This window comes from Mobula birostris, chromosome 8 (genome assembly GCF_030028105.1).
Source record: "Mobula birostris isolate sMobBir1 chromosome 8, sMobBir1.hap1, whole genome shotgun sequence".
In the NCBI taxonomy this organism is placed as follows: domain Eukaryota; kingdom Metazoa; phylum Chordata; class Chondrichthyes; order Myliobatiformes; family Myliobatidae; genus Mobula; species Mobula birostris.
In genome coordinates, this window is record NC_092377.1 from 128,451,777 (window position 1) to 128,522,800 (window position 71,024).

The 71,024-nt window shown below is 50.8% G+C and overlaps 1 protein-coding gene and 1 long non-coding RNA gene across 4 annotated transcripts in view; one reads left to right on the forward strand and one right to left on the reverse strand.

Annotated features, from left to right (window-relative positions):
• Positions 1–985: 985 nt before the first annotated feature.
• On the forward strand, positions 986–33,290 carry LOC140201687 (neural cell adhesion molecule 1-like). 3 transcript variants are annotated; one of them, XM_072266216.1, is made up of 13 exons: positions 986–1,298; positions 12,242–12,316; positions 12,535–12,756; positions 13,425–13,559; positions 14,301–14,438; positions 20,208–20,392; positions 20,719–20,815; positions 21,282–21,446; positions 21,687–21,807; positions 25,251–25,377; positions 30,467–30,650; positions 31,229–31,427; positions 32,835–33,289. In XM_072266216.1, exons 1-13 carry the CDS (start codon positions 1,214–1,216, stop codon positions 32,890–32,892), a joined length of 1,791 nt encoding a protein of 596 aa, XP_072122317.1. In that variant the 5' UTR covers positions 986–1,213; the 3' UTR covers positions 32,893–33,289. The 3 variants fall into 3 exon arrangements, with proteins under 3 accessions (XP_072122317.1, XP_072122318.1, XP_072122316.1); XM_072266217.1 differs by lacking the exon at positions 986–1,298 and adding an exon at positions 7,252–7,282 and having other exon boundaries at positions 32,835–33,290; XM_072266215.1 differs by lacking the exon at positions 986–1,298 and adding an exon at positions 7,252–7,357 and having other exon boundaries at positions 21,687–21,806; positions 25,253–25,377.
• A 35,745-nt stretch (positions 33,291–69,035) lies between these two features.
• The window catches only part of LOC140201695 (uncharacterized), a 19,128-nt gene continuing 17,139 nt past the window's right edge, over positions 69,036–71,024 (reverse strand). Inside the window, exon 4 of the long non-coding RNA XR_011886938.1 lies at positions 69,036–69,887. This is a non-coding gene — a long non-coding RNA (uncharacterized lncRNA). The remainder of the gene's footprint in view (positions 69,888–71,024) is intronic.

The window sequence follows — 71,024 nt, forward strand, 5'->3', positions numbered from 1 at the left end:
TCTGGGTGGCTCGAGGTCACTCCATCTCGGTCTGGGTGGGTGGCTCGAGGTCAGTCCGTCTCAGTCTGGGTGGGTAGCTCGAGGTCAGTCCGTCGCGGTCTGGGCGGCTCGAGGTCAGTCCGTCTCGGTCTGGGCGGCTCGAGGTCAGTCCATCTTGGTCTGGGTGGGTGGCTCGAGGTCAGTCCATCTCGGGCTGGGTGGGTGGCTCGAGGTCAGTCGGTCTCGGTCTGTGCAGCTCGAGGTCAGTCTGGGCAGCTTGAGGTCAGTCTGTCTCGGCCTGGGTGGCTCGAGGTCAGTCCGTCTCAGTCTGGGTGGCTCGAGGTCAGTCCGTCTCGGTCTGGGTGGGTGGCTCGAGGTCAGTCCATCTCGGGCTGGGTGGGTGGCTCGAGGTCAGTCGGTCTCGGTCTGCGCGGCTCGAGGTCAGTCTGTCTCGGTCTGGGCGGCTTGAGGTCAGTCCGTCTCTGTCTGGGTGGCTCGAGGTCACTCCGTCTCGGTCTGTACGCCTCTCTGTCTCTCTCATTCTGTGTGTTTCTATGTGCCTGCCAACCTGTGTTTCTATCCCTTTCAGTCTGTTTATCTGTTTCTCTCCAGTCTCTGTGTCCCTCAGTACGCGTGTCTGTGTCTCTCCCCACCACCCTCCCATCTTTGTGACTCCCCGTCTATGTCTCTTTGTGTCTCCCAACCTCTGTCTCAGTCTGTGTGTCTCTCCCATTCCATGAGTCTGTGTATACCTGCCTCTGCATCCTCCCAGACGTGTGGATGGTCTGACTGTCCTCCGGTGCATTGCAGCCAGCCGCCTGTGTCAGTAAACACGGGGCCCTCGGCGACTGGGGTGGAGGTCGTGCTGGCGCCTGGTCAAATCGTAGGGGAGGGGTGGGGGCAGGGGAGCTGAACGTGCTGGAGATGGGAGATAAGGCTGGCTAGGAGGGGTCGAGGAAGGAAGCACGGCTGCTCATGGCCAAACTGCAGGCAATAAATAGGCAGATGCTGATGTATGGGCTTCACACAGAGTCCAGAGTCACCCCAGCTCCTGATCAGCTGTCTCTACGGCTTAGAGAACAGAGAAACAGAGATGGGAGAGAGAGGCAGACGACAGACAGAGTAAAGAGAAAATAAAGAAAACAGTGTGGTGATAGGATAGAGAGATTAGAGAAAGAGAGAGCTAAACGAGAGAACTACGATAGACAGAGAGAAATAGAAACAAAGCGGAGAAATGCAGAGTGGGAGAGAGAGAAAAAACATGTTCCACCAGCTGACTGTCTGCATCATCCTCCAGTGTCTGGTCGGCTGTGATACAGGTAAACTCGACTAAAACGCCACATTGTTTGTGGATTTTGGGGTGCCGTGATGCTCGTGTGCTGCAGAGTGGAGGGACGGGGTGCGGGGTGGGGGGTGGGATGGGGAACTGGAGACCGCTGTCTGCGTGCACTCCGTACACTCTCTGTTGGGAGAATGGGGCAGAGCCTCAGGGTAAAGGAACATGCCTTTAGAATGGAGATGAGGAGGGATTTCTATAGCCAGAGGGTGATGAAGCTGTGAAATTCATTGCCACAGATGGCTGTGTAGGTTAAGTCATTGAGTTACATTTAAAGTCAAGGCTCATAGTTTCTTGACTAATCAGGGCGTCAGGAAGATGGGTGGAGAATGCAGTTGAGAAGGATAATAAATCAGCCAAAATGGCAGAACAGACTCGATGGGCCGATTGGCCTAATTTGATCTCATGGTCTTATGGTCTCCCTGGCAGGTTCTCCCCCACCACTCCCCAGCTGATTTCCTTCAGTGCCCAAAAGAGAGAGACGCACGGGGTTAATTTGAGGGCTTTGGTGTGCAGGTGAGGGGATAGAATCTCAAATGCAGATGAGGCAGAGGTTGAGGGGAATGAGGTTAAAAGTCAGGAAATGGAGGTGTGGAGGGAAAGAATGAGATTGAGCCTGTCCCATGAGCCAACAGGGACTGGACAGGTTGAACATCGTCTGCAAAGCGGTTGGAGAGGAAGGTTTTGGCACAGTGAGATCCCACGAGTGGTGAGTTCCAGCAGTGGGGGGTGGGGTGGAAGAGGGGAATGAGGGATGGTTGATTCTTGGAAAATTGGTATTACTCACCCTCACCAATGCCCCACCCTTGATGGGAGAGGTAATGTGATGCATGTGGGGTGCGTCGATTATCTCCATTTTTCATGCCAACTTGTCCCTGCATTTGGCCGATATCTCCAAACCCTTTCTCCCCGTGTCCCTGTCCGAGTGCCCATCTCTCTAAACCCTTTCTCTCCGTGTCCCTGTCCGAATGCCCATCTCTCTAAACCCTTTCTCTCCGTGTCCCTGTCCGAATGCCCATCTCTCTAAACCCTTTCTCTCCGTGTCCCTGTCCGAGTGCCCATCTCTCTAAACCCTATCTCTCCGTGTCCCTGTCCGAATGCCCATCTCTCTAAACCCTATCTCTCCGTGTCCCTGTCCGAGTGCCCATCTCTCTAAACCCTATCTCTCCGTGTCCCTGTCCGAGTGCCCATCTCTCTAAACCCTATCTCTCCGTGTCCCTGTCCGAGTGCCCATCTCTCTAAACCCTATCTCTCCGTGTCCCTGTCCGAGTGCCCATCTCTCTAAACCCTATCTCTCCGTGTCCCTGTCCGAGTGCCCATCTCTCTAAACCCTATCTCTCCGTGTCCCTGTCCGAGTGCCCATCTCTCTAAACCCTTTCTCTCCGTGTCCCTGTCCGAGTGCCCATCTCTCTAAACCCTATCTCTCCGTGTCCCTGTCCGAGTGCCCACCTCTCTAAACCCTATCTCTCCGTGTCCCTGTCCGAGTGCCCATCTCTCTAAACCCTATCTCTCCGTGTCCCTGTCCGAGTGCCCATCTCTCTAAACCCTTTCTCTCCGTGTCCCTGTCCGAGTGCCCATCTCTCTAAACCCTTTCTCTCCGTGTCCCTGTCCGAGTGCCCATCTCTCTAAACCCTATCTCTCCGTGTCCCTGTCCGAGTGCCCATCTCTCTAAACCCTATCTCTCCGTGTCCCTGTCCGAGTGCCCATCTCTCTAAACCCTATCTCTCCGTGTCCCTGTCCGAGTGCCCATCTCTCTAAACCCTATCTCTCCGTGTCCCTGTCCGAGTGCCCATCTCTCTAAACCCTATCTCTCCGTGTCCCTGTCCGAGTGCCCATCTCTCTAAACCCTTTCTCTCCGTGTCCCTGTCCGAGTGCCCATCTCTCTAAACCCTATCTCTCCGTGTCCCTGTCCGAGTGCCCACCTCTCTAAACCCTATCTCTCCGTGTCCCTGTCCGAGTGCCCATCTCTCTAAACCCTATCTCTCCGTGTCCCTGTCCGAGTGCCCATCTCTCTAAACCCTATCTCTCCGTGTCCCTGTCCGAGTGCCCATCTCTCTAAACCCTTTCTCTCCGTGTCCCTGTCCGAGTGCCCATCTCTCTAAACCCTTTCTCTCCGTGTCCCTGTCCGAGTGCCCATCTCTCTAAACCCTATCTCTCCGTGTCCCTGTCCGAGTGCCCATCTCTCTAAACCCTATCTCTCCGTGTCCCTGTCCGAGTGCCCATCTCTCTAAACCCTATCTCTCCGTGTCCCTGTCCGAGTGCCCATCTCTCTAAACCCTATCTCTCCGTGTCCCTGTCCGAGTGCCCATCTCTCTAAACCCTATCTCTCCGTGTCCCTGTCCGAGTGCCCACCTCTCTAAACCCTATCTCTCCGTGTCCCTGTCCGAGTGCCCATCTCTCTAAACCCTATCTCTCCGTGTCCCTGTCCGAGTGCCCATCTCTCTAAACCCTTTCTCTCCGTGTCCCTGTCCGAGTGCCCATCTCTCTAAACCCTTTCTCTCCGTGTCCCTGTCCGAGTGCCCATCTCTCTAAACCCTATCTCTCCGTGTCCCTGTCCGAATGCCCATCTCTCTAAACCCTATCTCTCCGTGTCCCTGTCCGAGTGCCCATCTCTCTAAACCCTTTCTCTCCGTGTCCCTGTCCGAATGCCCATCTCTCTAAACCCTATCTCTCCGTGTCCCTGTCCGAGTGCCCATCTCTCTAAACCCTATCTCTCCGTGTCCCTGTCCGAGTGCCCATCTCTCTAAACCCTATCTCTCCGTGTCCCTGTCCGAGTGCCCATCTCTCTAAACCCTATCTCTCCGTGTCCCTGTCCGAGTGCCCATCTCTCTAAACCCTATCTCTCCGTGTCCCTGTCCGAGTGCCCATCTCTCTAAACCCTTTCTCTCCGTGTCCCTGTCCGAGTGCCCATCTCTCTAAACCCTTTCTCTCCGTGTCCCTGTCCGAATGCCCATCTCTCTAAACCCTATCTCTCCGTGTCCCTGTCCGAGTGCCCATCTCTCTAAACCCTTTCTCTCCGTGTCCCTGTCCGAATGCCCATCTCTCTAAACCCTATCTCTCCGTGTCCCTGTCCGAGTGCCCATCTCTCTAAACCCTTTCTCTCCGTGTCCCTGTCCGAATGCCCATCTCTCTAAACCCTATCTCTCCGTGTCCCTGTCCGAGTGCCCATCTCTCTAAACCCTATCTCTCCGTGTCCCTGTCCGAGTGCCCATCTCTCTAAACCCTATCTCTCCGTGTCCCTGTCCGAGTGCCCATCTCTCTAAACCCTATCTCTCCGTGTCCCTGTCCGAGTGCCCATCTCTCTAAACCCTATCTCTCCGTGTCCCTGTCCGAGTGCCCATCTCTCTAAACCCTTTCTCTCCGTGTCCCTGTCCGAGTGCCCATCTCTCTAAACCCTTTCTCTCCGTGTCCCTGTCCGAATGCCCATCTCTCTAAACCCTATCTCTCCGTGTCCCTGTCCGAGTGCCCATCTCTCTAAACCCTTTCTCTCCGTGTCCCTGTCCGAATGCCCATCTCTCTAAACCCTATCTCTCCGTGTCCCTGTCCGAGTGCCCATCTCTCTAAACCCTTTCTCTCCGTGTCCCTGTCCGAGTGCCCATCTCTCTAAACCCTTTCTCTCCGTGTCCCTGTCCGAGTGCCCATCTCTCTAAACCCTATCTCTCCGTGTCCCTGTCCGAGTGCCCATCTCTCTAAACCCTATCTCTCCGTGTCCCTGTCCGAGTGCCCATCTCTCTAAACCCTTTCTCTCCGTGTCCCTGTCCGAGTGCCCATCTCTCTAAACCCTATCTCTCCGTGTCCCTGTCCGAATGCCCATCTCTCTAAACCCTATCTCTCCGTGTCCCTGTCCGAGTGCCCATCTCTCTAAACCCTATCTCTCCGTGTCCCTGTCCGAGTGCCCATCTCTCTAAACCCTATCTCTCCGTGTCCCTGTCCGAGTGCCCATCTCTCTAAACCCTATCTCTCCGTGTCCCTGTCCGAGTGCCCATCTCTCTAAACCCTATCTCTCCGTGTCCCTGTCCGAGTGCCCATCTCTCTAAACCCTATCTCTCCGTGTCCCTGTCCGAGTGCCCATCTCTCTAAACCCTATCTCTCCGTGTCCCTGTCCGAGTGCCCATCTCTCTAAACCCTATCTCTCCGTGTCCCTGTCCGAGTGCCCATCTCTCTAAACCCTATCTCTCCGTGTCCCTGTCCGAGTGCCCATCTCTCTAAACCCTTTCTCTCCGTGTCCCTGTCCGAATGCCCATCTCTCTAAACCCTATCTCTCCGTGTCCCTGTCCGAGTGCCCATCTCTCTAAACCCTATCTCTCCGTGTCCCTGTCCGAGTGCCCATCTCTCTAAACCCTATCTCTCCGTGTCCCTGTCCGAGTGCCCATCTCTCTAAACCCTATCTCTCCGTGTCCCTGTCCGAGTGCCCATCTCTCTAAACCCTATCTCTCCGTGTCCCTGTCCGAGTGCCCATCTCTCTAAACCCTATCTCTCCGTGTCCCTGTCCGAGTGCCCATCTCTCTAAACCCTATCTCTCCGTGTCCCTGTCCGAGTGCCCATCTCTCTAAACCCTATCTCTCCGTGTCCCTGTCCGAGTGCCCATCTCTCTAAACCCTATCTCTCCGTGTCCCTGTCCGAGTGCCCATCTCTCTAAACCCTTTCTCTCCGTGTCCCTGTCCGAATGCCCATCTCTCTAAACCCTATCTCTCCGTGTCCCTGTCCGAGTGCCCATCTCTCTAAACCCTATCTCTCCGTGTCCCTGTCCGAGTGCCCATCTCTCTAAACCCTATCTCTCCGTGTCCCTGTCCGAGTGCCCATCTCTCTAAACCCTTTCTCTCCGTGTCCCTGTCCGAGTGCCCATCTCTCTAAACCCTATCTCTCCGTGTCCCTGTCCGAGTGCCCATCTCTCTAAACCCTATCTCTCCGTGTCCCTGTCCGAGTGCCCACCTCTCTAAACCCTTTCTCTCCGTGTCCCTGTCCGAGTGCCCATCTCTCTAAACCCTATCTCTCCGTGTCCCTGTCCGAGTGCCCATCTCTCTAAACCCTTTCTCTCCGTGTCCCTGTCCGAGTGCCCATCTCTCTAAACCCTATCTCTCCGTGTCCCTGTCCGAGTGCCCATCTCTCTAAACCCTATCTCTCCGTGTCCCTGTCCGAGTGCCCATCTCTCTAAACCCTATCTCTCCGTGTCCCTGTCCGAGTGCCCATCTCTCTAAACCCTTTCTCTCCGTGTCCCTGTCCGAGTGCCCATCTCTCTAAACCCTATCTCTCCGTGTCCCTGTCCGAGTGCCCATCTCTCTAAACCCTATCTCTCCGTGTCCCTGTCCGAGTGCCCATCTCTCTAAACCCTATCTCTCCGTGTCCCTGTCCGAGTGCCCATCTCTCTAAACCCTTTCTCTCCGTGTCCCTGTCCGAGTGCCCATCTCTCTAAACCCTATCTCTCCGTGTCCCTGTCCGAGTGCCCATCTCTCTAAACCCTTCCTGTCCATGCACCTGCCAAGTGCACTTTTAATCATTGTGGTTGTACCTCCCTCGACCACTTTCTCTGGCAGACCGTTCCACACATGGATCACACTCAGGGTGAAAAATATTGCCCTTTTAAATCTTTCCCCTCTCACTTCCAACCTATATCCTCTAATTTTAGATGAGTTTAAAATGAGAGGGAGAGATCTTATTTTAGACCTAGGATAAAGACTGTGACCATCCATGTTATCAACACCCTCCATGGTTTTATAAACCTCTATCAGGTCACCCCTCTGTTCCAGGAAAAACAGTCCCTCCCTGTCCAACCTCTCCTGATCAGCTCTGCTAACGTCCTGGTCAATCTTCCCTGAACCCTCCCCAGTTAAATGACGTCCTTCTTATAGCTGGGTGACCAGAACTACGAACAATACACCGAGTGCGGTCTCACCAGCGTCCTGTACAGTTGTAACATGACATTTCAGCTCCTGTACACAGTGGCCTGACTGATGACCAGCAGACCAAGTAATTTCTTCACCATCCGGACTAACTGTGTCGCTGCAGGAGGGGCACTAAGGAGAGAGAGTACTGTGGGAGGGGGTGAGTAGGGAGTGCTGTGGGAGGGGGTGAGGAGGGAGCACTGTGGGAGGGGGTGAGGAGGGAGCACCGTGGGAGGGGGTGAGAAGGGAGCGCTGTGGGAGGGGGTGAGGAGTGAGCACTGTGGGAGAGGGTGAGAAGGGAGCACTGTAGGAGGGGGTGAGGAGTGAGTACTGTGGGAGGGGATGAGGAGGGAGCACTGTGGGGGGGGTGAGAAGGGAGCACTGTGAGAGGGGGTGAGGAGGGAGCGCTGTGGGAGGGGGTGAGGAGTGAGCACTGTGGGAGGGGGTGAGAAGGGAGCACTGTGGGAGGGGGTGAGGAGTGAGCACTGTGGGAGGGGGAGAGGAGGGAGCACTGTGGGAGGGGGTGAGGAGGGAGCACTGTGGGAGGGTGGTGAGAAGGAAGCGCTGTGGGAGGGGGTGAGGAGTGAGCACTGTGGGAGGGGGTGAGAAGGGAGCACTGTGAGAGGGGGTGAGGAGTGAGCACTGTGGGAGGGGGAGAGGAGGGAGCACTGTGGGAGGGGGTGAGGAGGGAGCACTGTGGGAGGGGGTGAGGAGGGAGCACTGTGGGAGGGGGTGAGAAGGGAGCATTGTGGGAGGGGGTGAGGAGGGAATGTTGTGGGAGGGGGTGAGGAGTGAGCACTGTGGGGGGGAGAGGAGTGAGCACTGTGGGAGGGGGAGAGGAGGGAGCACTGTGGGAGGGGGTGAGGAGTGAGCACTGTGGGAGGGGGAGAGGAGGGAGCACTGTGGGAGGGGGTGAGTAGGGAGTGCTGTGGGAAGGGGTGAGGAGTGAGCACTGTGGGAAGGGGTGAGGAGTGAGAACTGTGGGAGGGAGCACTGTGAGAGAGGGTGAGGAGGGAGCACTGTGAGGGGAGTGAGGAGGGAGCACTGTGGGAGGGGGTGAGGAGTGAGCACTGTGAGAGGGGGTGAGGAGGGAGCACTGTGAGAGGGGGTGAGAAGGGAACACTGTGGGAGGGGGAGAGGAGGGAGCACTGTGGGAGGGGGTGAGGAGTGAGCACTGTGGGAGGGGGAGAGGAGGAGCACTGTGGGGGGGGTGAGAAGGGAGCACTGTGAGAGGGGGTGAGGAGTGAGCACTGTGGGGGGGGTGAGGAGTGAGCACTGTGGGAGGGGGTGAGGAGGGAATGTTGTGGGAGGGGGTGAGGAGGGAGCACTGTGGGAGGGGGTGAGGAGTGAGCACTGTGGGGGGGGTGAGAAGGGAGCACTGTGAGAGGGGGTGAGGAGTGAGCACTGTGGGGGGGGTGAGTAGGGAGTGCTGTGGGAGGGGGTGAGGAGGGAATGTTGTGGGAGGGAGTGAGGATAGAGCACTGTGGGAGGGGGAGAGGAGGGAGCACTGTGGGAGGGGGTGAGGAGGGAGCACTGTGGGAGGGGGTGAGGAGTGAGTACTGTGGGAGGGGGTGAGGAGGGAGCTCTGTGGGAGAGGGTGAGGAGGGAATGTTGTGGGAGGGGGTGAGGAGGGAGCACTGTGAGAGGGGGTGAGGAGGGAGTACTGTGAGAGGGGTGAGGAGGGAGCTCTGTGAGAGGGGGTGAGGAGGGAAATCTGTGGGAGAGGGTGAGGAGGGAATGTTGTGGGAGGAAGTGAGGTTAGAGCACTTTGGGAGGGAGTGAGGAGGGAGCGCTCTTGGAGGAGTATGAGGAGGGAGTGCTGTGAGGAGAGAGTCCTGTGGGTGGGGGTGAGGAGGGAACATTGTGGGAGGGGGTGATGAGAGAGCGCTGTGGGAGGGGTGAGTAGAGAGTGCTGTGGGAGGGGGAGAGGAGGGAATGTTGTTGGAGAGAGTGAGGTAGAGCACTGTGGGAGGGTGTAAGGAGAGAGTGCTCTGGGAGGGGGTGAGGAGGGAGCACTGTGGGAGGGGTGGTGAGGGAGGAGCACTGAGCTGTGGTTGGGAAAGAATTCATTGTAATATTGTCCACTCTTCTGTCAAGCATCAGCAGGGACAATCTGTCTGACTGCAACACTTGGCCCTCAATCATTTCCATGAAAGTGTCGCCATATTTAGCATTTCCTGATCTGCATCTTAAAATACACCGTCCCGTCTATCATACTGGCTTTAGAAATCCCAGAAGACCAGCAATTGCATCCGTATCATTCCCCTAACAATGCCTTGATAATCTGACAAACTCCGGAATTGGAAATTTGTCCCAAGTGGCAATTGTTTGTCCTCGAGGTGGAGGTGGTTTCTATTCTCAGACCATTGTTCTCTGCTCTGTGGGGGAGGGATGAGTGGAGTCAGTGTGGATGGAATTAGTATTAACCTCATTACATATCCCTCTAACTGCTGACACGATGCCTCACACGGTCCATCACTCGGATGTAGTCTGTGCAGCAGAGGTCCCTCGAAGATGCCCTCTCTCCCTGCCTCACTCATTCACTCTCTCTTCTTCTCTGGTCAGACGCACAGTGTCATACACATGCATTCTCTCACACTCTTTCTCTCAAAATCAGGTTTATCACTGTCATATGACATGAAACTTGTTGTTTTGTGACGGAGAAAAGACATAAAATTACTCTAAATTACAAAATGAATTGAGCAAAATAAAGGAATAGTGAGGTAGTGTTCATGGAGCATTCAGGAATCTGATGGCGGAGGGGAAGAGTCTGTTCCTGAATCGTTGAGTGCCTCCTCCGCGATGGAGGTATTGAGGAGAGAGGATGTACCCGATGTGAGGGTCATTGATGATGGATGCTGCCTTCCCTCACTCTCTCACTCTTTCTCCTTCTCTCTGGAACATATTCTCTGTTTCTCCCTCTCTTCCTCTCACACATCCTCTCTCTGCTGCCCCTCAATACAGTCACTCACCCTCCCCTCTCTCAACTCACTCTCCTCCCCCCACCTTACCTCTCCTTCCCTCGCTCCCTCCTCTCTTCACCCTTCATCCCTTCCCTCCTGTCCTCCCTCTCCTCTCACTCACAATACTCATCCCCTCATTGGCCCCCCCATCCCATCCACCCACCCTCTTCCTTTACCCCTCTCCTTTTCCCCAGCCTCTCCCTGACACAGTACTTTCTAACACTCTCTCTCCTGCTCCTGCCCTTTCACACTCACTCTCTCCCCTCCTTTCCTCTCCTCTCTCTATTCCTCTTTTCCATTCACATTCTTTCCTCTTCCTTCCTTCTTTCCTTTCTCCCTCTCACGTTCTCTCCTCCATCACTCTATCTTCACTTTTCCTCCTTCCTCTCTCTCACACAGACTCATTTTCTCTCTCTCCCTCCCGCTCTCTCTCTTTCCCCCTCTTCTCCTTCTCTTCCTGAAGCACAACCTCCCACTGCAAAGCCTTAAAAGAGATTCTTTTTGAACGAGGGTGTGTCACCCTTAAGAACTTTCCTGGGGAGAACATTGCCCTCAGAAACCCCTTTAAGCTGAGCATCTCTCTGCCAGGGACTCAGCAAATGGGTTTTCACCCGGGGACCCTTTTCCAGGTATGCCCTTTTGAAGGACGCTCATCCTGGGAGCTTTTGCCAAAGAGAGTCTCCCCACTGTGGGTTGCCTCTACCATGTGGGTTGTCAGTTACAGACAGACTCCAGAGCACAGGGAGCAAGCACCTATGTCAGAGACCCCCCCTGCAATGTTTAATTTAGAAACGGCAGCCTCTCCCCGTCACGGTCCCATGTCAAGGGGGTATTTTGTTCAAAGTGACCCACTTTGAAAGGAGGAATGTCTGCAGGGCTCCTTTGAATCTGGAAATCTCTCTCAGGGACATTTTTAATCAGGAAATTCTTCCCTCAGTCACTGAGACTCCTTTTAAATAGAGGATCTCTTCCTGGGATCTCTCTTAAAGAGACAGACTGTTGCAAACAGGGATCATTTTCAAAAGGGCTGACTCTTTCTTTCCCCTCTCTCTTCCTCCCTCCCACACTCTCCCTTTCTCTCCATCCCCCCTCCCTCCCTTTCCACCCTCTCTCTTCTCATTCCTCCCTTCTCTCTCCCTCATCTCCTCTGAATCCTGACCTGTATTCGAGACCACAGTGAGGGCTCCAGGAACGGAATGGTTCTTGTTGGCCAGTAGCGCTGCCTCTGGGGACCAACGATCAAGGGGTCGATCAGGCACTAAGATCCCTTGATTGCTTCCTGTACTGACTTCTGAGTTAGTCTGCGGGCTGTAGGTCTGGCTGGGATCCCAGTTGCAGGCAAGTGTCTGTGCGCTGAAGGGAAAGCACTTAGAAACTGGGAGCGACCAAAGTACGGTCCCTCCGGCAGTTTATGGGCATACTCGGAGGCAAGAAGTGAGTGTGTCTCTGTGTATCTCTCCTGTGGGGACCCTGTTTAATGGAGGGAGTCTCTCTCCTGTGGGGTCTCTGTTTAATGTAGGGGGTCTCTCCCCATGGGGACCCTGTTTAATGGAGGGAGTCTCTCTCCTGTGGGGTCTCTGTTTAAGGGATGGAGTTTCTCCTGTGGAGACCCTGTTTAATGGAGGGGGTCTCTCCCCCATGGCGGACCCTGTTTAATGGAGGGAGTCTCTCTCCTGTGGGAACCCTGTTTAATGGAGGGAGTCTCTCCCCCATGGGGACCCTGTTTAAGGGAGGGAGTCTCTCCTGTGGGGACCCTGTTTAATGGAGGGGGTCTCTCCCCCATGGCGGACCCTGTTTAATGGAGGGAGTCTCTCCCCCATGGCGGACCCTGTTTAAGGGAGGGAGTCTCTCCTGTGGGGACCCTGTTTAATGGAGGGTGTCCTTCCCTTCATACCCTGTTTAAAGAGGGGTTTCTTTCTTCCACTAAGTCCCTGTTCGATGGCCGGACGTCTCTTTCTCAGAGACCCGTTTGAAACTGTGGGAGTGTGTGGTGGAGGTGGTGTGGTTGTTTCCCTCACCAGGGTGCCCAGTTCAATGAACCCCATCAGTTGAGTGACCAGTTTCTATTTCTGATCTCACAGGTTCAGTGAAACTGACCATCATTCCACCAAGTGGGAACGTCGTACTGGGAGAGAGCAGGACTTTTATCTGCAAAGGTCAGTGCTCACACACACACAAGCTCACTCCCACAGACTCACCGTTACACACTCATTCACACACAATGCACACTCACTCACACTTACACACACTCACTTGCACACACACACACACACACACACACTCACTCACACACACGGTCACTCCTGGGACGTGTGGGGACAGAGCTGAGGTTGGGCTCACTCCTGCTCTGAAGCCCTGTCCTCTCTCTCACCAGTGGAAAACGGAGAAGCTGACTCCATTCTCTGGCTCGTCAGTAACGAGGATGAGGTGGAGGATGAGGTGGAGGGGACCAACCACATCCAGACTGAAGTGAGTGAATACCAATCCAAGCTGGAGATCATTAATGCCGACCCGGAGGTGAATGGGAAGTACTGGTGCGTGGCCAGTCTGGAGAATGGCAAAGAGCAGCGGAAATCCATCACCATCAGTGTTATAGGTAAGTGGGTCAGAGTCATATCTCCAAATGCACAACTGAGCTCCCTGGACAGAGAAATGTCCAATTCCCAGACCAGGTGTGACTGACAGGAGGGGCCGTCCTGACCAGCAAACAACCAACCACCCCTCACAGTGATCCCTCCTCACTGCCCTCCCACAGCATTCCCTCCTCAACCACCCCTCCCACGCTGATCCCTCCTCACCGCCCCTCCCACAGCATTCCCTCCTCAACCAATCCCCCCACGGTATTCACTCCTCACCACCAGTAGGAGTGTTCAGGGGGATAACCCCACCGCCAGTGGGAGTGTTCAGGGGGATAACCCCACTGCCAGTGGGGGTGTTCGGGGGGGGATAACCCCACCACCAGTGGGAGTGTTCGGGGGATAACCCCAGCACCTGTGGGAGTGTTTGAGGGATAACCCCACCGCCAGTGGGGGTGTTCGGGGGGATAACCCCAGCACCAGTGGGGGTGTTCGGGGGGATAACCCCACCGCCAGTGGGAGTGTTCGGGGGATAACCCCACCACCAATGGGGGTGTTCAGGGGATAACCCCAGCACCAGTGGGAGTATTTGGGGGGAACCCCACCGCCAGTGGAAGTGTTCGGGGGATAACCCCACCGCCAGCACAGGATCTGCACAGTGAATATTTGTGTTTGTTTCTCTTGGCAGAGGACCCCAAGTTCGAAAATATACTTCCTATCCAGGAGTTTGAAGAGGGATCAGATGCAGCTGTTCTATGCCATGTGGTTGGCATTCCGGATCCCACTGTGTCCTGGAAATATCACCAGGAGATTGTCCAGTCAGGTATGTTCACTGATCACTGATCCCAGAGTGGGCCTGACCCAGGGATACGGAGACTGGAACTGTGCACGGTGCTCCCGGTGTGGGTCTGACCCAGGGATACGGAGACTGGAACTGTGCACGGTGCTTCCGGTGTGGGTCTGACCCAGGGATACGGAGACTGGAACTGTGCACGGTGCTTCCGGTGTGGGTCTGACCCAGGGATACGGAGACTGGAACTGTGCACGGTGCTCCCGGTGTGGGTCTGACCCAGGGATACGGAGACTGGAACTGTGCACGGTGCTTCCGGTGTGGGTCTGACCCAGGGATACGGAGACTGGAACTGTGCACATTGCTCCCGGTGTGGGTCTGACCCAGGGATACGGAGACTGGAACTGTGCACGGTGCTCCCGGTGTGGGTCTGACCCAGGGATACGGAGACTGGAACTGTGCACGGTGCTCCCGGTGTGGGTCTGACACAGGGATACGGAGACTGGAACTGTGCACGGTGCTCCCGGTGTGGGTCTGACCCAGGGATACGGAGACTGGAACTGTGCACGGTGCTCCCGGTGTGGGTCTGACACAGGGATACGGAGACTGGAACTGTGCACGGTGCTCCCGGTGTGGGTCTGACCCAGGGATACGGAGACTGGAACTGTGCACGGTGCTCCCGGTGTGGGTCTGACCCAGGGATACGGAGACTGGAACTGTGCACAGAGCTCCTACAAAACCAGAAGTTTTAACACCCTCCTCCTTTTCATTTAGGGCGTTACAGTATCCTGTCCAATGGGACTCTGGTGATCAAAAACATCCAGGCGTCAGATGCAGGATCGTATCAGTGCATTGGATCCATCAAAAAGAGATCAGTGAGGAAATCTTTGTCAATCACAGTCAAAGTCAAGTGTAAGTGATGGGGAGTGAGCATAGCGGGAGGGCTGGTGAGGAGGGAGTGCTGTGGGAGGAGGAAGCCTCCAGGTAGGGGAGTGAGAAGGGTACATTGTGGGAGGGGCGGTGAGGAGGGAGCACTGTGGGAAGGGAGTGAGGAGGGAACACTGAGGAAAGGGCGGTGAGGAGTGAACACTGTGGGAGGGGGGTGAGGAGGGAACACTGAGGAAAGGGCGGTGAGGAGTGAACACTGTGGGAGGGGGCTGAGGAGGGTACGTTGTGGGAGGGGCGGTGAGGAGTGAACACTGTGGGAGGGGGGTGAGGAGGGTATGTTGTGGGAGGGGCGGTGAGGAGTGAACACTGTGGGAGGGGGGTGAGGAGGGAACACTGAGGAAAGGGCGGTGAGGAGTGAACACTGTGGGAGGGGGGTGAGGAGGGTACGTTGTGGGAGGGGCGGTGAGGAGGGAGCACTGTGGGAGGGGGGTGAGGAGGGAACACTGTGGGAGGGGGGTGAGGAGGGTACGCTGTTGGAGGGGGGTGAGGAGGGAGCACTGTGGGAGGGGGGTGAGGAGGGTACGCTGTTGGAGGGGCGGTGAGGAGGGAGCACTGTGGGAGGGGGGTGAGGAGGGAGCACTGTGGGAGGGGGGTGAGGAGGGTACGCTGTTGGAGGGGCGGTGAGGAGTGAACACTGTGGGAAGGGAGTGAGGAGGGAACACTGAGGAAAGGGCGGTGAGGAGTGAACACTGTGGGAGGGGGGTGAGGAGGGTACGCTGTTGGAGGGGGGTGAGGAGTGAACACTGTGGGAGGGGGGTGAGGAGGGTACGCTGTGGGAGGGGCGGTGAGGAGGGAGCACTGTGGGAGGGGGGTGAGGAGGGAACACTGAGGAAAGGGCGGTGAGGAGTGAACACTGTGGGAGGGGGGTGAGGAGGGTACGCTGTTGGAGGGGGGTGAGGAGGGAACACTGAGGAAAGGGCGGTGAGGAGTGAACACTGTGGGAGGGGGGTGAGGAGGGTACGCTGTTGGAGGGGGGTGAGGAGGGAACACTGAGGAAAGGGCGGTGAGGAGGGAGCACTGTGGGAGGGGGGTGAGGAGGGTACGCTGTTGGAGGGGGGTGAGGAGGGAGCACTGTGGGAGGGGGGTGAGGAGGGTACGTTGTGGGAGGGGCGGTGAGGAGGGAGCACTGTGGGAAGGGAGTGAGGAGGGAACACTGAGGAAAGGGCGGTGAGGAGTGAACACTGTGGGAGGGGAGTGAGGAGGGAACACTGAGGAAAGGGCGGTGAGGAGTGAACACTGTGGGAGGGGGGTGAGGAGGGTACGCTGTGGGAGGGGGGTGAGGAGGGAACACTGAGGAAAGGGCGGTGAGGAGGGAGCACTGTGGGAGGGGGGTGAGGAGGGTACGCTGTTGGAGGGGCGGTGAGGAGGGAGCACTGTGGGAGGGGGGTGAGGAGGGAACACTGAGGAAAGGGCGGTGAGGAGGGAGCACTGTGGGAGGGGGGTGAGGAGGGAACACTGTGGGAGGGGGGTGAGGAGGGAGCACTGTGGGAGGGGGGTGAGGAGGGTACGCTGTTGGAGGGGGGTGAGGAGGGAACACTGAGGAAAGGGCGGTGAGGAGTGAACACTGTGGGAGGGGGGTGAGGAGGGTACGTTGTGGGAGGGGCGGTGAGGAGGGAGCACTGTGGGAAGGGAGTGAGGAGGGAACACTGAGGAAAGGGCGGTGAGGAGTGAACACTGTGGGAGGGGGGTGAGGAGGGTACGTTGTGGGAGGGGGGTGAGGAGTGAACACTGTGGGAGGGGGGTGAGGAGGGTACGTTGTGGGAGGGGGGTGAGGAGGGAACACTGTGGGAGGGGGGTGAGGAGGGTACGCTGTGGGAGGGGGGTGAGGAGGGAACACTGAGGAAAGGGCGGTGAGGAGGGAGCACTGTGGGAGGGGGGTGAGGAGGGAACACTGAGGAAAGGGCGGTGAGGAGTGAACACTGTGGGAGGGGGGTGAGGAGGGTACGCTGTGGGAGGGGCGGTGAGGAGTGAACACTGTGGGAGGGGGGTGAGGAGGGTACGCTGTGGGAGGGGCGGTGAGGAGGGAGCACTGTGGGAAGGGAGTGAGGAGGGAACACTGAGGAAAGGGCGGTGAGGAGTGAACACTGTGGGAGGGGGGTGAGGAGGGTACGCTGTTGGAGGGGGGTGAGGAGTGAACACTGTGGGAGGGGGGTGAGGAGGGTACGCTGTGGGAGGGGCGGTGAGGAGTGAACACTGTGGGAGGGGGGTGAGGAGGGAACACTGAGGAAAGGGCGGTGAGGAGTGAACACTGTGGGAGGGGGGTGAGGAGGGTACGTTGTGGGAGGGGCGGTGAGGAGTGAACACTGTGGGAGGGGGTGAGGAGGGTACGCTGTTGGAGGGGGGTGAGGAGGGAGCACTGTGGGAGGGGGGTGAGGAGGGTACGCTGTTGGAGGGGCGGTGAGGAGTGAACACTGTGGGAGGGGGGTGAGGAGGGAACACTGAGGAAAGGGCGGTGAGGAGTGAACACTGTGGGAGGGGTGTGAGGAGGGAACACTGAGGAAAGGGCGGTGAGGAGTGAACACTGTGGGAGGGGGGGTGAGGAGGGAACACTGAGGAAAGGGCGGTGAGGAGTGAACACTGTGGGAGGGGGGTGAGGAGGGTACGTTGTGGGAGGGGCGGTGAGGAGTGAACACTGTGGGAGGGGGGTGAGGAGGGTACGTTGTGGGAGGGGCGGTGAGGAGGGAGCACTGTGGGAGGGGGGTGAGGAGGGAACACTGAGGAAAGGGCGGTGAGGAGTGAACACTGTGGGAGGGGGGTGAGGAGGGTACGCTGTTGGAGGGGGGTGAGGAGGGAACACTGAGGAAAGGGCGGTGAGGAGTGAACACTGTGGGAGGGGGGTGAGGAGGGTACGTTGTGGGAGGGGCGGTGAGGAGGGTACGCTGTTGGAGGGGGGTGAGGAGGGAGCACTGTGGGAAGGGAGTGAGGAGGGAACACTGAGGAAAGGGCGGTGAGGAGTGAACACTGTGGGAGGGGGGTGAGGAGGGTACGTTGTGGGAGGGGGGTGAGGAGGGAACACTGTGGGAGGGGGGTGAGGAGGGTACGCTGTGGGAGGGGGGTGAGGAGGGAACACTGAGGAAAGGGCGGTGAGGAGGGAGCACTGTGGGAGGGGGGTGAGGAGGGAACACTGAGGAAAGGGCGGTGAGGAGTGAACACTGTGGGAGGGGGGTGAGGAGGGTACGTTGTTGGAGGGGCGGTGAGGAGGGAGCACTGTGGGAGGGGGGTGAGGAGGGAACACTGTGGGAAGGGAGTGAGGAGTGAACACTGTGGGAAGGGAGTGAGGAGGGAACACTGAGGAAAGGGCGGTGAGGAGTGAACACTGTGGGAGGGGGGGTGAGGAGGGTACGCTGTTGGAGGGGGGTGAGGAGTGAACACTGTGGGAGGGGGGTGAGGAGGGTACGTTGTGGGAGGGGCGGTGAGGAGGGAGCACTGTGGGAGGGGGGTGAGGAGGGAACACTGAGGAAAGGGCAGTGAGGAGTGAACACTGTGGGAGGGGGGTGAGGAGGGTACGCTGTTGGAGGGGGGTGAGGAGGGAGCACTGTGGGAGGGGGGTGAGGAGGGTACGCTGTTGGAGGGGGGTGAGGAGGGAGCACTGTGGGAAGGGAGTGAGGAGGGAACACTGAGGAAAGGGCGGTGAGGAGTGAACACTGTGGGAGGGGGGTGAGGAGGGAACACTGAGGAAAGGGCGGTGAGGAGGGAGCACTGTGGGAGGGGGGTGAGGAGGGTACGCTGTGGGAGGGCGGTGAGGAGTGAACACTGTGGGAGGGCGGTGAGGAGTGAACACTGTGGGAAGGGAGTGAGGAGGGAACACTGAGGAAAGGGCGGTGAGGAGTGAACACTGTGGGAGGGGGGTGAGGAGGGAACACTGAGGAAAGGGCGGTGAGGAGTGAACACTGTGGGAGGGGGGTGAGGAGGGTACGCTGTTGGAGGGGGGTGAGGAGGGAGCACTGTGGGAGGGGGGTGAGGAGGGTACGCTGTTGGAGGGGCGGTGAGGAGTGAACACTGTGGGAGGGGGGTGAGGAGGGTACGTTGTGGGAGGGGCGGTGAGGAGGGAGCACTGTGGGAGGGGGGTGAGGAGGGAACACTGAGGAAAGGGCGGTGAGGAGTGAACACTGTGGGAGGGGGGTGAGGAGGGTACGTTGTGGGAGGGGCGGTGAGGAGTGAACACTGTGGGAGGGGGGTGAGGAGGGTACGTTGTGGGAGGGGGGTGAGGAGTGAACACTGTGGGAGGGGGGTGAGGAGGGTACGTTGTGGGAGGGGCGGTGAGGAGGGAGCACTGTGGGAGGGGGGTGAGGAGGGAACACTGAGGAAAGGGCGGTGAGGAGGGAGCACTGTGGGAGGGTGGTGAGGAGGGTACGCTGTTGGAGGGGCGGTGAGGAGTGAACACTGTGGGAGGGGGGTGAGGAGGGTACGTTGTGGGAGGGGGGTGAGGAGTGAACACTGTGGGAGGGGGGTGAGGAGGGTACGCTGTGGGAGGGGCGGTGAGGAGGGAGCACTGTGGGAAGGGAGTGAGGAGGGAACACTGAGGAAAGGGCGGTGAGGAGTGAACACTGTGGGAGGGGGGTGAGGAGGGTACGTTGTGGGAGGGGCGGTGAGGAGTGAACACTGTGGGAGGGGGGTGAGGAGGGTACGTTGTGGGAGGGGGGTGAGGAGTGAACACTGTGGGAGGGGGGTGAGGAGGGTACGTTGTGGGAGGGGCGGTGAGGAGGGAGCACTGTGGGAGGGGGGTGAGGAGGGAACACTGAGGAAAGGGCGGTGAGGAGTGAACACTGTGGGAGGGGGGTGAGGAGGGTACGCTGTGGGAGGGGCGGTGAGGAGTGAACACTGTGGGAGGGGGGTGAGGAGGGAACACTGAGGAAAGGGTGGTGAGGAGTGAACACTGTGGGAGGGGGGTGAGGAGTGAACACTGTGGGAGGGGGGTGAGGAGGGTACGCTGTGGGAGGGGGGTGAGGAGGGAACACTGAGGAAAGGGTGGTGAGGAGTGAACACTGTGGGAGGGGGGTGAGGAGTGAACACTGTGGGAGGGGGGTGAGGAGGGTACGCTGTTGGAGGGGCGGTGAGGAGGGAGCACTGTGGGAGGGGGGTGAGGAGGGAACACTGAGGAAAGGGCGGTGAGGAGTGAACACTGTGGGAGGGGGGTGAGGAGTGAACACTGTGGGAGGGGGGTGAGGAGGGTACGCTGTGGGAGGGGCGGTGAGGAGGGAGCACTGTGGGAGGGGGGTGAGGAGGGTACGCTGTGGGAGGGGCGGTGAGGAGTGAACACTGTGGGAGGGGGGTGAGGAGGGAACATTGAGGAAAGGGCGGTGAGGAGTGAACACTGTGGGAGGGGGGTGAGGAGGGAACATTGAGGAAAGGGCGGTGAGGAGTGAACACTGTGGGAGGGGGGTGAGGAGGGTACGTTGTGGGAGCGGCGGTGAGGAGGGAGCACTGTGGGAGGGGGGTGAGGAGGGTACGCTGTTGGAGGGGCGGTGAGGAGGGAGCACTGTGGGAGGGGGGTGAGGAGGGAACACTGAGGAAAGGGCGGTGAGGAGTGAACACTGTGGGAGGGGGGTGAGGAGGGTACGCTGTTGGAGGGGCGGTGAGGAGGGAGCACTGTGGGAAGGGAGTGAGGAGGGAACACTGAGGAAAGGGCGGTGAGGGGTGAACACTGTGGGAGGGGGGTGAGGAGGGTACGCTGTGGGAGGGGTGAGGTTCTGCTCTGTTTGTGACTGACCAGTGTCACTTTGCCCACTACAGACATCCCCACATTTGAACCTTCTGAACCGCAGGTCCTGTACAGCTGGTTAGGAAACCCCGTCAACATCTCCTGCACCGTCCGGGCTTATCCCGAGCCCAACATCACCTGGAGCCGGAAGAGTTTGGATCTTGGGGACATTGGAGTTATCTCCAAAACCTCAACAGAAATCAGGAGTGTCCTGCAGGTCAGTCCGGGTTATGGGGGTTAGACAGAAGGGGAGGGGTGTAGGGGCTGGAGGGAGTTACAGAGACTGGGTGGTGGAGAGGGGCTGAAAGGGGTTACAGAGACGGGGATGGGTGTGGGGACCAGAGGGGGTTACAGAAACAAGGAGGGGTGTAGGGGCTGGAGGGGGTTACAGAGATGGGGAGGGGTGTAGGGGATGGAGGGGGTTACAGACAGGGAGGGGTGTAAGATCCGGAGAGGGTCACGGAGTCGGGGAGGAGTGTAGGGACCAGAGGGTTGTACATCCCTCCTCTCTTCTCACTGATGCTCCCTCGCTCTCTCTTTCAGGTGAGAGTGAGCTCCCCAGAGGAATTCTCAGTGTACCAGTGCACAGCCACCAACGCTCAGGGCTCGGCTTCTCACACGGTGCAGCTGAGGGAGGGAGGTGAGGACAGCCATGACTAAATGATGGGACTCTTCCACCCAGAGACCCCCTTCCCACTTCCTCTCCCATTCACACTTCCCCCTCCCTGTGATTGTCCTTCCCCTCACATCCACACCGTCTCATCTCTCTTCCCACCCTGGAGTCTCCCTCTTCCAACCCCCACCCCCCCCAGGATCACAAGAAGCGCAGGCAAACTCCGTACAGACAGCAGGGTGGTGATGGAAATCGGGATCTCCAGAACAGTCTCTCCAGGTCCCTCCGACCCCCACCCCCTCCTGCTCCATCAAGGGGAGACTCCTTCTTAACATCCCCTCCCTCCCTCCGTCCCGCCGGCCACCACATCTCCGTCAGTGAAGGCACCTCTTGCCTGCACCCCCACCTCTGCCGGAGGAGACTCCCCCCTCTCTCCCTCCCAGCCGCCGCTCCATTCCGCCCTGCTCCCACTGAACCCGTTTCCTCTCTGCAGGGTTTCCAGGCATCCCGCGGGATCTGAGTGCGGAGCCGCGCTCCACCACAGTCCAGGTGTCCTTCAGCCCGCCCGGTGAGGACAGTGGGATCCCCGTCCTGGGATACTGGCTGGAGTGGAGGCAGAACTCCAGCTGGAAATGGAACCGGACACGGGTCAACAATGGTACGCCAGGGGAATCGGAGGGCGGGAGAGTGGCGGGGAAGGGGGAAATGTCGGGGTCAGGAGGGGCTGATGAAGGGTCTCCGCCTGAAACATCGACAGTTTATTCATCTCCGTAGGTGCGTGTAGATTATTGTGTGCAGGGGTCGGTTATATCTACCGTGCTACACTTTCTATAATCCCTGAAAGACAAGCTTTTCACTGTGACCAATCCTGCCCCTCTTCCTCTGCCCCCCACCCCAGAATATTACCTTGTCACCGGATTGCAGCCCTACACTCCGTACCAGTTCCGTGTGTCGGCGATCAACGGCAAAGGCGACGGCAATTATTCCGACATCGTCTCCGCCAGAACTCTCTCGATCCGTGAGTGGATTCCACCAGAAACATCCGCGTACAGAGGGGTGGGGATGGGGGTAGGGTGGGCAATGAGTCAGAGGTGGACTGAGCACAGATTCAGACCCACAGGGGAGGGGTGGAAATGAGGGAAGAGAGATACAGAGAGAGTCAGAGATTGGGGGTGACGGCGAGGGAGAGTTTGGGGAGGGTGCGAGAGAGTGGGGTTGAGAGCAAGAGAGTGGGGTGAGAAAGAGGAGAGAGTGCGGTGAGAACGAGAATTTGGAGAGGGAAGGGGCAGAGAGTGTGGGAGAGGAAGAAGAGGGTAGGAAGGGTTGGGGAGAGAGCGAAGGGGTAGAGAGACAAGAGGGAGAGAGTGGGGATAGCGAGGGGGATAATGAGAGCGGGGTGCAGAGAGAATTGGGGAAGAGTGTGGGGGGAGAGAGAGAAGGGGGTAAGGAGAGGTGGGCAGAGGAGGGTTCAGAGAGAACTGGGGAAGAAAAGGAGGTAAAGAGAATTGTGTCAGTGTGTGGGAGAGAGAGAAGAGGGTAGAATGTGGGGTAGAGAGAATGTTAGAGATAGTTGGAGAGAGAAAGATGGTAGGGGTAGGGAGATAGTGGGGGAGAGGGTGTGTGTTGGGTGGAGAGAGAGTGGGAATAGGGAGAAAGTGGAGAGGAGAGAGTGGGGGGAGGGATAAGGAGTGAGCTAGATGGGAGAGGTTGAGGTGGGGAGATCATTTGATCCAAGATACGTTCGCAGAGGGGTGGGAGGGCAGAGGGAGATTGAATACCAGATGCACAAAGTGGGGAGAGGTTACAGGAGGCAGAGAGAACAGGGGCTGCTGGGAGAGCTGATTCAGTGGTCCAGTAGTGGCTGGATGGATGGAATAGTCTCCCACAGGTCTCTTGGGGCTGCCCTTTGCTTTATAAAATTGTTAATATTTGTATATTTTATTACCACTGGCCATGCATTGCCCAGTAACTCTCTCACTGCTGCTCTCTCCTCCATGTAACCATCACCATCGTTCATCCTCCATCTCATCACCATGTGATCGCTGTCATTATGTCCGGTGATGTCATCTACGGCCCGTCCAATAGGAGGTAACGTTCCATTCCACTTTCCTCACCTCCCATCTTCTCGCCTGCTGCGATTGGGTGAATTTTGGGGAAGTGGGGAGGGGCAGTCGAGGGAGAGAACGGTGAAAAAAATCCCCCTTTTGCCAACCGGTGCACAGCAAGATCCCACAAAGGGAAAGCGGATGGGAAAACCTATGCTGGACTGGGAAGTTTCAAGACAGGAGGTCCTGAAATGACTGTGTGGGGGGGGGGAGGCTGTTGCATTCACCATTCAGGATTGGGGGTTTACCCTTCTCGTCTAGAGTCTCTGGAACTCCCCCCACCTCGGGAGCTCTCATCACTGAGTGGATCCGAGAAGGACATGGCTAGATTTGTGGCTGTTGGGGCCATGATCGTGTATGAAACGGGACAAATGGATTCACCCTGCTGTCCCAATTGACACAACCTCTGGGGGTTCAGAGTGAGGCGGGCGGGGGCGATGGAAGAAAAGGCTGTAAATAGATGCCAGTTCCACTAACCCAAGTTCATGTCTACAAGGTGAACTGGTGTCCTCTAATCCTCGATTCCCCAACCCTCAGGAAAACGGCTGTGCGCATTCACCCTTTCTATGCCCACCCCCCCATCAACTTATATACCTCTAGAAGGTCACCCAAACTCCAGTGAATAAAGTCTCAAACTGCCCTACCTCTCTCCATAACTTAGTCCTTCAAGTCCTAGCAATACCTTTGTGAATCTCCTCTGCATCTTTCCTATAGCAGGAAGAGACCAAGTTGAACCCCAACGAGAAAGCCATCCACTTTATTTGCACATTCCTCACACTCTTCACACTAAACACCATTTTACTATGGTTCCGCCCAGATGCTCCATCCACGTTCTTCAGAACATAGAAAAGTACAGCACAACAGGCCCTCCACCATTTAACCTACTCTGACATCAATCTCACCCTGCTTTCCATTTTTCTTTCTGCCATGTGCCTATCTAAAGTGTCTCTTAAATATCCCTAACGTAATGGCCTCTGCCACTTCCCCTGGTAGGGTGTCCCACACACACACCACTCTCTGTGTAAAAAAAACAACCTTTAACATCTCACCTCTACTTCCCTCCAATGAGCTTAAAATACTGTCCTTCATATTAGCTATTTTCTGAAAAAGAAAAAGTCTCTGACTTTCCATTCGATCCACACCTCCTATCATCGTGTAGGCCTCTATCAAGTCACCTCTCATCCCCCAGTGAGAAAAGACCCTGCTTGCTCAACCTATACTCATAAGACATGCTCCCTAATCCAGGCAGCATCCTGGTACATCTCCTCTGCACCCCCTCTGAAGTTCCCAAACCCTTCCTATAATGAGGTGACCAGAACTGCACACAATACTCTGGGTGGGTCTGTCCACAGTTTTATAAAGCTGCAACATTACCTCGCAGTAGATATTGTCATTGTTACAACACAACCAACCATTTTCCTGCCAAGAATGCGATCGCAATGCAGGGATTGAGAGAAAACTCCCACCGGATGCTGCCCGGACTGGAGGACTCTCGTTCTGGGGAGAGATCAGATACGCTTTCCCTGGAGCGAAGGAGCCTGAGAGGCTTACGGATAAGAGGAATAGATTCATCCGTCCCTCCCTCCATAAGGATAGACAGACAGTCTTGTCCCCTCTGGTAGGGAATCAAAGATCAAGGTAGATCTATTCTCAAATAGATATGTTACCATATACTACCTTGAGATTTATTTTCTTTCAAGGATTTGCAGGAAAAAAGTAAATACTATAGAATTTTATGAACACTATACGTACACAGAGAAAAACTGGCAACCAAAGTGCAGAAGAAGACAAACTGTGGAAATAAAAAATAATCCTGAGAACACGGGTTGTAAAGTGGTGCTGGCAAGGCTTCAGATGGGGATGGGACAGAGAATGCTGCCCCCTTCTCCAAAATGGAGATGGGGCAGAGTGGCATGACCGGGTTTCCTCGGGATGTTCCCCAGGGAAGGAGGGACTCCCGTCCGGAAGAGAAACCTGGAGCAGCTGAGGGTGGGGTCTCCTTGCACGTCAAGGGAAGTACGGATCGAGACATTTAGAAGAAAGAGAAGTTTGGGATGGAATAAATTGAATGGGGTGAGGGCAGGAGGCTGAGGGTCTCAACAATCAGGACCCCTGACACAAGTGTATCTCTACAAGCTGAACATGTGCCGCTCGTTCTTGATTACCAAAAGAGGTTTTGGGAGGAGACTGGGTCAGGGTTTCTAAAAGGGGAGAGAGATTCGGGGAAGGGGGTGTGTTGAGAATACAATGGCTGATGGGAGAGCTAGATTAGAGAGCCGGTAACGGGCAGATAGGAGGAAAGGCCTGATCCTTTGTTCCATGGGACAGGACCAATGAAAATTGTTTGTTATTCCCACAGGGGAACCAGACAGGCCCAGTGTCTCCACCAGGAGAGAAAGCACAGGCAACAATATCCGGATATTCTTCAAGGACGTGGAGAACAGAGGGAGCCCAGTTCTACGGCACTTCATCAGATACAAGGAAGTATGTGGCTCCTGTCTCTCCTGAACCTCAGACCCCGGGAGTGTGTGATGGGACATCACTGTGTGTCTGTCCCCAGGAGTGTGTGATGGGAACATCACTCTGTGTCTGTCCCCGGGAGTGTGTGATGGGACATCACTCTGTGTCTGTCCCCAGGAGTGTGTGATGGGACATCACTGTGTGTCTGACCCCAGGAGTGTGTGATGGGACATCACTGTGTGTCTGTCCCCAGGAGTGTGTGATGGGACATCACTGTGTGTCTGACCCCGGGAGTGTGTGATGGGAAATCACTGTGTGTCTGACCCCGGGAGTGTGTAATGGGATATCACTCTGTGTCTGCCCCGGGAGTGTGTGATGGGACATCACTCTGTGTCTGTCCCCGGGAGTGTGTGATGGGATATCACTCTGTGTCAGCCCCCGGGAGTGTGTGATGGGATATCACTCTGTGTCACCCCGGGAGTGTGTGATGGGAACATCACTCTGTGTCTGACCCCGGGAGTGTGTGATGGGACATCACTCTGTGTCTGTCCCCGGGAGTGTGTGATGGGACATCACTCTGTGTCTGTCCCCGGGAGTGTGCGATGGGACATCTCTCTGTGTCAGACCCCAGGAGTGTGTGATGGGAACATCACTCTGTGTCTGTCCTCGGGAGTGTGTGATGGGACATCTCTCTGTGTCAGACCCCAGGGGTGTGTGATGGGAACATCACTCTGTGTCTGTCCCCTTTCTTTTTTACAGAATTCTTTATTACAAATGTCGGTGCTATACAATATTTACAAAACCAGTGACTAACACATTTACTACACTACAAACAGACAATACATGTTAAACCAATATATTGCCATCCTCATCAATGATGGCATTTACACCCCGCGGAGCCGGAACACCTCTACGGTCGCCGTGGACTGTGCGTATTCCTTTTCAATGTTCACCCGGGCACGAACATACCCCCTAAACATAGCCAGGCAGTCCGCCCGGGGAGAACCTCCTGCCACCCTTTTCCAGGAGCCACGGATGATAATTTTCGCCAGCCCCAGGAGCAAGTTGACAAGGACATCCTCGTCCCTCTGTGCCCCCCTCCTTACTGGATGACCATATATGAATAGGGTGGGACTGAAATACAACCAGAAGGCGAGAAGCAGCCCACGCAAATACGCGAAAAGGGGCTGCAGCCTCACACATTCCACGTACATTTGGTACACGGTCTCCTCCAGCCCGCAGAAGTGACACGCGGCTGGGAGATACGTGTACAGACTAAAGAACTTATTACAGGGCACCGCTCGATGCAGCACCTTCCAGCCAAGATCCCCAAGGTGCATGGGAAGGACTCCCTTGTAAAGGGACTTCCATTGGGGACCCCCCTCACCTCCAGGTGGGAAGACCGACCACCATGGCGTGTCGGGACGGTGGACAACGGCTAGGAAGTGGAGGGTGTGGAGCAACAGCCCATAAAGGTACCTCCTGCCTGCATCCCTGAATGGGATTGTGGGTGTCGATGAGAGACGGCTCAAGTTGTGTGGATTCGTCTCTCGGGTAAGGCTGCGGGGCCTGGGCCCGACGAGCAGCTCAGCTTGAGTCGATCCACACAACTGAGCCACACCGACATCCGTTGAGGCAGGGCAAGGGTCGGCCAGGACCCCGCCCTCTGCCAGAGGAGGGGATTCCCGGCCTGAGGCAGCCATGTTCCAGACTCTCAGTAGGTCCTGATAGAAGCCGAGCAGACTCTGCAAAGCAGCACGGCTGACGCCCGCCGGCGGTAGCTGCATATCTTCGTGAAGACAGCGGCCCCTCCAGAGGAAGAAAGTCGCCAACACGTGCCACCTGGGAGGGTGCTCGGCGTACAGGAATCTCTGTAGAGTCCTGAGGCGGAGAGCCGCCAGTCGTGTGCGTACACACACCAGCGACTGTCCGCCCTCTCCTACTGGGAGACTCAGAACCACTGCAGAGACCCAGTGTTTCCTGTTTCCCCAGAAGAAGTCCACTAGCTTCCTCTGCATTCTCGCGACAAAAGGGGCAGGGGGGGCCAAGGTGACCATCCGGTACCACAACATGGAGGCCACCAGCTGGTTTATGACCACCACCCTGCCTCGATAGGAAAGCACCCTGAGAAGGCCTGACCAGCACCCCAGCCGGGCCATGACCTTTGTCTCCAGGTCCTGCCAGTTCGCCAGCCAGGTCTCCCCAGAAGGACTCGGGTAGACTCCCAGATAGAGAAGGCCTCTGGTGCTCCACTCAAAAGCTCTCATCTCCTCCGGCAGGGAGTCCACCTGCCACTGGCCTACTAAGAGTCCGGAACATTTCGCCCAGTTGATCCTGGCGGAGGATGCCGCCGAGAAAACATCTTGGCACTCGCGCATCCTCCGCAGGTCACAGGGGTCTGTCATCATGAGGAGTACGTCATCGGCGTAGGCCGAGTGGACGACCCCCATGTCCGGTTCGCGCAGAACCAGGCCTGTCAGCCTTCTCCGAAGAAGGCTGAGGAATGGCTCGACACAGATCGCATACAGTTGACCGGACATGGGGCACCCCTGACGCACTCCTCTTCGGAAGTGGATAGGTCCTGTCAATGATCCGTTAATCTTAACTAGGCACTCTGCGGCAGAGTACAGGAGCCGAACTCGGGCCACAAAGTGTGGTCCGAGCCCAAAAGCCTGCAGGGTGCCCACCAGGAAACTGTGGTCCACCTGGTCAAAAGCCTTCTCCTGGTCAAGAGAAAGAAACGCTGCCGGGGTCCCAGTCTCCTGGAGTAGGTGGATCAGGTCCCGTACTAGGTGGACATTGTCCTGGATGGAGCGGCCCGGGACTGTGTAAGATTGGTCAGGATGGACCACCTGTCCAATTACCGAACCCAGACGGTTGGCCATTGCCCGGGCGAAGATCTTGTAGTCCGCGCACAAGAGGGAGACCGGCCGCCAGTTCTTTAGCAGGCGGAGGTCTCCCTTCTTGGGCAGTAGGACCACAACAGCTCTTCGCCATGAGAGGGGCATTTCTCCGGTGGCTAGGCTCTCCCCTAGGACAAGGCTGTAATCATCCCCCAGGACATCCCAAAAAGCCTGATAAAACTCAACACTCAGTCCATCCAAACCAGGGGACTTGCCCCTCTGGAGTTGCCGAAGGGCAGTGGACAGCTCCTCCCGAGTCAGGGGGGCATCCAGATGCACTGCGTCCTCTGGGCTGACCTTAGGCAAATCCTTCCAGACCTCATTACACGCCTCCGCATTTGACGGATCAGGCGAGAATAAGGACCGATAGAATGAACGGACTTCGTTGTTAATTCCATCAGGGTCCGTGATGGAAGAGCCATCGGCAGCCAGCAGCTCCACTAGCTGCTTTTGAACTCCCCGCCACCTTTCTGTGTCAGCCCCCGGGAGTGTGTGATGGGACATCACTCTGTGTCTGTCCCCAGGAGTGTGTGATGGGAACATCACTCTGTGTCTGACCCGGAAGTGTGTGATGGGACATCACTCTGTGTCAGCCCCCGGGAGTGTGTGATGGGATATCACTCTGTGTCTGACCCCGGGAGTATGTGATGGGAACATCACTCTGTGTCTGTCCCCGGGAGTGTGTGATGGGACATCACTCTGTGTCTGTCCCCGGGAGTGTGTGATGGGACATCACCGTGTGTCTGACCCTGGGAGTGTGTGATGGGACAGTGTGGAGGGAGCATCACTCTGTGTCTGTCCCCGGGAGTGTGTGATGGGACGGTGTGGAGGGAGCTTCACTCTGTGTCTGACCCTGGGAGAGTGTGATGGGACGGTGTGGAGGGAGCTTCACTCTGTGTCTGACCTCTTTTTTTTACAAATTCTTCATTACAAATGTCGGTTCTATACAATATGTACAAAACCAGTGACTAACACATTTACTACACTACAAACAGACCCAATACATGTTAAACCAATATATTGCCATCCTCATCAATGATGGCATTTACACCCCGCGGAGCCCAACGGTCCCGGAACATCTCTACGGTCGCCGTGGATTGTGCGTATTCCTTTTCAATGTTCACCCGGGCACGAACATACCCTCTAAACATAGCCAGGCAGTCCGCTCGGGGAGAACCTCCTGCCACCCTTTTCCAGGAGCCACGGATGGCAATTTTCGCCAGCCCCAGGAGCAAGTTGACAAGGACATCCTCATCCCTTTGTGCCCCCCTCCTTACTGGATGACCATATATGAATAGGGTGGGACTGAAATGCAACCAGAAGGCGAGAAGCAGCCCACGCAAATACGCGAAAAGGGGCTGCAGCCTCACACACTCCACGTACATATGGTACACGGTCTCCTCCAGCCCGCAGAAGTGACACGCGGCTGGGAGATCCGTGTACAGACTAAAGAACTTATTGCAGGGCACCGCTTTATGCAACACCCTCCAGCCGAGATCCCCAAGGTGCATGGGAAGGACTCCCTTGTAAAGGGACTTCCATTGGGGACCCCCCTCACCTCCAGGTGGAAAGACCGACCGCCATGGCGTGTCGGGACGGTGGACAAAGGCTAGGAAGTGGAGGGTGTGGAGCAGCAGCCCATAAAGGTACCTCCTGCCTGCATCCCTGAATGGGATTGTAGGTGTCGATGAAAGACGGCTCAAGTTGTGTGGATTCGTCTCTCGGGTAAGGCTGCGGGGCCTGGGCCCGACGAGCAGCTCAGCTTGAGTCGATCCACACACCTGAGCCGCAACTGTGTCTGACCTCAGGAGTGTGTGATGGGACAGTGTGGAGGGAACTTCACCCTGTGTTTGACCACAGGACGAAGTGTGTGATGGGACAGTGTGGAGGGAGCTTCACTCTGTGTCTGTCCCCAGGAGTGTGTGATGGGACGGTGTGGAGGGAGCTTCACTCTGTGTCTGACTCCGGGAGTGTGTGATGGGACAGTGTGGAGGGAGCTTCACTCTGTGTCTAATCCTGGGAGTGTGATGGGACGGTGTGGAGGGAGCTTCACTCTGTGTCTGACCCCGGGAGTGTGTGATGGGACAGTGTGGAGGGAGCTTCACTCAGTGTCTGACTCCGGGAGTGTGTGATGGGTTGGCGTGGGTGGAGGGTGTAAGGTTTTGAGTAGGTTTGAAGATATATCTCTGCCTTTGACTACTCCCCCACAGGTTGAAGCTGATGAATGGCACAGTGTAACAGTGAATAATTCCCGTTCTGACTCCTACCTCCTGGACAATCTGAACTGGGGCTCAGTCTATGAGTTAGAGATCGAGGCGGAAAACAGTAATGGTCGTTCGGTGACCAGCTACCTGAATGTCTCCGTTCCTCTGAGATCGCCTGCTGCTGCTGTTGGTGAGTTGCAGAACGTCACTTCCTCTGACCACCACCAAATCCTCTGTCCACTCTCGACCTTCCGCCCCTGTGTCCCAGACTCCTGCACCCCTCCATTCGGAATTGAGATACCAATCATGAGGGTACTGTCTGCTTTCTGGGCGACTCCTGTCCTTCTCATCTCTCTTGGTCTATCACCCCTGTACTCGTTCTCATCCCTTGAGCTTTGCACTGCCCCTTGTCCCTTAACTTCCCCTTGACTCTCATCTTCGCTTTTACCCCTTGTCCTTGACACTTATCTTCACCATTTGACTGTTGACCCTCACTCTTCCCTGGACTCTTGATCCTGAACTTGTCTTTGACCTCCTCCCCTTGCCCCACAATATTCTGCCTCACCCTTGACCCTGACCTCATTCCTCAACCCTTCACCTCTCCAATTGATCCTTTCTATATGCTTGACCCCTCCCCTCATCCCTTGACCCAACCCCCACCCTGATCCTTATCATTTTCTCCCTCAACCCTTGAGACTGGACTCACCTCTGACCTTCTCCCCTTGATTCTTTTCCTCCCCGCTCTCCCACTCTCCCTCCCGGTGACAGGACGTAAGCCGAGTGTTGGCACAGGTGGTGTAGTCGGCATCATCCTGGTGATCTTCGTGGCATTGCTGGTGGTGGTGGATGTTGTGTGTTACCGTACACGCCGCTGTGGCATCCTCATGTGCCTGTCCACCAGCCTGCGGGAGCGAAGCGACGTCGAACGCAAGGGCCTAGACCACGAGGTGGATGAGCTCAGTGACAGGTGAGTGGACGGGGATGGGGTGGGTCACTGGTTCATGGTGGGGCGGAGGCAGACGGGAGAGCTGTGCTGCCAAGAGGGTGCGACGGAGGAGAGAGAAACTGAGACACAACATGTCAGTTGTCCACACCTGCCTTCCCTGCCCATGGTCTCTCTCTCTATCCTCTTCTCCTTTCTTTCCCTCTCACCATTTTCTACCCCTCTTCTCCCCTCTAATCACCCCCTGATCCTTCCATTGTACACCCCTTTTTCACAGTCTCCCTCCAAACCTGCTTTTTCTGTCTGTCTCTCTCTCTCTCTCTCTCTCTCTCTCTCTCTCTCTCTGTTTCACACATTTTTAATCTCCTTGGGCTTTGCTTTCTCTCTCTCCCTCTCTTGTCTCCTCCTCTTCCACCCCCTTGCCCTCCCGCCCTCTCTCCTGTTGCTCTTCTTAGAGTGTGAAATGTAGCTGTTCCTGACTGTTCCCTCCCTCTCTCCCTCTGTCTATCCATCTCTCTCACATCCTCTTTCCTTCCTTCCCTTGCTATTTTTCTTTCACTCGTCCTTCCCACCATTTCTTAACCCTCTCTCCCTCTTGTCTCCCTCACCCTTTCTGTCTGTTCCCTCACTCTTTCACACCCCACTTCCTGTCACTCTCTCTCCCTCTATATCGCTCACTTTAAATCGTTGCCCTTGTTGTCCCTGTCACACTCTTTCTATCTCTTGTCCCCTCTGCCCACACTCTGTCTGACTCATTCTCCTCGTCTTCTCTCTTTCCCTCCTTCATCCCCCCACCCTCTTGTTTCTCTTCCTCCTCCACCTCTGCCTGTTAATCTCTTCTTGTTGATGATGCTCCCCCTTCCCCGTTCCCCGCCCCCCAGAATCAGGTTTATTAGCACTGACACGGATTGGGAAAGTTGTGGTTTTATAGGCAGCAGTACAATGCGAGATAGAAAAAATTGCAATAAACTACAAAACGTGAATGAAATAGTGCAAATGTGGAAGAGCAGGTTGATGGGTTCAAAAACTAATGACGGGAAGAAGCGGTTTCTAAAACATTGAGTGTGGCTTTTCAACTTGCTCTCCTTCGCCCTTTCCTCCTCTCACTCATCCTCCCTCCCTGCCCCCTCCTTCTCCCCCTTTATATCCATCTCTCCCCCTTTCTCCTCCACAATCCCTCTCCTCCTTCTTCGCCCGTCCCCTTCCTCTCTTCCCCTTCTCTCTCCCTCCTTCTCCCTCTCTCCTTCACAACAATATTTCCCCTCTCTCTCCCTTTCTTCCCCTCGCATCCTTCCCTCTATCACTACCCTTCTCTCTTTCCCCCTCCCTCTCTCTCTTCCTCTCCCTTTCTCCCTTCTCCCTCTCCATCTCTCTCGTTCCTCTGGCCAATGCCACCTCCTCACAGCCACTCTATTTCTCTCTACCCGTCAGGACGACCTCTTTCACCGACCGAGGTCCACCACTGCCGACTGTCTCGAAGCACTGCTAACGGGCACCTCCCCAGCTCCCCGAAGCCCACCATCTAACCGGAGACACACAGGAAGACCCCACAGACGAGGATGGAGACTGGACATCCAGACGGCTGGAGGAACACACCCCCACCCGCAGCCCCCATTTTCCCTCCCCCTGCCTCCCGAGGACCTGAAGGCTTGCACTCACCGAGGGATTGACTGCCTCCTGTTGCAATCTAGGCACACTGACCCTTTCGGAGAAACCAAAAATGGTCAGGGGATTCAATACCAACCCCAGCCCCACACCACACCACCTGGGGGTGGGGGTCACATATACAGTATGGGGAGTGGTGTAGGGAAGGGGGTTACAGAGACAGGAATGGGGACTGAAGGGAGGGGGTCACAGAGATATGGTGGCTGGAAGAATCACAGAGATGGGAGGGGTGTAGGGGCCAGAGGGAGTCACAGACAGAAGGGGAGGGGTGTAGGGGCCAGACAGTCACAGTGACGGGGTGGGGTGTAGGGGCCAGTGGAGTCACAGTGACGGGGTGGGGTGTAGGGGCCAGACAGCCACAGTGACGGGGTGGGTTGTAGGGTCCAGTGGAGTCACAGTGACGGGGTGGGGTGTAGGGGCCAGTGGAGTCACAGTGACGGGGTGGGGTGTAGGGGCCAGACAGCCACAGTGACGGGGTGGGTTGTAGGGTCCAGTGGAGTCACAGTGACGGGGTGGGGTGTAGGGGCCAGTGGAGTCACAGTGACGGGGTGGGGTGTAGGGGCCAGTGGAGTCACAGTGACGGGGTGGGGTGTAGGGTCCAGTGGAGTCACAGTGACGGTGTGGGGTGTAGGGGCCAGTGGAGTCACAGTGACGGGGTGGGGTGTAGGGGCCAGTGGAGTCACAGTGACGGGGTGGGTTGTAGGGGCCAGTGGAGTCACAGTGACGGGGAGGGGTGTAGGGGCCAGTGGAGTCACAGTGACGGGGTGGGGTGTAGGGGCCAGTGGAGTCACAGTGACGGGGTGGGGTGTAGGGGCCAGACAGCCACAGTGACGGGGTGGGTTGTAGGGGCCAGTGGAGTCACAGTGACGGGGTGGGGTGTAGGGGCCAGTGGAGTCACAGTGACGGGGTGGGGTGTAGGGGCCAGACAGTCACAGTGACGGGGTGGGGTGTAGGGGCCAGTGGAGTCACAGTGACGGGGTGGGGTGTAGGGGCCAGACAGTCACAGTGACGGTGTGGGTTGTAGGGGCCAGTGGAGTCACAGTGACAGGGTGGGGTGTAGGGGCCAGACAGCCACAGTGACGGGGTGGGTTGTAGGGGCCAGTGGAGTCACAGTGACGGTGTGGGGTGTAGGGGCCAGTGGAGTCACAGTGACGGGGTGGGGTGTAGGGGCCAGTGGAGTCACAGTGACGGGGTGGGGTGTAGGGGCCAGACAGCCACAGTGACGGAGTGGGTTGTAGGGGCCAGTGGAGTCACAGTGACGGGGTGGGGTGTAGGGGCCAGTGGAGTCACAGAGGGGGTGGGGTGTAGGGACTGAAGGGGGTCACGGAGAAGGGGAGGGGTTTAAGAGCTGAAGGGAGTCTCAGAGACATGGAGATGTGGAGGGGTGTGGGAGTCAGAGGAGTTACAGAATCACAGAGCATGGGGGGAATTTGCCCGGATTTGACTGTCGCCCAACCCTACAATACTGCCCATGTGGATCAGTGCTGTCTTCCTGCGGGATCTTACTGTGCACAAGTTGGTAACCTGTAACTTTCCATGGAAGTCGGATGTCGGGAAGTTATGAGATAGAGGTTGGTGTGTGTGGGGGTGTCTCTCTCTCTCTCTCTCTCTCTCCCCCCCCCCATCTCCTTTATTCCCCTACCCTCTCACCATTCCGGAATCCACTCTGTAATCCTGATGATCTGTGCGGGCTGTGGGAAGGATCTTCGGGAAGTATTTAGTGACAACGTCTCTGGACTCTGACAAATGTGAACTGGAATTTGTAGATTCGAGCAGCTGTGTAAACCCATTACCTATTTATTTTTTGATTTGTTATTTCCTTGCTTGCTTCTGATGGGCTACAGCACAGAAACAGGCCCTTCAGCCCTCTGAGTCTGTGCTACTCCACTGACATCAACCCTAATTTATTACCTTCCACAGTCATGTCAAAAAACACCCAAATCCTCTCAGATTCTTCCTCTTCCGCTCATTCAGGGGCCAATTAATCCACCGATTATACCTGCATGTTTTTTTTTTCGGAATGCTGGAGGAGATGAAAACTGAGGGAGGACATCCAAGAGAGTCGGAGGGAGCATGTGCCTCTCTCATTTCTAGAGCGGTTGGGTTCAACCCTTGGTCTGCAGAGCTGTTAGTCTGCAACTCTACCCGTTGTCCCTCTGGGCCAGTGCTCCTACTGGCTGCAGATTCCTCGGCCAACTCCGCTACATTTGACCTTCCCTCCATCTCTTCCAGCGGATGCAACAGAGAGAGGATTCCGAAAGCTCCCCCTTTGCAGCTTACTATCTCCGCCACCCACTACACCCACCCTGACCACCACCCGCTGCCTGATCTGCCAAAAGCTGAAGACATCACACAGAAGTGCTTAAGGTGATTAAACACTTTAATCTGGTGTGTGTGTGTGTGTGTGTGTGTGTGTGTGGAGGGATGGATGCAGACAAGGAAGGGGAGGGCAAAGTCCTCAGACCAGGCACTTTGTGACATTGGCAAAGAGGGTGCAGTGTCAGGTAGGCTTCATATGGTAGGTTTGAGAGGAGCTAAACATTTGAACTGCTGTATTGATGTGAGAGATTGGAATTTCTCTGCTTTGAAATCTAAGACATTCCTTGTTATATTTCTAGGCCTGGTTGTGCCTTGTATTTAATTGCTTTTTTAATAAATGATGTTTATATTCATCAATGTGTGTGACCTTTCTCTCTGGGGAACTATATTGCCTGCAACATAGCAGAAGGTTGTGTCTGACCCCAGGATTGTGTGATGGGACGGAGTGGAGTGGGAGTCACTCTGTGTCTGACCCCAGGAGTGTGTGAGTGAGTGAGTGATGAGACAGTGTGGAGGGAGCTTCGCTGTGTCTGACCCCAGGAGTGTGTGATGGGACAGTGTGGAGGGAGCTTCACTCTGTGTCTGACCCCGGGAGTGCGTGATGGGACAGTGTGGAGGGAGATTCACCCTGTGTCTGACCCCGGGAGTGCGTGATGGGGCAATGTGGAGGGAGATTCACCCTGTGTCTGACCCTGGGAGTGTGTGTGATGGGACAGTGTGGAGGGAGATTCACCCTGTGTCTGACCCCGGGAGTGTGTGATGGGACAGTGTGGAGGGAGCTTCACTCTGTGTCTGACCCCGGGAGTGTGTGATGGGACAGTGTGGAGGGAGCTTCACTCTGTCTGACCCTGGGAGTGTGTGATGGGAACATCACTCTGTGTCTGACCCCGGGAGTGTGTGATGGGACAGTGTGGAGGGAGATTCACTCTGTGTCTGACCCCGGGAGTGTGTGATGGGACCGTGTGGAGGGAGCTTCACTCTGTGTCTGACCCCAGGAGTGTGTGATGGGATGGTGTGGTGGGAGCTTCACTCTGTGTCTGACCCCGGGAGTGTGTGATGGGACAGTGTGGAGGGAGCTTCACTCTGTGTCTGACCCCGGGTGTGTGTGATGGGACAGTGTGGAGGGAGATTCACTCTGTGTCTGACTCCGGGAGTGTGCGATGGGTCAGTGTGGAGGGAGATTCACCCTGTGTCTGACCCCGGGAGTGTGTGATGGGACAGTGTGGAGGGAGCTTCACTCTGTGTCTGACCCCGGGAGTGTGTGATGGGACAGTGTGGAGGGAGCTTCACTCTGTGTCTGACCCCGGGAGTGTGTGATGGGTCAGTGTGGAGGGAGATTCACTCTGTGTCTGACCCCGGGAGTGCATGATGGGACGGTGTGGTTATAGAACATAGAACATAGAATAGTACAGTACAGTACAGGCCCAATGTTGTGCCGACCCTCAAACCCTGCCTCCCATATAAACCCCCACCTTAGATTCCTCCATATACCTGTCTAATAGTCTCTTAAACTTCACTAGTGTATCTGCCTCCACCACTGACTCAGGCAGTGCATTCCACACACCAACCACTCTCTGAGTAAAAAACCTTCCTCTAATATCCCCCTTGAACTTCCCACACCTTACCTTTTAGAGAGATGGGCACTCGGACAGGGACACGGAGAGAAAGGGTTTAGAGAGATGGGCACTCGGACAGGGACACGGAGAGATAGGGTTTAGAGAGATGGGCACTCGGACAGGGACACGGAGAGAAAGGGTTTAGAGAGATGGGCATTCGGACAGGGACACGGAGAGAAAGGGTTTAGAGAGGTGGGCACTCGGACAGGGACACGGAGAGATAGGGTTTAGAGAGATGGGCACTCGGACAGGGACACGGAGAGATAGGGTTTAGAGAGATGGGCACTCGGACAGGGACACGGAGAGAAAGGGTTTAGAGAGATGGGCACTCGGACAGGGACACGGAGAGATAGGGTTTAGAGAGGTGGGCACTCGGACAGGGACACGGAGAGATAGGGTTTAGAGAGATGGGCACTCGGACAGGGACACGGAGAGAAAGGGTTTAGAGAGATGGGCACTCGGACAGGGACACGGAGAGATAGGGTTTAGAGAGATGGGCACTCGGACAGGGACACGGAGAGATAGGGTTTAGAGAGATGGGCACTCGGACAGGGACACGGAGAGATAGGGTTTAGAGAGATGGGCACTCGGACAGGGACACGGAGAGAAAGGGTTTAGAGAGATGGGCACTCGGACAGGGACACGGAGAGATAGGGTTTAGAGAGATGGGCACTCGGACAGGGACACGGAGAGATAGGGTTTAGAGAGATGGGCACTCGGACAGGGACACGGAGAGAAAGGGTTTAGAGAGATGGGCACTCGGACAGGGACACGGAGAGATAGGGTTTAGAGAGATGGGCACTCGGACAGGGACACGGAGAGATAGGGTTTAGAGAGATGGGCACTCGGACAGGGACACGGAGAGAAAGGGTTTAGAGAGATGGGCACTCGGACAGGGACACGGAGAGAAAGGGTTTAGAGAGATGGGCACTCGGACAGGGACACGGAGAGATAGGGTTTAGAGAGATGGGCACTCGGACAGGGACACGGAGAGAAAGGGTTTGGAGATATCGGCCAAATGCAGGGACAAGTTGGCATGAAAAATGGAGATAATCGACGCACCCCACATGCATCACATTACCTCTCCCATCAAGGGTGGGGCATTGGTGAGGGTGAGTAATACCAATTTTCCAAGAATCAACCATCCCTCATTCCCCTCTTCCACCCCACCCCCCACTGCTGGAACTCACCACTCGTGGGATCTCACTGTGCCAAAACCTTCCTCTCCAACCGCTTTGCAGACGATGTTCAACCTGTCCAGTCCCTGTTGGCTCATGGGACAGGCTCAATCTCATTCTTTCCCTCCACACCTCCATTTCCTGACTTTTAACCTCATTCCCCTCAACCTCTGCCTCATCTGCATTTGAGATTCTATCCCCTCACCTGCACACCAAAGCCCTCAAATTAACCCCGTGCGTCTCTCTCTTTTGGGCACTGAAGGAAATCAGCTGGGGAGTGGTGGGGGAGAACCTGCCAGGGAGACCATAAGACCATGAGATCAAATTAGGCCAATCGGCCCATCGAGTCTGTTCTGCCATTTTGGCTGATTTATTATCCTTCTCAACTGCATTCTCCACCCATCTTCCTGACGCCCTGATTAGTCAAGAAACTATGAGCCTTGACTTTAAATGTAACTCAATGACTTAACCTACACAGCCATCTGTGGCAATGAATTTCACAGCTTCATCACCCTCTGGCTAAAGAAATCCCTCCTCATCTCCATTCTAAAGGCATGTTCCTTTACCCTGAGGCTCTGCCCCATTCTCCCAACAGAGAGTGTACGGAGTGCACGCAGACAGCGGTCTCCAGTTCCCCATCCCACCCCCCACCCCGCACCTCGTCCCTCCACTCTGCAGCACACGAGCATCACGGCACCCCAAAATCCACAAACAATGTGGCGTTTTAGTCGAGTTTACCTGTATCACAGCCGACCAGACACTGGAGGATGATGCAGACAGTCAGCTGGTGGAACATGTTTTTTCTCTCTCTCCCACTCTGCATTTCTCCGCTTTGTTTCTATTTCTCTCTGTCTATCGTAGTTCTCTCATTTAGCTCTCTCTTTCTCTAATCTCTCTATCCTATCACCACACTGTTTTCTTTATTTTCTCTTTACTCTGTCTGTCGTCTGCCTCTCTCTCCCATCTCTGTTTCTCTGTTCTCTAAGCCGTAGAGACAGCTGATCAGGAGCTGGGGTGACTCTGGACTCTGTGTGAAGCCCATACATCAGCATCTGCCTATTTATTGCCTGCAGTTTCTCCTAGCCAGCCTTATCTCCTATCTCCAGCATGTTCAGCTCCCCCGCCCTCACCCCTCCCCTGTAATCTAACGAGGCGCCAGCACGACCTCCACCCCAGTTGCCGAGGGCCCCGTGTTTACTGACACAGGCGGCTGGCTGCAATGCATCGGAGGACAGTCAGACCATCCACGCGTCTGGGAGGATGCAGAGGCAGGCATACACAGACTCACGGAATGGGAGGGACACACAGACTGAGACAGAGGTTGGGAGACACAAAGACATAGACTGAGAGTCAAAGAGTCAGAGGGAGACACAGTGACACACAGAGAAACACAGACTGAGGGACATAGACACTAAAGAGACACAGGTACACAGGCTGAAAGAGATAGACACACAGTCCGAAAAACAAGGTTGGCAGACACATAGAAACACGCAGAATGAGAGAGACAGAGAGGCGTGCAGACCAAGACGGACTGACCTCGAGCCACCCAGACCGAAACGGACTGACCTCGAGCCACCCAGACTGAGACGGTCTGACCTCGAGCTGCCCAGACCGAGACGGACTGACCTCGAGCCACCCAGACCGAGACAGACTGACCTTGAGCCACCCAGACCGAGACAGACTGACTTCGTGCCACCCAGACAGACATGGACTGACCTCAAGCTGCCCAGACCGAGATGGACTGACCTCGAGCTGCCAGACCGAGACAGACTGACCTCGAGCCGCCCAGACAGAGACAGACTGACCTCGAGCCACCTAGACCGAGATAAACTGACCCTCTGTCCTTACCCCAGATCTGTGTTGCTCCCTGTTGAGTTTTGTATCGTCAACATGCTGCGAGATTATTGCCAGCATGCCAGCCCAACACCATTAGCACATGTCAAAGAGATTGATAGCCCCAATACCAAAGGCTGCAGAACATGTCCACACACCTCCCTGTAGCCAGAGAAACATCTTTCACTTTCGGCATTTTCCTACCACTAATTTTGTACAGAAACAGGCTCCAGTAAATAATGCACAATTACAAAGAAAATCATGGACCCCAGGAGTGGGTTACAGGCTGGGATCTAATCCAGGGGCCTGGGGATTTACTTATAGAATAACAGATCCACTAGAGTGGCTTACAGAGTGGGACCTAATCCAGGGTTCAGGGGGTTTATATAAAGAAAATCAGATCCCTGGGAGTAGGTTACATGATGGGATCTAATCCAGGGGTCTGGGGATTTATTTATAGAATAACAGGGAGTGTGATGGGATGGTGTGGAGGGAGCTTCACTCTGTGTCTGACTCCGAGAGTTGTGTGATGGGGCACTGTGGAGGGAGCTTCACTCTATAACTGACCCTGGGAGGATGTGATGGGACAGTGTGGTGGGAGCTTCACTCTGTGTCTGACCATGGGAGTGCGCGCGCGCGCGTGGGTGTGTGTGTGTGTGTGTGTGTGTGTGTGTGTGTGTGTGTGTGTGTGTGTGTGTGTGTGTGTGTGTGTGTGTGTGTGTGTGTGTGTGTGTGTGTGTGTGTGTGTGTGTGATGGGAAGGTGTGGAGGGAGCTTCACTCTGTGTCTGACCCAGTTTAGTCTCTCCGCTGTCTCAGTTAACTACCCAATAGAATCAAAGACGCCTCCCACCCAGATATTCTCTCTCCTGCCTCCTGTCTGACAGGAGATAACAAATTCCTGACGCAAATACTCACCTTCTGTTCGACTTTTATCAGAACGGGCCTCTCCTACTGTAAAGGTGAACACTGGATCTCCCAGTCTGCCTTGTCGTGACCCTCGCACCTTCATGTCTGCCTGCACTGCCGTTTCACTGTGATGCTACATTCTGTACTACCTCGATGTGCTGATGTGTGCAATAATCTGTCTGTGTGGTGTAACGGGCTGGGTTGTTCAGCCCCAAAACACCCAAACCAGAATGTGGTAATACGTGTAAAGCACAACAAAATTAACTTCAGCCTAATTTATTATCATAAAACAGAAAGCACAAATAAACCACACTCAACACTACACAGTAAGTTACAGAGATGTCAGAGCTGATGATTCTCAGCTGCCAGTTGGTCATCGCTGTAGTCGGGGAACTCGGAACTCTGACTCATGAAACCACCCTGGTTCTGACTGAGACACCTTTCAATCATGGCTCTTCAGTCTGGCTGAAGTCCCAGGCACCGAGGGAAAGGTGCCTCTATATATTGGGGTTTATTCCACAAGCGTAGAAGGAGACCCTCAGAGACAAACTCTTCGGTCTTTTATTCTTATCCACTAAATCAGCCTGATTTCCTTCATCCAAACAACTCGTGTGCTCATCGACAGACATCTTGATGCCACTGGTGCGTTGAGGCCAAGGGAAAGTTCCAGCCGCTACCCATGGACGTTCGATATTAACACACCAACAGTCGCTAACTTGTACAGAGTCCTTACATGCTGCAAAATCACGGAGTTAAGGTACCATTCAGACTTCCAGCAAATATTTCTACAAAGTTTAATAAACCACAGCACAGACGCCACACAAACAAAAACTTTTCACTCTGTCTCAGTATGTGTGATCATAATCCATGCTCTCCTGTTCAATTACCTGCCTCCTCTGGTACCAGCCATTTCAGAGGTAGATAGTCCTTAAAGTGGAAACAGTCAGTTATAATGTAGTGAAGTTCATTGTTTGACTTCAAGCCACTTTTAACTAGCACCCACAGCAATCAGAAACATGGAGTTTGTGAATGGCCGAGCAAAATCAATAAGCACACTTTGCCAATGTGAAGACAGCCGTTCCCACAGGTGTAAGAGAGCCTGTGGGGTGCATTCAAACTTTGTAGCATCCCAAACAGCTTTCGGTCAACTCTTCAATCTGTCTAGCTATTGCCAGCCACCACACGTAGCTCTGGGCAAGGCTCTTCATCTTGAATCTACCCAGGTGTCCTTCATAGAGATTTTCTAACACTCTAGTGTGCATTTTAGACTCTAAACTTTAGAGGGAACCACAACACGAGATCCACACATCAGGGTTCCCTGACATACAGAGAGTTGGTCTTGTCTGAGAAGTCTGGAAACACAGGATTACCATGAGCTGCCTATGGCGATGTCATAGATGTTCGACAATGTTGGGTCATTCTTTGTGGGCAACTGATCCACCAATGCTGTGTGGAACACCTCTGCTGGGTCACAGAATGAAGACTCTTCATCTTCAATTGCTGTGTTGTTAGGTACCCCTGAACTCCATGCCATAAAAGTGGGCTCCTAGATGTTATCTAGGTAACATTGTGTTCCTGGGATATCTTGGAGCTCTTGGTCCATTGCTCTTTGCCAAATTGCAGAAGCTGATGTGTTGCTAAAGACTATACTGGAACAGACCCTTGAGAGTGTTGATTGTGAGGAATTTCCTGCTTGACTCCTCAATCTCCATTTGCAGATAGGCTTGTGACAAGGCAATCTCAATCTCCCCTCTCCTATTTGCGGCTGGGGATACTGAACAGTATGCAGTCCCAGGTTGTTTCCCACCTTGTAATCCCCACATATGTGAACAGCTCCAGTCTTCCCTTTCTTGATCACCTGGACAATGTGCATGGCCCAGTTGCTCCACTGCCTCCAAGTTCTGAAGTTCAGCATTCCTGGAACGTAGTGCATAAGGCACTTGTCGCGCTGTATGGAATCTTGCTGTTGCTGCTTCATCCAGTTCAACTCTGGTCTTCGTACCCTTGAATATCTTAATACCTTCTCAAACACCTTCTCATTAGCATAAAGCAGCTGAGACAGTCTCTGGTTAGTGCAACTGTTTGGGCTGCAGTTGCCAGTCTAGTTCAATTTTTCTCAACCATTCATATCTGAAAAGTGCTGGCCTTCCATTTTTCAACACATAAGGCTCTGTAACTGCTGTGGTTTACCACTGTACATCACACTCACTTTTAGTTTGCCTTTGGGGGGCACTTTTTTACCTTTGTAGGTGTTCAGCATCACCGAGGTCTTTTCTAAAGGTAGCTTAGAAAATAGTCTGTTGTAGTCAGCCTCTGAAATTATTGACCAAGCTGACCCTGTATCCAGCTCCTTTTGTTGTTCTACACCAGACATATATGTTGTGATCCAAGTGCTTTTGTGATCTGCTTCAGTAATGCTATGCAGTTCCAGGCATGACAATTCACCTTTGTCAGACTCTGTGTTGTCTGATTCAGCTACATATTCAGTCACTTTGTGTATTTGTCTAGTTTTGTGTTTGAAACTTTTCACTTTGTGTGGTTTTTCTCTTTGTTGTGATTTTTGTCTAACTCACTCTCTATGAGGCCTTGTCTGTGACATTTTCTGCAATTTTTTCTCTGAACCAACAGTTATCTGCATCTTGGGAAGATTTGCCAGATCAATAACAGTTTTAGCTTTTCGTACCATTCAGAGACATTTGGTGCATTTAGCATTAGAGTTAAGATTAGGGTTTCTGAAGTTCTGTCACACCCTTTTCTGCAGTCTCAAACAATATTGCAATGGTTATTGCCCATTCTAATTTAGATCTCATTCGGACAGTAGCCGCTTTTGAGTGCTTTGACTATGCATGTCACATTCAAGCCTGTCTCTTAATGCATCAGAAAGTCCATCTCAAAAGTAACAGTATCAGGAAAGTTTACCCAGTTCTGCAATGTATTCAGAAATGCTTTCATCCTTTGACTGGTTCCCTTTGTGAAATCTAAATCTCTCAGCTATTAGTGGTGGTTTTGGGCTCAAGTGATTCTGCAAAATTGCAGCAATTTTGTTGAACGCCTCACTTGCTGGTTTTTCAGTTGTTACTAAGTTGCGTAAGAGACTGTACGTTCCAGCACCCACTAAGCAAAGTGTAGAGACTTTCCTTACCTCATCCACATCGTTAGCATTACACTACAGTTCAACCCTCTGGATATACCATTTCCAGTTCCTTTAGCACTATCAACTTCATCAACTTTCCACACTAAGGCCATCGTCACTTTATTTTTATTTTTGCTTTACCATTCGTGCACCTCTCACTGTGTACTGTGCACTGTTCTTCACGCGCGCTTTTCTCGCATCCATGACCACCACCTCCGTACTGGTTCATTATTGTCTCATTGTCTCTCTCCCTTCCTCCGAATGTTGTCCTCTCGTAACTATCGGTGCAGTTAGTGACATTCCGGTTCGTACTCGCAAATCTGCGGTGTCTGTACAACTACACAGCAAATAACTGAAGACACGCACTTGGAGGATTAAGACTTTATAGAGAGGAACAATTTAATGTGCATGTGTTAGTTATCACAATAAATAGTGCCAAGATAAAGGTTAGAAGTTATAGATCCAAACATTACTCTTTACTCTCACGCCCCCCAACCTGGGACAGACTACCAAACTATCCACACTTGACTATGCCTCTCCAAATGCTGAGGAATCTACCTGGCCAAACTTCCCTGGATCCCATGCCTTCTGACTTTCTGAATAAGTCTACCATGTGGAACCTTGTCAAATGCTTTACTAAAATCCATATAGATCACATCCACTGCACTACCCTCATCTATATGCCTGGTCACCTCCTCAAAGAACTCTATCAGGCTTGTTAGACACAATCTGCCCTTCACAAAGTCATGCTGATTGTCCCTGATCAGACCATGATTCTCTAAATGCTCATAGATCCTATCTCTAAGAATCTTTTCCAACAGCTTTCCCACCACAGATGTAAGGCTTACTGGTCTATAATTACCCGGACTATCTCTACTACCTTTTTTGAACAAGGGGACAACATTCGCCTCCCTCCAATCCTCGGGTACCATTCCTGTGGACAACAAGGACATAAAGATCCTAGCCAGAGGCTCAGCAATCTCTTCCCTCGCCTCATGGAGCAGCCTGGGGAATATTCCGTCAGGCCCCGGGGACTTATCCGTCCTAATGTATTTTAACAACTCCAACACCTCCTCTCCCTTAATATCAACATGCTCCAGAACATCAACCTCACTCATATTGTCCTCACCATCATCAAGTTCCCTCTCATTGGTGAATACCGAAGAGAAGTATTCATTGAGGACCTCGCTCACTTCCACAGCCTCCAGGCACATCTTCCCACCTTTATCTCTAATCGGTCCTACCTTCACTCCTGTCATCCTTTTTTTCTTCACATAATTGAAGAATGCCTTGGGGTTTTCCTTTACCCTACTCGCCAAGACCTTCTGATGCCCCCTTCTTGCTCTTCTCAGCCCCTTCTTAAGCTCCTTTCTTGCTTCCCTATATTCCTCAATAGACCCATCTGATCCTTGCTTCCTAAACCTCATGTATGCTGCCTTCTTCCACCTGACTAGATTTTCCACCTCACTTGTCACCCATGGTTCCTTCAACTTACCATTCTTTATCTTCCTCACCGGGACAAATTTATCCCTTACACCCCGCAAGAGATCTCTAAACATTGACCACATGTCCATAGTACATTTCCCTGCAAAAACATCATCCCAATTCACACCCGCAAGTTCTAGCCTTATAGCCTCATAATTTGCCCTTCCCCAATTAAAAATTTCCCTGTCCTCTTTGATTCTATCCTTTTCCATGATAATGCTAAAGGCCAGGAAGCGGTGGTCACTGTCCCCCAGATGTAACCTAGCCACTTGGACAAATGTAGTCAAATATTTAGTTTCACAACCTTCAAACAATCGATCCCACCTTCAGAGCTCCCCACCATCCGGGCCTTGCCATTTTCTCCCAGCTCCCATGGGGCAGGACGTCCCGCACCACCGGGTTCAGGAGTAGCTACTTCCCTTCAACCGTTCTTTAGGTTCTTGATCCAACTGGCACCACCCCAATCACTACAGCATAGAACACTGTGATCACTTTGCACTACAATGCTCTTGGTTGTAGTTTGTTCTTCGTGTTTTCTTGTGGAAATTGTGTATAAGTTATGTGTAATTTATTGTGAACCTGGCTTGTATGATGCCGTTTGCCTGTGATGCTACTGCAAGTAAGTTTTTCATTACCCCTGTGCATACCTGCACTTGTGCCAATGACAGTAATCTTGACTTTGCCTTTGAATATGTTTGATGGGACAGTATAAAGGGTCAAAACTGGTCAGAATTATTCTTTTGAAACAAAAAAATAGCCCAGTTTAATAAACACTTAAATGAAAAAAATTAACTACCTCTGCAGATACATGGTCAGAATGTTTGTGGATGGTGCATTGAATCTGAGCCCAGTTTATTAGGTACACTTCCACAATGCTCGCATCTAATCAACCAATCATGTGGCAGCATTCAATGCATAAAAGCATTTAGACATAAGACTATCAGAGGATAGGAATAAGACCATTCAGCCCATCGAGTCTGCTCTGCTATTTCATCATGGCTGATGCATTATTCCACTCAACCCCATTCTCCTGCCTTCACCCCGTGTCATTTCATGACCTAACTAATCAAGAACCCATCACCCTTGCCTAAATATACCCAATTTCCTGGCTTCCACAATCGCCTGTGGCAACAAATTCTACAGACTCAGCACCCTCTAGCTAAAGAAACTCCTCCTCATCTCCGTTATAAATTAGATTACATTAGATTAGATTATGAGGACATGCATTCCTCTTTCATTATCATTTAGTAATACATGCATTAAGAAATGATACAATTTGTTCCTCCAGAATGATATCATAGAAACACAAGACAAACCAAGACTGAAAAAAACGGACAAAAACCACGTAGTTATAACATATAGTTACAACAGTGCAAAGCATACCGTAATTTGATAGAAGAACAGACCATGGGCACGGTAAAAAGCCACAAAGTCTCTTGAAAGTCCCATCATCTCACGCAGATGGTTAAGGGAGAAGCTCTCCCTGCCATGAGCTTCCAGCGCCGCAAACTTGCTGATGCAGCACCCTGGAAGCACCCGACCACAGTCTGACTCTGAATCTGTCCGAAAATTCCGAGCCTCCGACCAGCCCTCCGACACCGAGCACCGAGCACCATTCTACCAAGCGCTTCTACCCCAGCCCCGGCAATAGGCAAAGCTGAGGACTTGGGGCCTTCCCCTCCGGAGATTCTCGATTGCACAGTAGCAGCGACAGCGAAGCAGGCATTTCAGAAGTTTCTCCAGATGTTCCTCCGTGCTTCTCACGGCTGTCTCCATCAAATCAGGATTGTGCACAGCATCCTACTTCACAAATACGATATCAATTCGGAGCGGCCGCGCACACTGCGTCGCGTCGCGCCGCCATCTTCTCCTGCAGGACAGTCCAAAGGACTGACACTGTGACCTTTGGTCCTAGATACCCATACCATGGGAAATGACCTCCACCTCCACCCGATCCAGGCCTTTCAATAATCAATAGGTTTCAATTAAACTCACGTTCCCACCTGCTTCAAGCAGGCTTCAATTGTACTGGTGCCCAAGAAGAGCGTGGTACCCTGTCTGAATGATGATCGCCCAATGGCATTTACGTCCGCATATAAAGTGTTCTGAAAGGCAGGTGTTGAAGCATATCGGCTCCTGTCTGAATGGCGACTTGATTCTGCTGCAGTTCACCTACCGGAGCAACAGGTCTACAGCAGGTGCCATCTCACTGGCTCTTCACCAACCCTGGAACATCTGGACAGCAAAGGTGCAAACATCAGGATACCCTTTATCAATTACAGCTCGGCATTTAACACCATCATCCCTTCAAAACCAATCAGTAAACCCCAAGACCCGGGCCTTAATACTCATTTGTGCAATTGGATCCTGGATTTCTCACTTGTAGACCCCAGTCAGTTGAGATTGGTAAAAGCATCTCCTCCACAATCTCCACCAGCACAGGAGATCCACCGGGATGTGCACATAGCCCCCTGCTCTACTCGCTTTACACCTGTGACTGTGTGGTTAAGTACAGCTCCAACACCATATACAAGTTTGCTGATGGCATCACTGTTATAGGCTGTATCAAAGGGGGTGATGAATCAGTATGCAGGAGGGAGATTGAAAACATGGTTGTGTGGTGTAATAACAACAACCTCTCACTCAATTTCAATAAGCCAAAGGAGCTGATCGCAGACATCAGGAGAGGGAAACCAGAGGTCCATGAGCCAGGAATCATCGGAGGATCAGAGCTGGAGAGGATCAGTAGCTTTAAATTCCCGTGTGTCACTACCTCGGAGGACCTGGACTGGACCCATCGTATCAATATTTTTGTGAAGAAAGCACGGCAGCATCTCTGCTTCCTCAGGAGTCTGTAGAGGCTCTGTATGTCGTCAAAAACCTTGGCAAACTTCTACAGATGTGTTCTGGAAAGTGTGCTGACTGGCTGCATTGTGGCCTGGTCTGGGAACACCAATGCCTTTGAGCTGAAAATCCTACAAAAGGTAATGGATTCGGCCTGTCCATCCTGGGTAAAACACTCCCAACCACTGATCACATCTCTCTGAAACGTTGCCGTAGAGAAGCAGCATCCGCCATCAAAGATCCTCACCACCCAGGCCATGATCTTTTCTCACTGCTGCCATCAGGTAGAAGATACAAGAGCCCCAGGACTCGCACCACCAGGTTCAAGAACAGTTACTACCCCTCAGCCATCAGGCTCCTGAACAAAAGGGGATTTATTTTTATCTGTATTTGCACTGTTTGTTTACACTTTACAGTTACTGTTCTATCGACTTGCTAAGTTTGGCCCACAGAACAAGAATCTCAGGGTTGTATGTGGTGACATGTATACTCTATTAATAAATTTTACTTTGAACTTTGAAGATCCCCCCTCATTCTTCTCAATTCCAGCATGTACACTCCCAGAGGCGTCAAACATTTCTCACACTATGACACTTTCATTCCCGTAATCATTCTCCTGAGCGATCTTTGAATCCTCTCCACAGCCTTTCTTATATTTCTTCTACCACATTACATGACTCTACACCTCCCGACATGGTATTCCATCCACAACTTCTTTGCCCATTCTCCTAATGTCACAGTGGGGAGGCATTGGGAGCAAGGGGGGACCCAAATGCAAGACACATCTTGTGAGGTTGATTAAATTGAGTTTATTGTTTGATACCAGGAGAGCAAAGCAGGAGCAGGAATAGTGAACTGGACAAGGACTCAGGACTACGACTAGGCTGGGACTAGGGATCTGGGCTAGGACTCGGAATCGGATCCCAGAACTAGCGGTGACATGAAGAGGCTACGGTATGGACTCCGAGCCAGGGACTGGGCAAGGACCCAGTACCTGGGTCTTGCCTCGGGCTCGGACCCCAGAACCAGGCATGGACATGACATGGGCTAGGGAGAGGAGGAACATGGAAAAACAGAGCCTCTGTCTCGGGAGAGCAGGTACATGGAATCATGGACACATACATAGAACACAGAGTCGGGACCCCTCCTTGGGTACAGGACATAGGGTTGGGACACATGACCCCCCACGGGGCAACGGCAAGACGGCCTGACTTACCCCACGGAGGCGAGGGCAAAACACGACAAGACATGACCCCCCCGTGGGGCAATGGCAAGACGGCCAGACTTACCCCACGGAGGCGAAGACAAGACAAGACCAACACGAAAGAACACCAGACGTCCCTATCTAGCTCCGGCAATAGAAGTAGACCGGGATGCAGGCCAGGGCTGCAGACGAGGGCTAGAGGCGAGAGGGGCAGAGAAGGGATTCAGACAGGGGGGTAGGACAGGAATCACAGACCGCCAGGGCCAGGACTTGACTTGGAGCCTCCGGGTAGTGCCGAGCTCTCGACTCGGCCTGGGAACAGTAGACAGCGTTTCTTGATTCCCTCTGGCAGGTTAACTGACAGACCCACCTTGATGAGGAAACTTTGCAGGCTCGCTTTGGCGAGGTAACTGGACAGGGTTGCTCTGGTGAGGGAAGGCGAATTACCGGCACTCGCTTCTGCGGAGACCAGGCTTGCTCCGGCCAGATGACATCGGCACACCGTGCCTTGGTGACTTTGCAAACGCTCTCGCGCCGAACAGCTGAAAGCCGGAGACTATAAACTACCGGCTCAACCGAGAGTTAATTGCCTCTAATCACCAAGGCCGAGGGACACGGGAAAACAGGGAACCAAAGGAAAACAGGGAGTCAATGGTCCGGATCGTAACATAAACAAAGTAAATTTAAAGAGACCTCGATCTGGACCATGACTCCTAATCTGACCAAGTCCTTCTGCAGACACCCTGCTTCCTCAACACTACCTGCTCTTCCACCTATCTTTGTATCATCTGCAAACCTGGCCACAAAGCCATCACTTCTGTCATCCGAAACATTGATATACAACGTAAAAAGAATTGCTCCTAACACAGACCTCTGTGGAACACAATTAGTCACCGGCAGCCGACTAGAAAAGGCTCCCTTTATTCCCATTCTTTGTCTCCAGCCAGTCGACCAATCTGCTATCCATCTTTGCTATAGTACAATGGGCTCTTGTTAAGCACCTTGTCAAAGGCCTTCTGAAAATCCACGTACACAACATTCAGCAATTTTCCTTTGTCTATACTGCTTGTTATTTCCTCAAAGAATTCCTACAGATTTGCCAGGTAAGATTTTCTCTTGAGGAAACCATGCTGATTTGGCCTATTTTACCATGTCTCCAAGTACCCCGAAACCTCATCCTTCACAGTCGACCCAAGCACTGAGATCAGACTAACTGGCCTATAATTTCCTTCCTTTTGCCTCCCCACTTTTTGAAGCGTTCAGTGACGTTTGTAATTTTACAGTCCTCTGGAACCATTCCGGAATCTAGATGTTAGAATTACTGATGTTAGAATTCCAGAATTGCTAATATCCCTACAATCTGGGATATGTTTCATCTGGTCCAGGTGATATAACTACCTTCAGACCTTTCAGCTTCCCACTCACCTTCTCCCTAGTAATAGCAACTGCACTCACTTCTGCCCCTGACACTCTTAAACTTCTGGCATACTGCTGGTGTCTTCTACAGTGAAGTCTGATGCAAAATCCTTATTCAGTTCATCCACCATTTACTTGTTCCCAGTAGTATCACTCTCCAGATAAAAAATGCTGGTGAACGCAGCAGGTCAGGCAGCATCTATAGAAGAGGTACAGTCGATGTTTCGGGCGGGGTCCCTATAGATGCCTCTTCCTAGAGATGTTGCCTGACCTGCCGCGTTCACCAGCATTTTTTATGTGTGTTGCTTGAATTTCCAGCATCCGCAGATTTCCTCATGCCTATCACTCTCCAGCATCATTTTCTGGCAATCCAATATCTACTCTCGCCTCTTGCCTCTATTTTACTCGTAACATACAGGAAAATCTTTTCTGTATCCTTTTTGTTTTATTGGCTGGTTTACCTTCATGCAGTATTTTATATTTTCCCTCCTTATGGGTTTTTAGTTGGTGTCTGTTGGTTTTTAAAAGTGTCCCAATCCTCTAACTTCCCACTAATTTTTGCCCTCTGATATGTCCCCTCTTTTGCTTTTATGTTGGCTTTGACTTCACTTCACAGCCAAGGTTGTGTCATCCTCCCTTTTCTACTTTGGGATGTATTTATCCTGAGCCTTCTGAATTGCTCCCAGAAACTCCAGCCATTGCTTTTCTACCATCATTCCTGTTGTGTCCCCTTCCAATCCGCTTTGGCCAGCTCCTCCCTCATGCTTCTATAATTCCCTTTACTCCCCTGTAATACTGACTTAAACTTCTCCCTCTCAAATTAAATAACGAATTCTATCATTTTATGATCACTGGCTCCTAAGGGTTCCTTTACCTTAAGCTCTCTCGTCAAATCTGGTTCATTATACAACACCCAATCCAGAATAGCCTTTTTTCTAGTAAGCTAAACTACAAGCTGCTCAAAAGTGTCATCTCATAGGCGAACTATAAACTCCCTCTCTTGGAATCCAGCACCAACCTGATTTACACAATCTACCCAAATATCAAAATGTTCCCATGACTATCGTAACATTGTCCCTTTTACTTGCCTTTTCTATCTCCTGTTGTAATTTGTACCCCACATCCTGGGTGCTGGAGTCTGTATATAACTCACGTCAGGGTCTTTTTATTCTTGCAGTCTCTTCACTCCACCAAGGATTCTAAATCTTCCAATGCTATATCACCTCTTTCTAAGGATTTGATTTCATTTTCAGTGATGCTCACGCCATACTTGCCAATCTTTAACTGCACTGCACAATCTACCTTATTCCGTGTACCGTGTGCATTCACATATAACACACTCGGTCCTGTATTCATCACCTTTTCAAAATTGTCCCCATGGTACACTGGAACTCATCCCACTGACTGTAATTTTGCCGCAATCAGCCTGTCCTTGTCAGCAGTCTCACCACACACTACCTCTGTTTGTAAACCAGCTGCCCCACCCTCAGCCCCATCACTCCAGTTCCCATCTACCTGCCAAACTGGTTTAAACCCTCCCCAGCAACTCTAGCAAACCTGACTGCAAGGATATTGGTCCCCCTTGGGTTCAGGTGTAACCTATCCCTTTTGTACAGGTCATATCGCCCCCTGAGGAGATCCCAACGATCCAGAAATCTGAAAGCCCGTCCCCTGCACCAATTCTTCAGGCACGTGTTAATCTGCCAAATTATCATATTCTTACCCTCACTGGCAGATGGCACAGGCAACAATCCAGAGATTACTACCCTGAAGGTACCACTTCTCAGATTTCTACCTAACTCCTTAAATTCTCTCTTTAGGACCTCCTCACTTTTCATTGGTGCCTATTGTTGTAGCGTGGATGAAATCACTGGAGAGACAGAGTCACTGGTAGATACAAAGCAGCTTCTTTATTCAACACAAGGTGCAGCAGGCATCATACAGACGGAGACGCTTTCCGCAGAAATGCTTTCTGCTAGCTGAATGTGGGCTCGATATTTATATGCTAAACACAAAGGCAATCGCTACTTACAAAGTTATAGGCAATGCATAGACAATGCTTCCTATTGAAGCTACATACAAAATCTCACACCATCCTTTCCTTCTGACGCCAACATGTCTGGGTTGGTATCCACAGCCTTTAGGAATGTAAGTTAAGTCTACGAAACATTTCTTTGGTATTTTACGTGCTAACATAGAAGACAATTAATATTTATAATGTATAGATAATACTGTCTTTGAAACTACAGCATCAGGTCAAAACTACGGTGCCAGAAGCATCTGGTATTCACACCTTTTTAGGAAGCGCTTTGTCAAATAGAAGTCTGGTGGCCAAAGTCATTTAAGTGTAAACAAGTCACCTACCCCAAAAAATTCACTCTAACACCAATATGTACCAAGATGTCTGGCTGTTCACTCTCCCCCTTTCACGGTTCTGAACTGAGGCATCACTAACCTTGGCACATGGGAGGCAACATTGCATCTGGGTGTCCCTTTCACTACACAGAACTCATGTCTACTCTAACCATGGAATCCCTTCCCACTATGGCAATCCTCTTCTCCCCACCTCCCTTCTGAGCCATAGCGCCAGACTCAGTGCCAGAAACCCGGTCGCTACAGCTCCCCTCTGGCAGGCTATTCCCCCTCAACAGTAACCAAAGCAGTTTGCTTATTATTGAGGAATGGCCACTCTGCACTGGCTGCCCATTTCATTTCCCTCTCCTGGCGGTCACCCAGGTACCAGCCTCCTGCAACGTAGGGGTGTCTCCCTCTCCGCAGCTTCTATCTCTCACCTCCTCAGTTTTCCGTATGAGTCGAAGGTCATCGAGCTGCAGCTCCAGTTCCTTAACGCAGTCTGTAAGGAGCTGCAGCTCGGTGCACCTGGTGCGGAAGTGGTTATCTGGGAGGCTAGAGGTCTCCTTGCATCTCAAACAAAGAAGACAACACAAGCCCTGGAGTCATTCTCACCGCACTATGTCCTCACATAGTAAGGTGATAAGATAGCAATGAGTTCAATTGCAGCAGCCTCTGCGGGGTCAACGAGAGGTGCTATTGTCCTTTTTTTAAGCATTTTCTTTATGATTGCAAGACCCTGCTTGATACTAAGAACTTAAAGTAGTGCAGGTCTCCCCCATCAGTGAGTTGCTCATTGGTGGAGAAACTGAAGGAGCTGGATTTGGTGTGGACCGTGCTGCTGCCTGCGTCAGACAGGCATCAGAGGCGACGGTGCACAAGGGAGGTTTGCAATCTGACTCGAGTGATCGTCTCAGTCGCTTTTCTTGCGATCGCTAGATCCTGTTGGACATTGTTAATGTGGAATGCTGCAGGTCCGATTCACTGGTGGTTGTCGGGGAGGTGGGGAGGTGGGGGGGCTGCGTGGCAAGCCGCGGTGTCGCCTGTTTGCAGCCGCCCACGAGAGAGCTGTCAGAGCTGGTGTGTTCTACCAGAGGCAGCGTGGTGTGGCATTCAAGCAGGAGTTGGTGCTGGTCCCCAGTGTTTGCTCAGCAGGAGACAAGCCGCATTGTGTTTGACTGTAGATTTCCATGTAATGGACTCAGGGTCTTGGATTATATATTTTATGTGATTGTATTTTACTGATATCTTATATCTGCGATATGTATTTCATGGTATGTGTGACTATTGGTTCTGTGTGTTGCACCTTGAACTTGGGGTAACGTTATTTCATTTCACTGCATTCATGGGTGTTCATGTATGGTTGAATGACAATTAAACTTGAACTATGAACTAACGGTTGAAGAATGAAGAAGAAACTTACCATAAACTTACCTCGCCCAAGCCCGTTCTTGCCAAAGTCCGTTCAGCCAAAAACACTCCACTCTTAACACTGGCCCACTCATACAATGGCCAATCCACTAGTTCCTAACCTATTTTTATTTGCTTTTGCTAATGAATCACAATTGAGCAAGCCAAAAGCACATGAGTGCTATATTTTAAATTGCTGGTGTGGAGCCCTCTCTGTCATTTCGATCGGGCCATTAAAAAAAAACAAGGTTAGGAGGTTCATGTGTTATTCAGACCAAACGTTAGAATGGGAAAAAATGTCATCTAGGTGACTTTGACTATGGAATAATCCTTGGTGTCAGATAAGCTGGTTATCCCAGAAACAGCTGATCTCTTGAGATTTTCACACACAGAAGCCTCTACTGTTTTCAGAGAGTGACGCAAAAAACAAAAAAAGAAAAAATACCCTGTGACGTTTTTCCAGAGAAGCGTCTTGTTAATGAGAGAGGTCAGAGGAGAATGTCCAGACTGGTTCAAGCAGACAGGAAGGCAACAGTAGCTCAGATAACCATGTGTTACAACAGAGGTGTGCAGAAGAGCATCTCTGAATGCCCACCACATTGAACCTTGTAGCAGCAGACCACGAACATAAACTCAGATACAGGAGATACCTGACAAAGTGTCCGCTGAGTGTGAGTTGGTGTTGTAGTGGACGGTGAGGAAGGCTGTTCAAGGTTACAGCAGGATGCATACTGAAAGGCAGTCAGGTGGAGCATTGGAAGACAGAATGTACACACTCAGCCATTCAGGAGCAGAACTCTGAATGGCCATTGAACCCATGAACTTTCATTTTATTATTTCTGTATCACACCTCGGTTAAGATTTTTACTTTATGCTGTAGGTATTTCATTTTCAGCAGTTCTGTAAGAGCAGTCTGTTTGAGTTTGAGCTGAGACAAGGGGCTTTGTTGTTCAACTTAGGAATGTGGTGTCAGTCAATCAGGATGGTGGAATTGGGAGAAGTTTCTCGGGAACGCTTGGCAGAGAGTTTTTTTTGTGAGGGACACTGGTATGAGTCGAGGGCTTTTTGGTGGGAGCTGGGAGAAGACAGGAGGGAAGATGGCTGAGGATGCTGTCCCTGTTTGCACAAGGTGCTTTGTGCAGATGAATGGCTTCAAGGAGGAAGGACCGATACTCCCATGGGAGACCCGTTTGTCTGAGATGATTTTGAGCGACATTCGGAAGGTGGTGTGGGCTTAAGTTACAGGCAATTCAAAGTGAGCTCTAACTTGTATGCACATTGAACTGTTTAATTATAATGGGCCCTTTCTTTTCTTTAATAACTCTTTAGCTAAGTTAATGTTCATCAGATAGCAGGAGATAGAAAAGACATGTCAGAAGGGCAATGTCAAGATAACCGTTGGGGATTTTAACGTGAAAGTGGATTGGGACAACCAGGCCAGTACTGGACCTCAAGAGAGATCATTTGTAGAAGGTCTAAGAGATGGCTTTTTAGAACAGCTTGTTGTTGAGCCCACTAGGGGATCGGCTGTGCTGGGTTGGGTGTTGTGCAATGATCAGGAGGTGATAAGAGATCTTAAGGTTAAGGAACCCTTAGGGAACAGTGACCACAATATGATCGAGTTCACTTTGAAATTTGAGAAGGAGAAGCTAAATTCCAATGTATCAATATTTCAGTGGAATAAGGAAATTACAATGGCATGAGAGGGGATCTGGCCAAAGTTGACTGGAAAGGGACACTAGCAGGAAGGACAGCAGAGCAGCAATGGCTGGGATTTCTGCAAAAAATGAGGTAAGTGCAAGACAGATATATTCCAAATAAGAATAAATTTTCCAATGGAAGAAGGATACTATCATGGCTGAAAAGTCAGAGCCAAAGTAAGAGCAAAAGAGAGGGCATACAAGGAAGCCAAAGCTAGTGGGAAGATAGAGGATTGGGAAGCTTTTAAAAACTTACAAAAAGAAACTAAGAAAATCATTAGAAAGGAAAACTTGAATTATGAAAGGAAGCTGGTGATTAATATCAAAGAAGATACTAAAAGCTTTTTTAAGTATATAAAGGGTAAAAGAGAGTTGTGAGTAGATATAACATCAATAGAAAATAATGCTGGAGATATTGTAATGAGAGATGTAGAGATGGCAGAGGAACTGAATGTGTATTTTGCATCAGTCTTCACAGTGGAAGACATCTGCAGTATACCGGACATTCAAGAGTGTCAGGGAAGTGAAGTATGAGCAGTAAAAATTATGACCGAGAAGGTGCTCAAGAAGCTTAATGGTCTGAGGGTGGATAACTTTCCTAGAGCTGATGGAATGCACCCTTGGGTTCTGAAGGAAGTAGCTGGGGAGATTGCGGAGGCATTAACAACGATCTTTCAAGAGTTGATAGATTCTGGCATTGTACCAGATGACTGGAAAATTGCAAATGTTACAGTGCTTTATAAGAAGGGTGGGAGGCAGCAGAAAGGAAACGATAGACCTCTTAGCCTGACATCAGAGGTCGGGAACTTGTTGGAATCAGTTGTAAGGGATGAGATTACGGAATACCTGGAGGCACATGGCAAGAAAGGCCAAGCCCAGCATGGTTTCCTGAAAGGAAAATTCTGCCTGACTAACCTACTGCAATTTTTTTGAGGAAATTACAAGCAGGGTAGATAAAGGAGATGCACATGAGGCTGCTTAGCAAGATAAGAGCCCATGGAATTACAGGGAGGTTACTAGCATGGGTGGATCATTGGTTGATTGGCAGAAAACAGAGAGTGGAATAAAGGGATCCCATTCTGTCTGGCTGCCAGTTATCAGTGGAGTTCCACGGGGGTTGTTGTTGGTACCGCTACCTTTTACGATGTATGTCAGTGATTTGGACTATGGTATTAATGGATTTGTGGCTAAATTTGCCAATGATACAAAGATGAGTGGAAGAGCGGATAGTCTTGAGGAAACAGAAAGCCTGTAGAGAGACTTAGATAGTTTAGGGGAATGGGCAAAGAAGCAGCAAATAAAATACAATGTTGGAAAGTGTACGGTCATGCACTTTTTGGAAGAAATAGATGAGCAGACTATTATTTAGATAGGGAGAGAATTCAAAATGCAGAGATGCAAAGGGACTTGCGGGTCCTTGTGCAAGATATCCTAAAGGTTAACCTCCAGGTTGAGTTGGTGGTGAAGAAGGTGAATGCAATGCTGGCATTCATTTCTGGAGGTACAGAATATAAGAGCAGGGATGTGATGCTGAGGCTCTATATAAGGCACTCGTGAGGCCACACTTGGAGTGTGTATTGTGTGCAGTTTTGGGCTCCTTATTTTTTTTTATAATTTATTTTTTATTGAATTTCATCATCAGACAAACATTTCCATAAGATGTACAAACACTGTACATATATATCATATAATCATATTTGTCACAAATCTCCACATAATATTTATCTGAGGTATACACTTATAGAAAGGAGAGGAAAGAAAGAACAATCGAAAGAAGAAAACTATGGACAGAGTAAGGAGTGATCTTTTTTTTACAACATATTCATTGACTTGTGAGAATAAAATCAGGCCTATGAGGTGTTATGTACTTAAACCATTTTTTCCAGTATGAATAAAATTGTTCCAACTTATGATTAACAGATGCTGTTATCTTCTCCATTTTGTAAATGTCCATTGTAATTTCCATCCATACATTTAAAGTTGGGCTCTCCTGTGATAACCATTTCCTGGTAAGGGTCTTTTTACCAGCCACCAGCAGTACATTCATTAAATATTTATCTCTTTTCAACCATTCTTGAGGTATAAACACAAAATATATGGTCTTACTCTCTAAGGGTATTTCACATTTAAAGATGTCTTGTAGGGCATTATGTATCCCACTCCAATAGTCTTTGATAATGGGGCAATCCCAGAAAATATGATAATGGTTTGCATTTTTATTTCCACAATTTCTCCAGCAAACAGGGGAGTTACTATCATAATGGGATTTCCGAGAGGGAATAAAATATCTTATCAAGTTTTTCCACCCAAACTCCCTCCATTTCTGTGAACTGGTACACTTCCATTGATACGTCCATATTATTGTCCAGTCTTCCTCAGATATTATTATTCCTCCTTCTTTCTCCCATTTTGTTTTAATGTATGAAGTCGAATGTGTTTTAAGATTTGAGAAATCCTTATACACGCTTGAAATGATTTTACTACCATTGTCTGAATTAGATGCTTTTCTAAATAGTTCTATCAGACATGTACTTGCCTTGGTTACATTTTTAACTGTCCTATTAACATACTGTTGCATCTGTAAATACTGATAAAAGTCCTGTTTTTCTAATAAGTGTTTCTCTTTGAGCATTTCAAAACTGAACAGTGTTCCTTCTTTCATTATATTGCAAATAGCTGTTATTCCTTTAGCTGTCCAGTCCTTAAATCTAGCATCCAGTTTATTCGGCGTAAAATCCGAGTCATATGCACACCATTTAAGAATTGCAAAGTCTTTCTCTAGTTTATATTCTTTTATAATAGTTTTCCATATTTTAAGAGTCCATTTCACCCACGGGTTGTCAATGTTATTTATGTAACTTTGTAGGTTGTTATCAGCCAAAATTGCCTGTATGGGGATGGAAAGTATCCTCTCCTCAATGTTTTTCCATTGAGCGTCACATGATGGGTTGCACCAGCATATCACGGCTCTCAACTGTGCTGCAAAATAATAATCTCTAAGAGAAGGTAGGCCCCATTCCCGCCCCCCCCCCCCTTCCTTGGCTAATTGCAAAGTTTTGAGACGAAACCTAGGACTTTTACCTTGCCAGCATCTTGTTAGCATCTTGTTCCATTCATTGAATTGATTTTGGTTAACCTCTATTAGTAGGGTCTTAAAGAGATATAGTAGTCTGGGCAGTACATTCATTTTAATAGATTCAGTCCTTGAACTGAGACCAAGAAAAGGAATTAGGTTCCATCTTGTTATATCTTCCTTAATTTTTTTGGCCATGATGGAGGTAAATATTCTACAATCTATATTAAGAACAGATATTGGTCTAAATGACCCACATTGCATTTTATCCTTGCCTTCTTTCGGTATAGCTGAGATTATCATCTCCTTCCAGCTGGGTGGCATTTGCACCTTTTGTAGAGCCCAGTTCAGTGTGGGAGCAAAACAGGAATTAACTCACTTCTAAATTCCCTATACCACTCTGCCGTATTCCATCTGATCCTGGTGACTTGCTTAATTTAAGCCTACTAATTACAGTTTTTAGTTCAGCTTCAGTTATGTCAGCAGTCATCGTTCTATCTTGTTCTTTGCTTTAAGTGGGTAACTCTAGAGAATTCAGGAAGGTGTCAATCTGGGCTATGCTTCCCCCTGGAGCTTTGGAATATAGAGTTTTGTAAAACACCTCAAAAGTTTCTTGAATTTCACTTAGCTTATTTTTTTTTTATCACTTTTGTTCTTGGATCCCTTATTCTATGAATTGTATTTTCTGCTATCTTTTTTTTCAGTTTCCACGCCAATATTTTCATAGATTTAGATCCACTTTCATACTGTCTCTGTTTCAGAAACATTAATTTTTTTCTAATTTCTCGTGTAGCCAAACTATTAATTTCATTCCTAATTTTTAAAATTTCCTCTAGTGTATCCTGTGCCAAACTCAATTTGTGTTTTTTTTCCTAGTTCCTTCAGCTTATTTTGTAATTCCTCTAATGTTTTATTCCTTTTTTTTTCTTATATGAAGATATCGCTATAATTTTCCCTCTTAAGACAGCCTTCAGAGTATCCCATAGAATGGGAGGTGAAACCTCTCCATTATCATTGAATTCTAAGTAAAGACCAATTTCTTTTTTAATTTGTTCCTTAAAATAGGAATCATTGAGTAGACTTGAATTTAGCTTCCAAATAGTATTCTTTGGTTGTAGGTCAAAATCAACAGATAAATATATAAGTGCATGGTCACTTACATCTATTGTCCCAATTCCACAGGTGATTATTTTGTCACTATCTTTTCCAAATGTTATGAAATAGTCTATTCTTGTATATACAGAATGGGGGGCAGAATAATAAGTGTAATCCCTTCTGTCGGGGAAAAGGTCCCTCCATATATCAATTAGACCAACATCCTCAAAAAGAGTGTTAACTTTCTTATGTAAGGACTTTGTTTCATATGTTTTTCTATTGGAAGAGTCTAACTTTGGCTGTAATTGTAAATTTAAGTCTCCCCCACATATCAAGAGACCTTCTTGAGCTCCTTATTTTAGAAAGAATGTGCTGACATTGAAGAGGGTTCAGAGAAGATTCACGAGAATAATTCCAGGAATGAAAGGGTTACTGTATGAGGAACGTCTGGCAGCTCTTGGGCTGTATTTCCTGTAGTTCAGGAGAATGAGGGGGGAGCTCATAGAAACATTTCATATTTTAAAAGGCCTGACCAGATTAGATATGGCAAAGTCATTTCCCATGGTAGAGGAGTATAGGACAAGAGGGCACGACTTCAGGATTGAAGGACATCCATTTAGAACAGAGATGTGGAGAAATTACTTCAGTCAAAAAGTGGTAAATCTGTGGAATTTGTTGCCATGAGCAGCTGTGGAGGCCAAGACATTGGATGCATTTAAGGCAGAGATAGATAGGTTCTTGATTAGCCAGGGCAACAAAGGGGATGGGGAGAGGGGATGACTGTAAGAATTGGATCAGTCCATGATTGAATGGCGGAGCAGACTTGATGGGCCAAATGGCCTACTTCTGCTCCTAAATCTTATGGTCTGATGGTCATTTAATAGGGTCGTGAAGAAGACCTACAGAATGCCTATTTGCATAGGTCAGGGCAGAGAGTAGAAAGGTTGGAATATTACGTTGACTGCATTCGGAGCACTGTATACAGTTCTGGTTACAGCACTATAGGAAGGACGGGATCGGGCTGGAAGAGATTCGCCAGAGTGTTCCTTGCATTGGAGGACTTCAGTTGAGGGGAGAGATTGGAGAGGACTGGGTGTGTTTTTCTTGGAGCGAAGGAGGCTGAGGGGTGACTTGATGGGGTGTATAAGATTATGAGAGGCACAGAGAGCAGAGGTAGAATCTCTTCTCCCCTCAGGTCTTCTTAAGCCCATTACCCCTACTGTGGAATAGGCTGCCAACAGAGTCTTCTGTCCTGGGCCAGTCTGTTGTCCCCGGTGTAGCTCACCTTCTTGGTGTATCCTTCCTTTCCCAGGCATGACGTCTTTGGAGCTTCTGTTGGTGTTTCCGTTGCACTGGGTTGTAATGGGATGGGGTTGCTAGCCCCATGTCAACCTTTGTCTTTTCATAGCCGGGATTGGAGCTGTCTGTGGCAGAGATTTTCCCCTAAGGTAGGTGTATCAAAAACAGGTTTGAGCGGAGAGACTTGTGATGTAGGAATGTTAGAGAGAGAGAGGGGTGCCAGTTTTCTGTTTATTTTCTGATCCTTGGCATTCTTCCAGGCATCAGTAGTGGTGAGCAGTCTTAACTCTATCGATCATTTATTTTAAAGTACAAACAAACATACAAAAACTAAGCAAGCTAAATAAAAAGCTGAGAAATGAATCTGAGGTGGATGAAAAGCAATCAGAAGCTGAAAATAAAAGATTAGAGAAGAAGTAAAGATGGTACATCTGAAAATCCATCACTTTTATAATCAAGATAAGAAAAATTCCTTAGAGAAAATAAACCAGTCGATGGTTGCACGTGGGTATAACCATATATAACCATATAACAATTACAGCATGGAAACAGGCCATCTCGGCCCTTCTATTCCATGCCGAACTCTTACCCTCACCCAGTCCCACCGACCTGAACTCAGCCCATAACCCTCTATTCCTTTCCTGTCCATATATCTATCCAATTTAACTTTAAATGACAACATCGAACCTGCCTCAGCCACTTCTGCTGGAAGCTCGTTCCACACAGCTACCACTCTCTGAGTAACTCTCCTGTTACCCCTAAACTTTTGCCCTTTAACTCTCAACTCATGTCCTCTTGTTTGAATCTCCCCCATTCTCAATGGAAAAAACCTAGCCACGTCAACTCTATCTATCCTCCTCATAATTTTAAATACCTCTATCAAGTCTCCCCTCAACCTTCTATGCTCCAAAGAATAAAGACCTAACTTGTTCAACCTTTCTCTGTAATTTAGGAGATGAAACCCAGGCAACATTTTAGTAAATCTCCTCTGTACTGTCTCAATTTTATTGACATCTTTCCTATAATTCGGTGACCAGAACTGTACACAATACTCCAAATTTGGCCTCACCAATGCCTTATACAATTTCAACATTACATCCCAACCCCTATACTCAATGCTCTGATTAATAAAGGCCAGCATACCAAAAGCTTTCTTCACCATCCTAACCACATGAGATTCCACCTTCAGGGAGCTATGCACCATTATTCCTAGATCCCTCTGTTCTACAGCATTCTTCAATGCCCTACCATTTATCATGTATTTCCTATTTTGATTAGTCCTACCAAGATGTAGCATCTCACATTTATCAGCATTAAACTCCATCTGCCATCTTTCAGCCCACTCTTCTAAGTGGTCTAAATCTCTCTGCAAGCTTTGAAAACCTACTTCATTATCCACGGTGTCACCTATCTTAGTATCATCTGCATACTTACTTATCCAATTTACCACCCCATCGTCCAGATCATTAATATATATGACAAACAACACTGGACCCAGTACAGATCCCTGAGGCACACCGCTAGTCACTGTCCTCCAATCTGACGAACAGTTATCCACCACCACTGTCTGGCATCTCCCATCCAGCCACTGCTGAATCCATTTTACTACTTCGATATTATTGCCTAACGATTGAACCTTCCTAACTATCCTTCTGTGTGGAACCTTGTCAAAGGCCTTATTGAAGTCCATATAGACAACATCCACTGCTTTACCCTCATCAACTTTCCTAGTAACCTCATCAAAAAATCAATAAGATTTGTCAAACATGACCTTCCACGCACGAATCCATGTTGACTGTTCCTAATCAGGCCCTGTCTATCCAGATAATTATATATACCATCTCTAAGAATACTTTCCATCAATTTACCCACCACTGACATCAAACTCACAGGCCGATAATTGCTAGGTTTACTCTTGGAACCCTTTTTAAACAATGGAACAACATGAGAAATACACCAGTCCTCTGGCACCATCCCCGTTTCTAATGACATTTGAAATATTTCTGTCAGAGCCCCTGCTATTTCCACACTAACTTCCCTCAAGGTCCTAGGGAATATCCTGTCCAGACCCGGAGACTTATCCACTTTTATATTCCTTAAAAACGCCTGTAGTTCCTCTTCTTTAATCATTATACTTTCCATAACTACCCTTCTTGTTTCCTTTACATTGCACAATTCAATATCCTTCTCCTTAGTGAATACTGAAGAAAAGAAATTGTTCAGAATCTCCCCCATTTCTTTTGGCTCCACACATAGCTGTCCACTCTGATTCTCTAAGGGACCAATTTTATCCCTCACTATCCTTTTGCTATTAATATAACTGTAGAAGTCCTTTGGATTTATTTTCACCTTACTTGCCAAAGCAGCCTCATATCTTTAGCTTTTCTAGTTACTTTCTTAAGATTCTTTTTACATTCTTTATATTCCTCGAGCACCTCATTTATTTATTGTAGATATCTCTCTTTTTTTGAACCAAGTTTCCAATATCCCTTGAAAACCATGGCTCTCTCAAACTTTTAACCTTTCCTTTCAACCTAACAGGAACATAAAGATCCTGTACCCTCAAAATTTCACCTTTAAATGACCTCCATTTCTCTATTACATCCTTCCCATAAAACAAGTTGTCCCAATCCACTCCTTCTAAATCCTTTTGCATCTCCTCAAAGTTAGTCTTTCTCCAATCAAAAATCTCAACCCTAGGTCCAATCCTATCCTTCTCCAGAATTATATTGAAATTAATGGCATTGTGATCACTGGACCTGAAGTGCTCCCCAACACATACCTCTGTCACCTGCCCTATCTCATTCCCTAACAGGAGATCCAACACTGCCCCTTCTCTAGTTGGTACCTCTATGTATTGCTGCAAAAAACTACCTTGCACACATTTTACAAACTCCAAACATGTATGTATGCATTTCAAAATGACAATATAAAATGGACTGAGTGTTCTCATAATCTAAAAAAATAAAAAAAAACATCCAGCCCTTTTACAGAATGGGCTTCCCAGTCAATGTGTGGAAAATTAAAATCTCCCACAATCACAACCTTGTACTTTCTACAAATATCTGCGATCTCTCTATAGATTTGCTCCTCCAATTCTCGCTCCCCATTAGTTGGTCTATAATACACCCCTATAAGCATCACTACACCTTTCCCATTCCTCAATTCCACCCAAATAGCCTCCCTAGACGAGTCCACTAATCCAGCGGTCCCCAACCACCGGGCCGCGAGGAAACGATATGATTTGGCGATATGAGTCAGCTGCACCTTTCCTCATTCCCTGTCACAGCCACTGTTGAGCCATTACGCACGCGAGGTCATTACCCGCGCATCATCCGTGTCAGCGCGGGAAGGAGATCAACTCCTCGAGCTTGCAAATGATGGTGGGCTGAGAAGTACGTTTGACATCTCTGCCGGCAATCCGGATCAAAGCCAAGGCTAAGTATCCTGAGATAGCCACGAAAGCACTGAAAACGTTGCTTCCATTTCCAACACATCTCTGCGATGAATGTAACAAAAATTAAATTGCGGAATAGACTGGACATAAGGAACCCCCTTCGAGTATCGGTGTCTCCCGTCACCCCTCGATGGCACCGTCTTGTTGCAGGTAAACAAGCCCAGGGCTCCCACTGATTCAGCGATATTGGTGCGTTGCAATAATTTTATATGTTCATACGGGAAAATATGCGCAGTGTGTTTAATATCCAAACATTACTTAAAATGTTATGATGCTATTGACTTATATAACCATATAACAATTACAGCACGAAAACAGGCCATCTCTGCCCTTCTAGTCCGTGCCGAACGCTACTCTCACCTAGTCCCAACCGACCTGCACTCAGCCCACAACCCTCCATTCCTTTCCTGTCCATATACCTGTCCAATTTTTCTTTAAATGATAATATCGAACCTGTTTCTGACACTTCTACTGGAAGTTGGTTCAATACTTACTTCAAGCTCCCCTGATAATTGACTTATCGCTATATTCGTGCGAGGAAAATATGCGGTGTGTGTTTAATATTAAATTCGTTAGATAAACCCTTTTAGAAACGAAATTGAGTGTATTAGCCACTTATCACCGATATTCTGGTCGTGATTAACACCCCCTCCCCGAACAGAATGGCCAAAAACGATTTGTAGAAAAATAATCGGCAGGTGCACGCATGCGCAAGTCAAACATGTGCTCTGGTACCCGCGCAAGGCTTCATGGTCATTGTAGTCTTTATCTTGGTAAACACAACGTATTTGACAGCTACTCTTGTCCGTTGGCAACCAACCGCCCCCCCCCCCCCCGGTCAGCCGGTCCGCAAGAATATTGTCAACATGAAACCGGTCCGCAGTGCAAAAAAGGTTGGGGACCCCTGCACTAATCTATCCTGAAAGAGGACCACTGTTATATTTTCTCTTACAAGCAATGCAACACATCCCCCTCTTGCCCCTCCAATTCTATCACACCTGAAGCAACGAAATCCAGGAATCCAGGAATATTTAGTTGCCAAGCACACCCTTCCTGTAACCATGTTTCACTAATAGCTACAACATCATACTTCCAGGTATCAATCCATGCTCTAAGCTCATCCACCTTTCTTACAATGCTCCTAGCATTAAAATAGATGCATTTAATAAACTCTCCACCTCTTACTTTCTGTTTATCCTTAATGGAGCAAACAACTTTGTTACCTTTTTCTTCTTTCTCCCCTACATCTCCAGTCTGAGTGCTCCCGTTCTCTGTCCCCTGCCTATCCTCCCTCACACACTGTCTACTAGCTTTCTCTATTTGTGAACTAACCTCCTCTCTCCTAGTCTCTTCAATTTGATTCCCACCCCACAGCATTCTAGTTTAAAGTCTCCCCAGTAGCCTTTGCAAATCTCCCTGCCAGGATATTGGTCCCCCTAGGATTCAAGTGCAACCCGTCCTTTTTGTACAGGTCACACCTGCACCAAAAGAGGTTCCAATGATCCAAAAACTTGAATCCCTGCCCCCTGCTCCAATCCCTCAGCCACGCATTTATCCTCCACCTCATCGCATTCCTACTCTCACTGTCGTGTGGCACAGGCAGTAATCCCGAGATTACTACCTTTGCGGTCCTTTTTCTCAACTCCCTTCCTAACTCCCTATATTCTCCTTTCAGGACCTCATCCCTTTTCCTACCTATGTCATTGGTACCTATATGTACCACGACCTCTGCTCCTCACCCTCCCACTTCAGGATATCTTGGACACGATCAGAAATAACCTGGACCCTGGCACCAGGGAGGCAAACTACCATCCGGGTCTCCTGACTGCATCCACAGAATCGCCTATCTGACCCCCTTACTATCGAGTCCCCTATTACTACTGCCCTCCTCTTCCTTGCCCTACCCTTCTGAGCTACAGGGCCGGACTCTGTGCCGGAGGCACGGCCACTGTCACTTCCCCCGGGTAAGCTCTCCCCCCCAACAGTGCTCAAACAAGAGTACCTATTGTCAAGGGCCATAGCCACTGGAGTACTCTCTATTACCTGACTCTTCCTCTTCCCCCTCCTAATCGTGACCCACTTGTCTGCCTCCTGTGGCCCTGGTGTGACCACCTGCCTGTAACTCCTCTCTATCAACTCCTCACTCTCCCTGACCAGACGAAGGTCATCGAGCTGCAGCTCCAGTTCCCTAACACAGTAATGTGCTAATATTTAGCCAAAGAAAAATGAGAAAGGTGATAAACCGTTAGTTTAGCTGCTATATCGCTTTCTGCCAGTGAGTGTGGATGAACCATCACTACCATGAAAAATACATGAGTTTGTTAAAGAGTTGAAATTATGATAAAACTACAACTTTGGTAAAAATACAAATGATTAAGCTACACTTTAATCTTACATTAATTTATCTGACAGCTTATACAAAGTATTAAAAGTACAGTGGTTTCCCATAGGATTTTGGTACCTGGAATGGGCTGGTGGAGTCAGACATAATCAGAAGCATTTAGATCGACACATCAAGATACAAGGCATAATGGGGACTACTGGGATTAGCATAGATGGGCCAAAAAGATCAGTGGGGGATGTTGGGGTGGAAGGCCAGTTTCTATACTGTAACCACATTATCCTACTAAATGTGAATTAGAACATAACATGATTAAAATCTTAGAAATTCATACCAAACACCCTGATGTTTAAAGTAATATTCTCAGTTGGCTTAGTATGTGAGGAGATCCTGGAGTACCCCTATTAACTGTGTTTTTGAAAAGAGAGAGAGAGAATTATTTACCACCGATATGTTGCTTTTGAAAAGAGAGAGAGAGAGAGAGGAAGATTAACAGCTGGACTGTCACTTTAAGGCATTGGAAGTAACTTTGGATTTTTACTGAGTTTGGAGTTGGAGACAGCACCAAGCAGCTCGAAAGTTGCTATGGTGACCGAAGGCAGTGTTATTTAATGGACACTCGGTGTTATGATTTTCAGCAGGTTATTGGTGTTACTTTCAAGGACTTGTTGCCTGCTTCTGCATTTCCTTCACAGACAAAGGAAGGAGGGACTCTTTGAAAGACAGGTGATGCTCAGCCTGGTGAAATAAATAGGAGGTCAGATGATACAGACCTCAGACATATGATCTGGATACTGAATGAGCATTGTTGTGCCTGCAGAGAAAGTGGGTTTTGGAGGATCGATCAGGCGGATCGATCCAAATTGCTATTCCAATGGTGAAGAAGGGGTTGACTGGTGGAGAGTTGTCTATGTGTCCACCCTTGCCGGGGTGATAGCTCCACCACAGGAAAACCGGTTCCCCTGGTCAAAGTCACAGTCGGTGACTTGTGAAGGATTTCGAAGGACGACGAGAAGATCGACGGCATCAGCTCATCTGAAGACTCAACTCACTCTCTCGCTCTGTCTCTCCATCACTACTCAACTAAATACCATGAACTGAACTGAACTGAACTTTACTCAACATCGTAAGACTGTATCTTTTTACCCCTAGACTTAAAGAAGCTTGGTTTTTCACACATATATATTCCACACTTACTATTATATATAATCATTGCTAACCTGTGTGATTTATTTACATTGATATTACTGTATTGCGTAGTTACTAATAAATATTAGTAGTTTATAGCAATACGAGACTCCAAAGTGGTTTCTATTTCTGCTGGTTCTTTATTCCCGTCACGGGGTACATGACAAGTATCAAACATGAAAATGGTAAAATTTCATGATTAGAGAGGTCACTAAACAGGGTTAAGATGAAGACTGGTTACATTTCATTTGACATTGAGGGAGTGCTTTCTATGGGTGTGTTCCTCTTCAAAAAAATCAATAAATCAATCTTCCAGAGGACTGAGGGGCAACAGATCCAGTATTTTGTGTCTGCATGCTGGGTGATTTTGTGATCAAAGGTTATTCGGAAGTCAAGGATCAGGCATAAAGATGAGTGCTTATCATTCTTCTATTAAGTGTTAGAAGAACAAAGCAAAATAAAGATTGAAAAGAAAATAAACCACAAAAAAAATATGGTCTGGTCTTCTTATCGCAGAGTACTGATAGCACACATTTCATTGCTTAAGTTAACCAATGAGGTTGCCTCTGTTGAAGTAATTCAATACAAACTACTAAAACTAGGAAGTTTTCAGAAAGATACAGGGGCGACTGAAAGCATTGGAAAGCTCATTAAACTATTACATGTATATCGCTGAGAATATAAAAAATACAAATAAGCAGAAGAAATTTAAACAACAATTTTACGGCACAATCCAACAATGGATTCCAGAGCTTGGATCCATGTCTCCTCCAGTCGATGTCAGGGCAGCTGCTGACTCACTGTTCAATAATTCCCACCAGCAGGGATCCCACAAATCATTATCTGCCAGGTTCGAGTGCCCAGCGTAGTCAAGATCAATGAAGTGTTCCTTGGTTTTCATTTTCCACAAAATTTGAGGTCAATACTTTTTCGAAAGCGATCTCAAAAACTTGTGGAATTCTGATTTCACTTTGAATAAAGAAAGAAGAGAAAATTGATAAATTATACAAACACAGAGGACTTCACCCTGTCTCTGAGCATGTGATGTGTCAGTGTAGAGGGAACTTCACCCTGTGTCTAACCCCAGGAATATGTGATGGGAAGGTGTGGAGAGAACTTCACTCTGTGTTTGACCCTGGGATTGTGCGATGGGACAGTGTTGAGGGAGATTCACTCTGTGTCTGACCCCGGGAGTGTGTGATGGGACGGTGTGGAGGGAGCTTCACTCTGTGTCTGACCCCGGGAGTGTGTGATGGGACGGTGTGGAAGGAGATTCACTCTGTGTCTGACCCCGGGAGTGTGTGATGGGACAGTGTGGAGGGAGATTCACTCTGTGTCTGACCCCGGGAGTGTGTGATGGGAGGGTGTAGAGGGAGCTTCACTCTGTGTCTGACCCTGGGAATGTGAAATGGGATGGTGTGTCTGATCCCGGGAGTGTGTGATGGGACGGTGTGTCTGACCCCGGGAGTGTGTGATGGGACGGTGTGTCTGACCCCGGGAGTGTGTGATGGGACAGTGTGTCTGACCCCGGGGGTGTGTGATGGGACAGTGTAGAGGGTGCTTCACGCTGTGTCTGACCTCAGGAGTGCATGATGGGATGGTGTGTTTGACCCTGGGATTGTGCGTTGGGACAGTGTGGAGGGAGATTCACTCTGTGTCTGACCCCGGGAATGTGTGATGGGACAGTGTGGAGGGAGATTCACTCTGTGTCTGACCCCGGGAGTGTGTGATGAGACGGTGTAGAGGGAGCTTCATTCTGTGTCTGACCCCGGAAGTGTGTGATGGGACAGTGTGGAGGGAACTTCACTCTGTGTCTGACCCCGGGAGTGTGTGATGGGACAGTGTGGAGGGAGCTTCACTCTGTTCTGACCCCGGGAGTGTGTGATGGGACGGTGTAGAGGGAGCTTCACTCTGTGTCTGACCCCGGGAGTGTGTGACGGGAAAGTGTGGAGGGAGATTCACTCTGTGTCTGACCTCAGGAGTGCGTGATGGGACGTTATGTCTGACCCTGGCGGTGTGTGTTGGAATGGTGTGGAGAGAACTTCAGTCTGTGCTTGACCCTGGGATTGTGCGTTGGGACAGTGTGGAGGGAGATTCACTCTGTGT

Excerpts from the sequence above, each read along its gene's own strand:
- LOC140201687 (XM_072266215.1), top strand. The coding sequence starts at position 7,267 with ATGACCAGCAGACCAAGTAATTTCTTCACCATCCGGACTAACTGTGTC. Across the intron at positions 20,816-21,281 it reads GGTGCAGCTGAGGGAGGGAG|GGTTTCCAGGCATCCCGCGG; the intron begins GTGAGGACAGCC and ends TCCTCTCTGCAG. Across the intron at positions 25,378-30,466 it reads ACTTCATCAGATACAAGGAA|GTTGAAGCTGATGAATGGCA; the intron begins GTATGTGGCTCC and ends ACTCCCCCACAG.